The sequence below is a fragment of the Accipiter gentilis genome, chromosome 31 (genome assembly GCF_929443795.1).
Source record: "Accipiter gentilis chromosome 31, bAccGen1.1, whole genome shotgun sequence".
In the NCBI taxonomy this organism is placed as follows: Eukaryota; Metazoa; Chordata; class Aves; order Accipitriformes; family Accipitridae; genus Astur; species Astur gentilis.
In genome coordinates this window covers 6451896-6513896 of record NC_064910.1, presented here as the reverse complement: position 1 = coordinate 6513896, position 62001 = coordinate 6451896, and the positions used below count along the sequence as shown (strand labels likewise).

Here is a 62001-nt window from a genome sequence, read left to right as displayed (position 1 = left end):
GGCATCCTAAATCCCTAGACTAAGGATGTGATAATACGGGTGTCTACATGGCAGGAGAAGGCGAAGAGACTCTTGATAATATGTTGCCCAGAGTAGAGTGCTTTCTTTTTCTGGCAGATACTGACCAAGATAAAATGAGTGACTGATTATATTGAGTCACTGAATCACCCTGAGTCCACCTGCAGTGCAAATACACCTGAAAGGTCAGTTTAAGATTATCCTGTTTCAGGTGTCCCCCTCTTTTGGTAATTGCTGTCCGCTTCTACTGTGAATTTCTCTCTTCCTGTCAAGCACGCTTGCAACATGACACTTCTTAATTTCACACGCTACCGTACTTTTAAAGCACTATAAAAACGCAAAGTTTCTAGGATTCTCTAATAAAAGTGCTATAAGTTAGCAAAAAATTTGACAGTGGTTTATTTTTCCATGGCTAGCAAAAGACAACAGAAAATTATAGGTTGCTAACCAAAGTTATAACATTGATTACCTAAGCCTTTCACACCTCTTCCCCATTTGTGGTGACATTTTGAGCTTGAAGAGGGCGTTGTTAGCATAGCAGTAACTGAAGAGCAGTGAGATTATACATCACTGGCGTTACTAAATGCTTCGTGAATGGTCACTTGATGTGGTTTCGCTACACGTAGCCTGCCTGTCCCCAATTACAGACAAACGGGCAGCTGGGAAGTAAATGCTTCCACTGCTTGGCTTGTGCCAGCTCAGGCACTCCTCAGGTAGCTTCTGATGGCTTAACAGATTGAATGAGTCGCCGGAAAGGACCAGCGCTGCCACAGGAGAGGGCAAATACCGTTTGGTTGGGATCGAGGGAGAAGGAAGCGGGGAGGACGGAGAAGCAGATGAGACCTTCCCCTTTTGACAACAGTGGCCCGTGACATCAGCTCAAGGGACTGCCGCACTGAATCACGCACAAAGCCCTTGGGTCCTGCTTGCTACTGGCACCAGTATGCCTTTGCCACATGGGCTGTTGGGTGGCATAACTCAAAACACCATCCTTTGTTTCGTACAGTTTTAACAGAGGTGCAGCCCTAATGAGTGCCTTGAGAGAGGTCTTTACGACTGTCATAAAGCCAGAGTCAAGAGTCAGGATCCCTTGATGCTTTTGCAGTGGATAAGACAGTCATCTTAAAGTTTAGGAGGGCTTTTGCCCAGTGCTGGTAGGAAACTGTCTCTTTAGTCAGACATATGTATTGGCTTGGAGTTTCAGGATGATTTTAAAAGATGTATGGGGTGGTGACAGTTGGCAGCAGCCAGTCTGTAATAAAGCACCAGGATGGGTTAACACAAATGAGTTAACCTACTCCATGTGACCTCTGTAAAAATAGATCATTCCGTTCACTTGCAAGGAATAGAGACATGCTGAAGAGAATGGTGACTAAAGTGCTCCTCTCTACACAGAATAGCTGCCCAAAAAAGTGCAGAGTGGGAGTTCTCTTCACCTCTCTTGCTAGCTCAGTGTGCACTGGCTGCTCTCTTGCCTCCCGCCTGTATGCGTTGTGTCTGATTTGCATGAGATGCCAACAGACAAGGGCAGACTAGCCTTTGCCCGACCTTTTCTTTTTTCCCTTGGGCTGACTCAGTGCCTCTCTGGCAGCTGTGCAAATGCAGAGTCACTCTGTGGGCAAACGAGCAAAGAAAAAAGCTCCTTGAGGTCTCCGTTGCACAATGTGATCATCAGCAAAGCACACAGCCTTTACTCACTGAGATCCTGAATCGGGCACTCCAGACGTTTCACTCACAGGCGTTGGGTGTGTTCTCACTAAATAGCCTAATAAAGCCATGGCTGTTGAATAGGCATGCTTGAAGCCTGCCTTCCCTCTAGCCCGGTGGCTGAGAAGGCTGTGGGACACAGACCAAACCTCTTAGTAGCAGAGGCAAAACACTTCATACAGTAGGGTTTGGGGTTTCACCTTGGACAGGATGCTGAGCGCTTTGTGGACCTGTTCCCAAATCCCCCGGGTGTTCCCGGTCTCAGCTCACAGATGGCACACCACGGAGCTGGCGCCTTATGGTGGCGTGGATGTCACCCTGTTCAGCAGGTCTCTGCCAGGGTCATTCAAGCAGTGCAGCCCAGCACCGTGGTGCAGACGTGAGGCCTGGTGCTGCACACACAGGTAAGGCATGGAGGAGAGAAAGGGGGTTTTTAGGTTGCTCTGCTGACCCTAACATACATCTTGGGTTATGGCCATTTTAGCCGGTAATAAAGCCCAATGGGATCATGTCTCTTGGGTGAAAGAGTTAGAACCAAAGACCTGGTGCCTACACAGTACATGCTTTGAGGTCTTGACTTCTGTATAGTTCTACTCCAATCCCACAGACTCAACACCATTTGCAGCTGCAGCACGTCTTCAGAGTTGGTTTAATCCCAAAGGAATCCCGTTTACACACTCTGGGCCTGTTGGCCTTCAGGATGCAACAGAGCTCCATGGATTTTGGTGCCAGTTATGCCTTTCTCAGTCTGTTGCTGATAGTTGTCATTAGCTAAAGGCTGATTTTGTTATTTGGTATCTTATCTCTTATCTTAGAGGACAGGTTCCTGCTGCTGAAGGACCTGAGGACAGGTTCCCCTTCTAACAGCAACAGCTGCTGAAGGACCTGCATTTCCACTCCAGATGTGGAGTTCTGCATTGCTGTAGGTGTAACTTGGAAGTCTATCTGTAAGCAACTCTGCGCAAGATGTATTTAAAGAGATTGTTGTATATTCTTGAATATCATCTATCCTGCATTTGTGTTAAATAGCATGAGCAGGAAGAGTGCTGCAAACCCCATTTTTAAAAAGAACAGTATCTAGGAAATACTATCTGCTAAGTTTTATAGAGCTACATAATAAATACGCAATTACCTATCTATCTTATTGTAATATTATTTACAAAAAAAACCTGCTTTCCTCTTTTACAGAAAGCAAGATGATTCTTAAAGAAAATGTCTCAGAATATCAACCAAAATTGATAAAGAAAATCATGCTCACTTTGTGCTGGATCCTAGCATTGTGTGTCAGCGGGGCAGAAGTTAGAGAGATTTACTTGCCAGGTAAGAGTCTGCTTTGATGAGGTTTGGTGTTTGTGGTGCTTTCTGACAGCTGAGGAAAGTGGATCTGCATTTTTCCATGCCTTCATGAGTTTTTCCTGTACCTGTTCATGCTTGCGTCAGGCAAAGAGCTGTTTCTAGCCTTTCTGCAAGCTTTTTAAGTATTGGTAATACAGTTTACCCTAAATATGATTCAAAATTCAGTTTGCTAATGAGAAGAAAAGGGCAAATGTAAAGGAGAATTTCTGAGAACCGAATGGAGCAAATGAATTGCTTCTATGACTCCTTGAAGTCTCCAGCAGCTGGTCCGAGCCTGTCGCAGGGGAGAAGGAAGAGAAAGGCAGGGTGAGACCAATACATCAAAGTTTTCCACCCACACAATCTATCTGGAGGAGCTTGTCCAATTCTGTTTGCAGAGAGAAACTGAAACTGTGAAGAGTCTCACAGGTGGGCAGGCGAGGAACTGAAGATATCATGCCCTCCCATCTGCTGAAGTGAAATCCTGCCATACTTTCAAAGCTTGCCACATCCTGACTGGCAGGAGGGGTTACGCAGCAAGGTCGGTCAGCCTTTAGAGAATTCGAGGTTAGGATGGGTGACCACAGCTTTCAGAATCCAAAAATTTAATTTTAGTGACAGTAACCTGATACATAAGAGGGGAAAGATTTGAAAGCAGTGAGACAATAATGTTTGTCATTCTCACCCTAACTAGGGAGTGTGGTGAGCAAGCTCTGCTTCTTCAGGATTAGGTCAGTCCCTTCTCTGTTAATACGAGAAGAGCTAGAATTGCTGCATCTGCTTTTCTACAGAACTGAGGTTCAACAGGTTAGCACCCATGTGAAAATCTTCAGTTCACTAAAAATCTTAAGCTATTTTAACATTGGGCTTTTGAAAAAGGTCTAGTAAACTTTTGGAAACCTTTGAATAAACTTTTGACAACACTGGCAAATTCCATGTTTAAGGAAATCAATTCTCTGTTAGCCCAGCAGCCGGTCACATAAAAATTTATTTAACACAAAGAAAGGTAAAGTTGTATTTTTGTAGTATTCCTAATTATTTTTTTTAAACATGATGACTGTGTGTTCTTTCAGGTGGTACTGATATCTTATTGTCCTGCTTTTCAGGATGTTCCCATGTCGAACCTCAAATATGGTATCGTGCAATTAGTGATGAGGACTTTGTTTTACAATGTGCTTTACCAGATAGAGATGCTACCCACATTTATAACAACTCACTCCTAAAACAACATCAGGTGGAATGGTTCTGGCATCAGAAAGGTAAAGAGCCACTGAAGGCTATCAAAGGAAGTTCTAATCCTGCTCTTCAAGGTGATGCACTTTGGTTTAAACCAGTAAGGGACAATGCTTCCGGAGTGTACATCTGCATGATACGGTTTGTAATGGAGCAAAAGGCTTCTATTTCTATACAAGAATTAATTGTTTTGTTTTGTTTTGTGTATTAAATGTTTTAACTTTTTTTTCTGCACCACTCAGGGAAAAAATCCCATGTCTCAAAATTGTTTTGGAGGTTCAAACAAAGAAGGTGGCAAAATGTTCAGGTTATAACACAAATATGCTATATCTTCTTGCTGCCAATGGGAATTCAATAACCTGTCCTGGGACAAAATGCTACAGCCATGTAAAAAAGACAGATGTAAAATGGTACAAGGTAAGAGTCACAGTTCTGAGCATTCAAAAAAGCTCAGTGGAGGTACAGCTTTAGGTCTAGTTAATGCTCATGTGCCGTAGGTTCTTGAACTCTTCTTTGGCAGATAATGCAGCCTGAGAAATTCAACCCAAAAGCAGAATCTTGAATTGCTATATATCAAGTCTGTAAGTAAGAGTTTTGAAGAAATTTGCCACACCCAAAATATTATTCCATGAAATAGAAGCCTAGAAATGCTTTCTCTTCAGCTAAGAAATTGAAGTAATTTTAATATAACTGACAAATGTCCTCAGACTCCTAATAAATCTTTTTTTGGACTTCAGTGGAAAGAGTTTGGCTTAGACCTACTGCCATGGTAATCCTATCCAAACATCTTCAAATATAATTTAATAACAGCAACAATAACAAAAAGAGGACTTTTAATTCCTTGATACTCTTTTCTTTTCATTAGGATGGTCATCAGATAAAACACAGGAAAAGCAGACAAAGTCTAAAGCTTAAGCCTAATGAAATCTACTTGAATCCAACCTATGACAAAGATGCTGGAGTATATGTGTGTGATTACACTCTGTATGACAACACTACCAAGTGGACAATGAGAACAGCAGTAACAGTAGAAGTCATTAGTGAGTAATGTAATAACTCAGAATAAAATACCTGAAGTAAAGTATGTTTTCTCTATTCTTTCCTACCTTATTTATGTCTTTTGTTCAGGCTCTTGTTCTGAAAAACCCAAACTGAATCAGCTACTCGATCATTAAAATCCCCTTTCAAGTATTCTGAGGACATCTTGGGACATTGACTGGAACCTTCAGTGTTCAGTAATAACGTGTAGCATACAATGCCATCATTTTCAAGATCTAATTCTGCCTTGGATTTATTGTAGTTCCTAGCAGTGGGGATCAAATCTACAAAAGGATTTAGATCTCTTGATCTGGGAATAGAATTCATGAAACTCCAACTGGTGCCAATGTTCTCCATGTACTGCACGGGGAGTGTTAGGAAGATAGTCACATACTAGGAGGAAGGAGTGCCAATCCTGCATGGGAAATGTGTACAAACCCAATGTATCTCAATTCTGTCTCGGTCCCTGAAGTAGAGGTTTATATGAAAATAGGAGTTAGATAAAAAATGGTTCCTTGTAGCATGGATGAGACCTTCATTTTTTTCACTTGACAATGATGAAGAAGGTGGTATTGGTGGGATCACTGCCCATCTTCCATGTAACTTTTTAACAGCAGAGGAGACAGGAGACCTGTGAGAAATCTAACTAGCAAACAATCCGTTTGTTGTTGCATGTGCTGTTTTGGGGGAAGGCATCACTGCCTGGATGACCTGTTCTTTTAGGCTTTGCATGGATTGCTAAATAAAACTGGCCAGAACGCTATGGCACAATGATATGGCATGGACTTATATTCTCCTTCAAATCATGGTGACTTTTTCCATAATATTTACTGTCCTCTGCTGTCCTTGAGGCGAGCCCAGAACAGATATTGCCTGGCAGAATGTTCTTGGACAACGTCAACACTTTGCAAGGGAGCATGCTAGCAACTCAGGATCAGGAACAAGGGAGACTGTTTAGTTTGCTAAAAGAGAGATGTGGTTATGCTTTTCTCCAGATATCTGTGGTTGAGTGCTCTCATCAGACACTCCATTCACTCCAGTCAATCACAGGACCCAGAGGAAAGCATAGCTACCTGTATTCTATGTCCTGAGCTGGATGGACCCAGTACAGCTGTTTCTGTGTGACAGCAGCACAGGACCTATTCTCAGCATCCTGGTCGAAAGTGGGTGGAGGGAGAACAAGATTTAGTGAGCGAAAGCAAGGTGTCAGGTGAGGCAACCTGGTTCTATGGCCTAGTGAGGACAGCACTCCTCTGAAATAGCTGGTCCCTTTTTTGCAGATGTTTGATGCATTTGGTACTAAGGAGTCATAGGAAAAATATATACATTCCATCAGGACAGGGCCTAGAAACCACATCTCACCAACTTTTGAGACCTCTGTGTGCTGGGTTACAATGTCAGATACTCTTTCACTCCTCTCTGGCTACATTCCCACAATATTTTCCAAGCAGGCATGGACTAGCTCTGCTTTTATTCTGGTCTGGCTGCACCTGAGCTAACACATTGTGCTTCTCAGTTCTTTTTTTCTCACTTCACAGCACAGTCAGAAAAACACTTGAAAGGTGCCATATACATATACACTCCCCCTGAATCTTGCATACATTTCTCTGCTGTGGCTTCATTTAAAAAAAAAAAAAAAAAAAGTGTTGTGTGGCACCATTTCCTGCAGTATGGGACTTTCCTAGAATATCAGAGCTGTGGGTTTTAGCCCCTTCAGGCTGTTTTTCCAGAGCCTGGGTTTTCACTTAGTAGATTGTACAAACTGTGGGTGTCATTATCTGTGCCCTTTGGCAGCCTTTGCTTTGAAAAAATACATGGTTATTTTAATGCAAGTACCTGTGCTTGTGAATGAGGTGTGCGTGCTGTACATGTGCTTACTGGACATGGAACGGGGCTTGGTGGGGAACTGGTATGAGGATTGCATCCTTCAGGGGGTTTTGCAAGGGGGGGCCCTAATTTCTGAATCCCAAATAACCCTAAGTGTAGGGTAGACGCTGAGCTCCTCAACTCATGTAAAATGGAAATGCCTCAGAGCAGCTGAGATAGGAGGTTTCTATGTAGCTATGTAAGTTTTGTGGTCAAAACTCCCCTACCTATGCACTCTCAGACACCTCAACAACTGTAAATCATCCTCTTGGACTTAGGTGTCTAAATTCCACCTAACTTTTGAAAAAGAAAATACTGTAAGATATTTTCTCTGTCTTCTGCACTGATGGTAGCGTTAGAGTTATTAACACTATTCCTGTTAATTGCAGAAAAAAACACTATCCATCCACCAAACTTCTTGTATCCCAATGGTGTGGTGATCCTTGAAGCAGAGCTTGGTAAGTTTTGATTCCTCATCTGAAAGTAAAAGAAAATGTTTAAATGACGTGTTGATAGATGATGATAAGTCTTGATAAAGCAAAACAGCTTTGCTCTCTAGGAGTATAAGAATTTTGGATAAAAAGTAGTTTTTTTCTTGGTCTATATCTTTGTGGATATTAAAGAATGCATCATGCGTTATACAGATCCCAGGCTATTTAAGAGAAAAATATCCTGCATTGTTTTTCTGTGCTAATTTTTTCCAGGAAAGCCACTTGAATTGGAATGCCGTGTACAGTTCGGGTTTGAAAGGGTTTCTCTGATGAGGGTAACATGGAAAAGAAACAACAAAGAAAATATAAATGAGAAATTGAATCAGAAAACAAGGTAAGAAAAAAACCAGTAGACTGATTACTACTACAGTCAGCAACTCTAAAAATCCTTCTACAACAGCTTTACTGAATACATTTTACTGAAGGAAACTCAGAAGGGTCTGTTCTTCAACATATCAGTGTGTATATGTCCATGAGCATGTGACAGGCATGTGCGCTTCATGTACAGAAGCACACGTTGATGGCCATAAAGTCAAGAACTCAAACTTTCTGTGCGACCTTAACTAAAGCTTTAGCTCATGGACAGCTTCAACATGAATGGTGCTTGGCTGCCTGTGCCTGCATCCGCTGTTTTTAAGTGTTCCCTCTGTTGTGCCTTGCTAGCAACTCACACAATCTGTCTTGGGAAACTGTCTCCGAGTGGGGAAAAAACACAGATCAGTAAAACAGTACCGTGGACATTGAAAGCAGTTTGGTGCCTCAGACATTTTTGTGTGTGTTTATTCAGTCAGTCTGAGGACTTGCAGCACCAAATTTCAGGAGTCTTCCCTGGCAAGAATTAACCAGACCCTGTAGAGAAGCAATGTGTGGGGGAATGGTTTCCTGTGACCTGGGGACAACCCAAATAGTCACTGTGCTTCCCTTTCCTTCCTGTACTTCCCTGTCTCGTTCACTTATGCAGTGTCCAGCCCGGGCAAGAAACATAGTGGAGGCGACAGAAGCAAGAGTGTCTTTCACTACGCAGCCCTGAGTCATCTTTATAGGAAAACTTTTTTGTACATTGGGGGAAGCAAAAGCCCTCCGGTCCCTGCTAAATCAAGTTCTTAACAGGAGTCATATGGGAAAAAAATAACAAATGATGATATCTCGCACACACACACACGCACATACACACATGCTCACTTATGAGGTAGATTGGAAATTGGATTTTCCTAACTTTTCAATGTTTAGCTTTTAATGTTCTTACAAAGTTTTTAGCTTTTTGCATGTATACAATTTCTGTTTATTTTTTAAAACCCCAAATGAATAAATCATTCCCAACAGACTTTCAGTACAGGTTGAATCCTTGCCCATGCTCATGCCTGTGTATCTTGAGTCAGCAGAGGTAGGGCCACGCAGACTCTGATTTTGCAGTGGCATGATGTGAGGTGCCTTCAGGACCACCCAGAGACACCTGTACTTGTGACTTTCAAAAAGAAATGCTGAGACTCAGAAACCCTGGGTTTTCTCGAGTGGTTGCAGACACAGATCTGTTCCCTACAACCCTCGCTCAGCCCCAAAGGGATTCCTCTTCATTTCCTATACTTGTGTCCTTTCTGTCTGTCTTCCTCTGTTTGCCTATCCTGTCCTTGGGCTTTTTACCCCTGTGCAAGAGGCTGTGCTGCTCAGTCGTTTTGGCCAGCCAGTCCTCAATTAGGGCTCCTTTTTGAAGTTTCATTTCCCTGCATTTCCCCCAGGGGAATTTCTTACATCTTAGAAAAACACAAATAATCTTATAGAAGTCAAAGGGGGCTATATATTTAAAACTGGGCAAGTGCTTAAGTATTTTGCTGAGTTGATGAATTAAGAATAAACCTTTCAGTCTGCAGACCTTTGATGTTAGTATTTTCTTACAATGTAAAAACCAAACGGAAGTTCCAAACCAGAATATTGCATCACTGTTAACCGTTCAAGCTGAATGTTATGAAGTTACAAGCTCCTCTTTCTTTGCATTTAAGACATTTGGGGATCCTGTGAATGAACAGCAAAGGTACCATGCAAATACAGGGCTTTTTTTTCTCTTTAGCATTTATTCAAAAGGTTTGAAGGGGCACACACTTCTTCATGTTGCGAAACTGAAAGAGGTTACCGAAAGGGACCTCAGAAGCAACTTCACGTGTTTTGCTGAGAATTCGGTGGGGAACGCCACTGCTGTGATCCAGCTGAAAAGAAAGCAGAGAGGTAAAACTATTGATGGATGATTATTTGCCCTTGAAGGCACATTTTGATTTACTTATTGCTACAAATTCATTCCCCATTGACATGGGCTTTTTAGCCAGCTGCAGAAGTTTCTTGAAGCTGGATGGGAAAGGTTTGATTTGTCAGATGTCTAGAAAGGCACATTATTCTGAGGACTACTGAGAAGGACAGGGGTATCTGGGGACTTACTGCAGGCAGGTGGGCCAAGTGGAAGCTCGAGAGTAACTGGGAGGAAGAAGGGGACAGTAGCACCTCTGAACATTAATAAGCAATCTACTAAATTGAAGCAGAGCTGCTGCTGAAAGCAATAGCGTTCCTTGATTTTCATAGGACATTTCTGTTTGTTTCCCCAGTCCTTAACATGCATGTTTCTGAGAAGTTACCATAACTTGGCATAATGTGGCAGCCTTTCAAGCAAAGGCCAAAACCAGAATCAGTGTGGAAATTAAAGTGTTGAACCATAGCTCGCAGTGGAGATTCATCACCGCAGTGGCACAGGAAATCTCCCGCAGGGCACTGTGTGCAGCTCTCTGTTCTGATGTGACTTTTCCATCTCAAGCGATGACTACTTTCAGCCCTGCTGAGGGTACTGCAGGCCGTTTTCTCTGTGCCTTCCATCACAGATTGGTTTTTCATACCATAAAGGAGATGATACCATTCAAAAAAGGTCCCTGATGGTAGACTGAAACTCTGTGTTAAGGTTTGCAGCTAAATGAATTCCTGACTTCCCTAAAGTTTGCCAGCAGGGCAAGAATGAGGATTGTGAGATGGTTTGCCCCCATTTCTGGACTGAGTTTTTCATCTAAGTGTCAACATTATTTTGGAAAGCCTGAGTTATGATAGACCCTTTTCTTTCTACAGTGTTTCTTTTATATGTACTGTGCAGTGCCATTTCTACTCTATTTGCATTCCTTTTGTGCACTGCCTTCATTTACCAGCGCTGGATTGAAATAGTGCTGATGTACCGAAGTTATTTGGTCCACAACGAAACTACAGGAGGTAAGAAACATTGTATAATTTTGATTTTCTCCATTTTTTCTACTGCCTTTTGTCATGTGGGTTAATCCAGTATGAATTAACCATTTAATTAAATTCTCTGAATGACCCTGTTCTCTTTGAGCTGATACAAAGGCTGTTAAAGCTAGCAAGATGCTCAGTGGATTCAGATGGAGAAAAAGCCAGGCAGTGTGGAGGAAATATCTAACACCAACTGAAATGTCACAGTTAGCCTTTTACAAGACCCCTAATTTACTCTTGGAAGATTAGAGTAGGAAGTTGAATTTTGGCAGTCCCTTTGCAGGGAGTAATAGAGCATCTCCAACATTTTAACCTCATTGTCCCAAAGTGTTCAACAGAACCTGTTGACAAGAATCAAATGTCCTTGCAGAACTAAGTGAAGGACTCCATAGTCTATTATATTTTTCACTTGAAGCCAAATAATTTCTCAGAAGAATAAACAAAGGAGAGAAATAAGATGATATACAGCACCAACTGAGAAGTGTAGGTTTTGGAAACACTCATATTTCCTTTCTAAAATTATGTTGACCATCCTGACATGTAGACCAGAGTGATCAGCTTCTGATATTTCAAATCTCCATAGTAGCATTGCCCCATCATCTCAGCTAAAATGGGCCTCCAACACAGTAGGCAGTGTAAAAATTTATCAGAAATGACTGTGCCTACTTCAATGAAGTTAACATATAATTTTCTCACATGGGTTGAAAGAAATCTGATAGTATGTGCCCAAGGAAATGTTTCTAAAAATTCTTGAATATTGATGCAGCTTGCGATATAGGTGTCTGAGTCTGCTTTTGTGTTTGCATGTGTATATATAGATTATATGTGAGTGTGAAATAACTGTGTCTAGATATCTATAAATAAATAGCAATGAGACAATTAACTGCCCTTTTGGAAAGTATTTTTGTGAGCCCTAAGGCAGCTGGCAAAAGTAATTTGGGAAATCACTCAAAATTTCCCCTCTGTTTGGTACCAAATTGATTTGAGAACATTTGGAAAGTCCCCTTAGAGCTTGCTCCATATGTCAGTAGGACAGAGACAGACCTGCCAAGATTCGTGTGTTGAAGACTTCAATGAAGTTGAAGAGTTCCAGGCTCTGTCCCACTCCCTGACTCTCATGTACCTCACAAAGCAGCATTTGCAGCGTCGGGGCATGGTGTATGCAGACCAACTGTCCCTCCCCAGAGAGTTTTCTGCCTAAGGTGATTGGCCCTAACATGTGTTCTCACCTGCAGGATTATGTCCTTCTCACTTAATGTGGATGCATATCAAGTCACCTGAGGTCTGAAAGGGCTTGCTCACAGAGCAGCAAAGCAGCAGTTGTGACTTAATTTTGCCTTTTATTCCTTTCCATCATTTCTCCTCTCCCATTCCCCTTAGCACAGAATCAGAGAATTGCAGAATCCCACAAGGTTGGAAGGGATCCCTGGGAGTCATCTGATCCCATACCCTACTCAAAGCAGAGCCAACTTAGGTCAGGATAGAGAATCCACAACCTCTCTGGACAACATGCTCCAATTTTTGACCGCTGTCACAGTGCAGACTTTTTCACTAACATGTAATGAGAATTTTCCTTATTGTGTCTTGCGTCTGTCGCTGCTTCTCCTATCCCTGTGCACCTCAGATGAGAATCTGTCTTCATCATCTCTGTACCCTCCCATTTGGTAGTTGAAGACAGCAGTAAGGTCACCTTTTTTCTCATGCCTCTCTAACCCTCCTTAGCCAATGCAGATACCCCTCTTAAAAATCTTGCCTTCTTCCACAAGGGGAAAGAAACAATGCAGAAACTGGGATACTAACATTTATAGATCATGTATACAGTCACTTTGTTTAACCATGTGGATTCTTCACACTTTGGGCATCTTAAATGTTTGTGCCAAAAGCTCCTCAGGTTCTAATGGTCCTTCTGTACAATTCTGGGGGGAAAAAAATCCTAGTGGTGCTTACTGCGTATGTGTTTTTAACTTGCTATTGTAATAGTAATACTAGAAAGGAAAACGGTGATATATTTATTAATGGTCGTTGTCTGATAGGATTGCAGTGACCTCTGTGGGTGAAATGAGGAATATCTGGCTTGTAGTGCAATTTACTGTCATTTAAAAACTGTGTTCAAAGGAGCTGCAATTCTGGGTGTAGCTGAATTGAAGTTCAGCTAAACCAGCGTAGTGACCTGCTGCCCCACCTTCAATTCCCACACTAGTCCTGCGTGCCTGCCGGTGATGATTCGCTCTTGTGGGCCTAAATTGGCTCAACAGGGCAGAAAAATAACTCAGTAAAAGACAGTGAGTAGCTAGCAAAGTGAATTAGCTTCCTCTGTTACCCCAAGAGCTTCAGCACCCGTGGAAGGAAGCGGTGGAAGCGTGCGGCCGGGAGCAGCGGGGAGGAGCGGCAACGTAGCACGTGTTGTCTGATCACATCCTTGGCCGCTAAACCTGACCTGCACACCTATATTTGGGTTTGTTGACATACTTGCTGCTACACACTGGTTCTGAATCTAGCTGTTCAACCCCGGTTCATGCATGTCATTAGTTTTCCATGTGCGTTTCCTTTGCTCCTTGGAAGGGCTCTTCTAGAACCTGATGGCTCTCGCTCAGGTTTGCGATCCTCATCTTACCTCTAGGGACAGAAATCAGGAGGTTAACACTGAGGCATGGGGTGATGCTCAACACCATTACTTAGGTGTCTGTGCTGGAGGTAGGTGTCTCAGTTCCCACGCGGTGAAGATGTAGCCAACACGGTGAAATCCGGAGAGCTGCTTAGCTCGCCCCGCAGCAGCACCCTGCAGTAGGACCCTGTGCTAAACAGCGGAATTTCTTTGTGGTTTCTATTAACTGTATTGACATGTGATACAACTCAGCTGATTGAACATAGGTGTCTGATGTCATCTGAGCTACTTGAGGGTGTCCTGCGATTCCAAAAGATTTGAGTATCCAATAGTTCCTGCATCAAATTTGGCAGTCCCGTCAACCTTAGGACCCTTAAATGGCAACTACATATGGGGAACTGGCCCGAGTCCACTGCACCTTTTGCTTTCACCAGTAATTCCTTTTGTTTTCCTTCCTTTTCCCTCAACTATAGTTAAAATTTCATTTAGAAAATAGATGAGATTTGCTTTTGCCTTGTAGTTAAGAATGGGCCTAACTCAGGTCATTGGTACCAGACTGTTTCAAAGCTGAGAAAAGTTCTTTACATATTTTTCATCTGCACCTCACAAACATACTCTTTTAATGAGATTGAAACAAAGTCCAGAAATTGGTCAGTACTCAGTGTCTGAGCTGATATTTGGATCAGACTTAGGCTTTGCTACTTGCACCAGTCTCTCTGAATACAAATGTAACAGTGTACGAAAATAGGGCATCTTTTGCAAGCAGCTAATATTTAAGAATATTGTTCCTTTAAAATTCATTATATTTTCAAAGTAGGTTGTGCATTGATTAATATTTTTGGAATGAGCATTTGGGCAAATGAGAGAAAAGATTGGGAATCATTCCCCACAATATGGATTTTGCCTGGAAGTGACCAGATCTTCCACCGGTGAAAACTCTCACATGTCTGTGGAAATGCAAAAAAAATGCTTGATGTTTATGTCTACAAAATTTACAAGACAGTAAGGAGTAAGGGTTGGCTTTGGGTAACTGGATGGCTGTACTTCATGAACAGGTGGTAATTTTAGGTTTGTGTAGTGACTGCTTAAATAGATATAAATGGAAACTGAACATTAAGGAAGAAGCTGAATGCTTCAGACAGACTCATTAATGTATACAGTGTTATTTATTTATTTATTTATTTTAGATGGCAAAGAGTTTGATGCATTTGTGTCCTATGCAAAACTAGAATCTTCTGAAGGTGACTCTGCTTTAATTAGTGAGGAAAAATTTGCCCTGGAGCTTCTTCCAGACATCCTGGAAAATAAATATGGATACAAGTTATGCATTCTTGAAAGAGATATTCTTCCAGGAGGAGGTAAGGTCCCTGTGGATGGTAGAAAATCTTCAGTTCTTTATGAAATTGTTTTTCATTTTCCAAAAAACCTTATGCACCAGATCAGCAAATGGTGTATTTTGGTACTGGAGTGTCTGCTCAAATCTCATTGTGTTTTGATCTTTGTATCTGGCCCCTGCACCTGAGGCATACATATGTTTGAGTGTGGTCACTGGGAGCTGCTAGGCTGAGACAAAGCTTCTTGTCCAAGAATTTCTTTGCAAGCAGACTCCATTCCCTGAAAAGAAGATGCCAAATATTTCAGTAGTTACTTTCTGAGCAACTTTAGTGAGTGCTGCCTGCAGTAATTAGAAAGCCCTCAGCATCTGTCCCTGAGAGAGACAAAGACAAGTCCAAATGTCTCTTAGACCCTGTCTGAGTATCAACAAAGTGTGTTGAGGTCTCACCAGTGCCCTCCACCTCCTGACCAGCAAGCTGTGGTCTCCAGGCTGCATAAGAACAGCAGCAGTACCCTCTGATAGCAAGCACATTTCTAGGGGTTATGTGACTGCTCAGCATCCCTATTTTTGGCTTTCCTCATTTCTGGGTTTTACCTGTTCATAAAGCAACTGATAAAATAAAAAGTCCATTATAGAATGCAGTAACAATCGCCATTTCTTCTCCAGCATATACAGATGAAGTTGTTACAGCTATTAAACAAAGCAGACGAGCAATAATTATTTTGAGCCCAGCCTACGTCAGTGGACCAAGCATCTTCGAACTGCAGGCAGCAGTGAACTGTGCATTGGAAGACAAAAGTATCAAGCTGGTATTAATAAAGTTCCAGGCTTTCCAAGAGCCAGAGACTTTGCCTCCAGTAGTGAAGAAGGCTCTTCGGATTTTACCAGTCATTACCTGGAAGACTTCCATTTCTGCTGCTCCAAACAAGAAGTTCTGGAAATATATGCATTACCACATGCCAGTGAAAACTACTAAGATGTTGGGAAATTGTAGCCTAAAGGGCTTTTTCCAAAGGTTATTCAGCCTGGTATATCGATAGTAGAAATTTCGTAGAGGGATGACAACAGGGTCAGGAATGGTGACGTGATTGTAAAAGACCTTTTCTACATCAGCTGACTGCTGTGGACTGTCACTCCAGCAGTAGTTCACTCCAAACCAGCGAGGACTGCAGTGTGACACTGCTGCAGCCCCACAGTGAAACTAAGTGGCACGGCGCACAACTGTAAATGTGAGCTATCTTTCATAACTTATTATTTTATTATTTTTTTATTATATTTATTATATTATTTTGCTGTGATGTTGAGACATACATGTGAATGTTTTGTTCTTTGCATTGTATTTCTCCTGGAATATTTTTATACTTTTTTTGTAGAAAAAGATTAAAAAAGGGAACTCCAGAGGAAGCTTGCAGTTTAATTTTCCTGTGCAGTCTAATGGGACAAATCCAAACTCTTTAAATGAGTTATCTCCTCCTGCGGGAGCACCAAGGAAGCCCCTTGGGAGACTGCTATAACTGGGTATGCCAAAGGGTTTGAGAAAAGAAGGAGCACTGTGTCAGGGCTGATCCCAGGCGTCTCCATCCTTCCTGCAATGGGAGAAAGCTGTGAAATACCAGCTGTGAAACATTTCACACTCGGAGACGTCTGCACATTGCTGATCCTGTCTGGTGCTGGTCAGTTGTGTTCCACTGAACCTGTTGGTTATTATGGGTGTGTTGCAGTTGGAAATCAAAGTCCTGGTTGTCACAGCTAGTAGACTTCCAGGGACTCTGAAGTCTTTCCCTTGCAGCCCTCTGGCTGCTAACTCTCCAGGGTTCGTATCTCTTACTCGCAAGGCATCTTGCAGTCTGTGTGTGTGTGGTTGTAAGTAAAATGCAATGGTTAGTGTTAAGAAAATTTGAGTAGGACACCCACTGATCTGGTGTTCTGCTGACTTCATTTGGCCTTCAAGTTAACAAATCCTTGTGTTATAATGCTAATCAAATAGCTCATCTGCCAGATTCCTTGTTGGAAAGGGACTTAAAGAAATACTGCTGTAATGGGACAATTATACTGAAAAAAAGAAAAACTCTTGCAAGCAGGTTGAGCATTATCTACATAATTTTTGGGGGGGTTCAAAGCCTTCAGTGGGAGGACTGGTGGTGGTGCTGTGGGGCAGAAGCAGAAGATGATGCCTCATGTAGAAACAGAACATCAAACGGCATCACTGGCTGTACCACAGAAAATTTTGATGCTGGAGTTGCATCTGCATTGGGGGTTTAGTTCAGATCATGATAAGCTTTTGAAGCGAATTTCCCAGTTGTCACCACTTACTGCCTTTTGCATTGCACTACAGAGCATCACAGGTGCACGCACCGGATCCCTTTCCACAGAAAGTCAAGTGGAAGATATTCTCCACCCATGAAGGGACACTCAGTCTGTGGGACCAGCTGGCCTGAAAGAATCCCCTCCCAAGCACATGCAGTATGGCCGGGGGGTCCTCAGCACTAGTTGTTTGGGGGTACATCTCTGTTCTCACTAGTCTGCATTGTTTGCCAACACAACCAAATCAGTGGGCAATTTGAATAATTTGTCAGTAAATTAAATTTACTCACTTCTACTGTGTGTAATACAGGCTTTAACAGCTTCTAATCAACACTACTATGTTTGCACACTTTGTTATCCTAACACTAAACATGGTGTTTTTGTGGAGGAGAGAAGAGGCTGACCATTTAAAAAAACATTCCACGAGGGTGAATGCTGTGCTGGAGGAAAATAATGCAGTTGTCCAGTAAATGCCCTCCTGGCATGAGTAAAACAAATGTCCAATACAAGACAACTCAAGATCCAGTTTTAGGTACGTGATGTGACTCAGCCCTTCCTCTTTCTGTTAATGTGCTAAGTTACATTCCTGCATTTAAGAGGGAGAACAGGTCTCTAAACGAGAACGTAATTAGCCTGCTCCTCCGCCAGATGTCCCTACTGGAAGCCCTGCGAAGCCCATTTATTTGCACACCGAGTAGTTTGGTTACCAGGTGAGACAGGACCAGTGAGCAGTGCCAAGTGTGGTACCTCAGGTGCCAGTTTGCACTGGGGAAGCAGACGGGGAGTGAGGGCAGGAGAGGAAGGCATGGAGCAGGCTCTCCTGCCTGCCCAGGGTGCCACCGGCTCTCCCACCTGATGCTACTTACTCGTCTCTGGATGGTGTGCATTGCAGCTTTTTTTTTTTTTTTTTTGCCTTTTTTTTTTTTTTTTTTTTTGACAGTGAGAAAAAAAATCAGAGTGGCTGCATAAAGAATGTAGTTGGAAAGGGCTTTTTATTCCCTAACAGGGTGATGCTGTGGCCAAGGTTTATCTGGGTCGGAGGAACCTGCAGAACTGGTATCTTCATACAAACTCCAGGTCTGTCTGTAACACAAGGAACAGGACAGGCACATTAGGGCTTGCAGAATGACCTCTAATAGGCATATGAAGCAGCCCTGAGGAAGAAGCGGCCGTGGCTACAAGCAGCACAAATCAACAGGAGCGAGTGTTGCATACCTTCATGCACCCGCTATACGCTACATCTGTAAAAAAATAGTCGCAGCCCCAGACATGGGCTCTGCCGCGCTCGCACATGCAAAGCTTTTGAACTGGTTGCTGTTGCTGTCGAGTCTGGTATGCTGTTCTGCTGCTGGTTATGTGGATGACCCCAACCTGAGCAAGAGTTTCTTGCCTCACCATGAACCTGATCACGGGGATGCTGTTGGCTCTTCGCAAGATACGAGGCTACATGTTTTCACAGTGGACTATGACTATGTGCAAATTCCCTATGAAGTTACTCTTTGGATCCTCCTTGCCTCTCTTGCAAAAATAGGTAAGTAGAAAATGGGATCTTGGGTCCTCCTACCTCAGCAAGAAGTTAAAAACGTACCATGTAACCAAGTGTCTTCCATGCATTTTTGTAGCAGGGATCGTTTTTACAGCTTCTGTCCTCAAAAAAACAGGTGTGTTCATTATCATGACAATGACAAAATGCCATCTCTGAATGCTTCCAGCTTGCTTAAATAAATATAGGAGCTCTAACGCTCAGATCTCTTGGGTTGTCTATGCTAGTGAGTAGCAACTGCAATCCCCTACAACAGTGCTGTCCATCCCTTTTGTCTAGTCTTTAAACATCACAAGATATCAGAATTTACAACCTGCTACAGCTGTACAAATCAGTAACACCAGACTGAGACTTCAAACATATTGAATTTTGGGGAGAAAAGTGGGAAGAGTTCTTCCTTTGTGCAAATAATGGGAAACATTTCCCTAAGAGTCTTTGTTTTACATGTCTGCTGTTTGAAGTTGCTCAGAAAGTAATACCAGGGGAGAGAGACCCAGAGTCTAAGAGGGTGTAGGTCATCAGAGATGTAGGGTAAGTGCCTTTGGAATACATACCAATACATCTAGCTTCTATTAGAGCTCCATGTAGGTATCTGAATGAAGAAAGGCAGCTCATGGAGAAGTAGGGACTGCAATTAACATAGCAAAAATGGCTCACCGTGTGCCTTACACTTTTGAATGGCTGGGCTCAGATTATTTTGACCATTCAGAATAATGCGGCAATATCAAATAAATGAAGAAGATGGTAATAATGTGAAGAGCTGCACACATGTGATCTCCCTGACCTTTTGATCTTTCCATAGGATTTTCAAACATTACTATAGAACAGGCTGGTAGGTGGGACTGATGATTTTCTGGAGGTGGCCCGAAGATAAACATTTTTCATGTCATAGTCATGCAATTGACAAAAATCTTTACCACTGACCATGATTTGCCAGTTTCATAATAGCTGATGATCTCAATCCAATTCCTATAAACAAATGTCTTTACTGCTAGAATAATAATAGAAATTTTCACAAATCAAATTTGTTGTTAGGGCATCAGCAGAGTGTATTAGCAGTGAGCATATTGATCAATTCCTTTATTCATCATGCATAAAAGCACACAACTTGCCATATGGCTCATCTACTCAATATTCTTGTTTTGAAATATATATACTTTAGAAGAACTGTGTAATGCCTCCCAAGCAGACCTGTTCCTTAGCTGGGAGTTTTCAAATAATATTATTTTTGATGAAAAGTGTGGAGCTGCTGACTTCCAATCTACTTGGAAGAGTTAGTCTGAATAATCTGGTTACCTAGGGAAGAAGTTTTCCAAACTGTTAAAATTCTCAGTGTCTTATTCAGGTATTATCTTCTTTCTGGGTTTCAAGATTTCAGGGTGGGAAACATTTCTGAGGTCTTGAAAGACAAAACAATCCCCCTATTCTGTAAAAGTGACAGAAGACTTGAACATTTATTTTTTTTTTTTCCACGAAAAAAGGAGATGACTAGAATTATGATCTTAACATACTCTTTGGTAAAAACAGTCTCCTAAATAAATTATTTAAAAATTCATAAAAATATTTTTATTTTCCTTTACTTTTGAACACTGATAATCTGAGGGTCACAGAAATGCAGTCATGACATTAGCTTCTAGAGTTATGGGATGAAGGTTGACCTAGCTTCGGGCATGGAGACACAGCCAATGGATTTATAGGTTTCTTAGTCTGCCACATTCTCATTCTTGTAAATCCTGAAAAATTCCTTACATTTTTTAGTAGAGGCACCTCTCATTCACAATATGATCACACAGTTCCTGGTATAGCGACTAAACGAGCTAGGCATTATCTCAGTATTGGTATCACTGTTCGTGTTTGTTAAATGGGAAGAAGTATATAACATTTATACGGTAAGCGTAGCTCTGCCACTGTAAAAGAGCTTGGCTACGTCTATGTTTGTAAACTAATGAGCCCCCGGTGAGGAAGCTGCGTGTGACTGTCCGTACCACCCCGGTGTTGGTGGGCTCCTTCTCAGCTCTGGCCGACGTCGACAAAACTTCGCCCAGGCAGTGCCCGGGCAGGCTGGGGGCCAGGATCGGTTCCCACAGGCAGTTTGGATGCGACCGCTTCTTGCTGGGGTAGGGAAAAGAATTTGGCTGTATGGATGCAAGTTGAACCTTTCTGCTTGGAAAAGTCTTTGGCCTGCATAATTTGCTAGTCTAGACTCAACCTTTATTCCAGTGTGGAAAAAAAAAATCCCTTAGGATGCATTATTTTCTCAGATATTTGATCAGCTCTGCTGAAATCACTGGTTTTGTTTCAGTAAACCAACTCGTAAGGTTCTTTACAAAATACTGTTTGCCTTATGTCGGAACAGCAGTTTTCCCAGAAAAGCAAGGTTAATCGGCTTGTACAAAGCCTTACTGTGGCTTGATTCCTGCTGCTTTGGGTATTTTGTTGTTCATGAGTACTCACTCCCACTGTCTGTGGATCACCTGGAGTCCATGCAGTGCTTCACGGGAATGCTGGAAGTGGAGGGAGCTGAGCAGACCGTGGCATCTGAGCTGCTCCCTGCTCCCTTGGGCTTCTCCGGGTTCCCGGTCAGCCCAAATCCAGCGGGAGCTCTGCAGCCAGGGACCCTCCTCAGCAGCTGCCTTCCAACCTGCAGCCAGGGATTTTGCTCACTTTGAGATGGAAGGACAAGACTGTGCGTCAGAGGTTTGGCAGTAGCGGTTGGGCAGCGAGGATTCTTGAAGAGTGTTTTCTTTCCAAACTGCAGAGTACCTTTTCAAAGCGGTTTCTGCATTCCTAGAAGTGGAGCTTAGACTCAGGCACACTTGCTTAGAAATCAAGAGCTGGGGAGCGGGAAGAGAAGAGATTCATGGCCAAACTCTTCCCCTGCTTTAGTGACACAAGTCTGGGAATGTTTAATTTTGAAGGGAACAGTACTGCCTGTTTTTACATTCATAATCCTAAGAACAAAACCTGGCTCTCTGAAGACAAAGTATTCAAAGGCAGGCAAAACATCTGTCTGATATCAGGTTAATTTAAACTTGAATAATACCCTTAATGTTTTATTCAAGGTTTCCATCTCTATCACCGATTACCAAGACTCATGCCCGAAAGCTGCATCCTGATTGCCATTGGAGCACTAGTAGGAACAATCATCTTTGCTTCTGATCACAAATCTCCACCAGTGATGAACACAAGTATTTACTTCTTGTATCTCCTTCCACCCATCGTCCTGGAGGAGGGCTATTTCATGCCAACTCGCCCATTTTTTGAAAACTTTGGGTCCATCCTGTGGTGGTCTGTGCTGGGAGCTCTGGTAAACTCATTTGGGATTGGGCTCTCCCTCTACGGAGTCTGCCAGATCGAAGCCTTCGGTCTGACCGACCTGGACCTGCTGCAGAACCTGCTCTTTGGCAGCATGATTTCAGCTGTGGATCCTGTGGCAGCCCTGGTAGTTTTTGAAGAAGCCTCCGTTAATGAGCAGCTTTACATGATGATCTTTGGAGAATCATTGCTAAACGATGGCATAACTGTGGTGAGTTTCTTTCCGCTCCTTGTCTTCCCCTCTTTAGTCTCTTGTGGCTTGTAGGGTTATTGGGCAAAGGACAAGGAGATCCTAGGTACATTATTTTATGAATACTCCACTCCATTACACACAAGTAATTTAATGTATCTAAAGATTACATCTTATATTAACTCTTTCATAAACGTGTTTTTTTATTGCTGCTGGAACAGGGAAGCATACACATACACAATAGACATCACATCTTGCTCTTGCATTCACTGAAGTGAATGGACAAGCTACAGCTGATTCTGCTGGTAGGATCAGTGTAATTCCTAGGAACGTTCTTGACATCATGCAAGCAAATAAATAGAAAATTGTACTGCTTAAAGATTGAAGGCTTCTACGAAGTTTCCCAGAGACCTTAGACAGGAATTCCAAAAGCCACTAATAAGTTTGGATAACTTGTTTATATCAGTAAAAAAATTGACATCTGACAAATGTTCACCTTTCTTGGCTGTCTTATCTCAAGCATCTAGAGGCAATGCTTCTGCAATAAAAGAGATTTCATTTCTTTTTTTTTTGTGGTTTTGTTTTGTTTTGTTTTGTTTAAATAGGAAAAGCATGTTTTTACAGAGCTCCTTTTGCTAATACTTTTCCCCCTTTCTCATTAGTTTTACTAAAAATTGGAGCAACCTGAAATTCTAGCTGTAAACCACAATTGAGAAAAACACTTGGAACATGCATGTTTTTCAAGGAAGAAATTTCAAGCAGGAAATTCTTTGCTCAGAAACCAACAGGAGTGCTCGTGCTGCAAGTTAACTACAAGTTAAGGAGTTTTGCTAGATAAGATCTTTACAGAATTTAAATCACAGGAATCTAAAACACATAAAAACTATTCAGATACTGTTATATATGAGGTACAGCACAACCTGGACTTGTAAAATCTGTACAGAGTTCATTGCTGAAGGGCTTCATGGGAGAAATGCAGTTTATGAGTAATGTGAAAAGGAAAAGGAATGAAGTAATTTCTTGCAGCCGCAGCCTATTGATCACAAATCCTTCTTGGTGAATCAGAGATGTAGGGCTGATGTAGAACTAAGTGACAAATGTTACTTAACTTTACATGTAAACTGCTTATGTGTTATAGTTGTAACAAAAGAATCCCCAATGCGTCTATCACTTCCACTTGTCTTTTTTGGTTCCTTCTAGTGTAGACCTCAAAAAGTAATACCTCTTCCTCACTCTAGAAGAGCTTGTTTCATCCTTTTTTTTTTGGCTGGCTCTCTACCTTGCCTTCCCTTTGTTCCCAGCTGCTATTTATGATGTGGGTCCAACTCATGACAGTATGTACATGAGCTTTCAGTCAGGATCCTGTTACAGCATAAATGTGGGGTGAGAGAAAGCCTTCAAAAAACTGGTATTTAGGCACTCCTCAGCAGCACTAGGTGTGTTAGCAAAAGAGAAGACAGGGCTGTACATGGGGAACATTGGCTACATGGCTGTGATCTCCCTTTGCCCCAGGCACCCTCATCTTTGCAATCAGTTTGTTGGCTCCTGCTGATGCATTTCTGCATCACCCACCTCTCATCCACTGTCTGGGCATTCAAATTTTCAAAATCTCTACCTGGCTTCATGTTTGAGAAGACTGAAGTATTTGTCACCTGGATGGAGCCCAATGGGTGGCTTTCTCCTCTGCGATACCCCACTTGCTTTTTTAAGGGCTTTAAAAGTGTTTATCTCAGGTGTCTTATCTTACCATTTCCTCCCCATTTCCCTCTTAACAGTTTCCTTTGAGTTAACTCTCTGTGTTTAAAAAGATAATATCACCAAGATATATTAAGCATACATATTTTTTGATTGTTTAAATACAAATATCCTGGTTCTCTCCAGTCTGCTTAACAGCTTGAACATTTTTTTCCCCGGCAGGAAAAACTGGTATGAATTTTGCTGAACTTGTGTATTACATTTGAGGCAACAATAGCTCCCTCTCCTATATTTAGTTCAATATCCTGGTATAAAAAAATTGCAAAATAATAGACTGTGGAATTAAAATGATGATTTAGGAGTTTTGCCTTTGACTTAAGGGACTGGGTCAAAAGTGGATAATTTACCCTTTTTACCCATTTGTACCTTTTCCCATTCTCCTCAGCAGGGCCATGTCCATGGATGGAACAAGAAGGCTCCAGGTCCTGTTAATTGCTCCTTTTCCCAATTGCTTCTGAGTAGACTGTTAGTATTTGAATAGCGCAGACAGCAACAGGACTGGTCCTAACATGTATCATACATTAGGGGAGTTTCAAAGCCCTGTTCAAAACAGTGATGTTGGTAAACTCAGTGCAGATTTCATTCAGACTTCATCACAGGTGGAGGATCCTGATTTTGCTGCAAAGTATTTCAGGCATCTGAAGCTCTGCTCCTGCATATACACAGACCATTTTTGCCTCAACAGGAGCTGAGCACCTGTGTACATCAGGAAACAGAATATTTCCCCGGACTCCTTCAACTCTGAGGCTTGAGTTTAGAAACACTGAGAACACCTATACATCACGCTGTACTCAGAATGGAATGGCAGTGACTACTTTCTCTAATGGTGTCCTCTCTTTTTGTATGCTGTAGCAGAGCAGTTAAAAGAAATCTACTGCATGATGGAGGCCCAAGTAAAATTGATTTCTTCATTTGTGGGGATTTGAATTTACCTCTCTGGGATGTACAGGTGCTAGGAAGGAGGATGGAGATATTCTCTGCTCCTGCTGTTGAAGTGGACCCACTCTGTTTAGAGTAAAATTAAATGCATGTGGTCAGAAAGAGTTACCAGGGTGGAAAGAGTGAGTTATCATCAGGGCTGCCTGAGTTGGTGGTTAACGCAGTCACTTGAAAATCTTTTTTTTCCAGCGCTTCTGATGTGGATGTTATGTGCAATGTTTGTACCATCTAGACAGCCGGAGCAGGGACCCGTCCCCGGGTAGGTGCCCTGTGGTGAGCAGTGTCACGCTCGCTCTTCCTCTCCCTGGCTCTAACAGCCAGCCAGTGGTACACCACCCCACGGTAATGCCCCCCCCCCAAAAAAACCCCAAAGCACAACTTTCTCAGAGTTGTTAAATGAGGCCAACTATCAATCCATCCCTTCTTTTTGAGTGAACAAGGGCATCCTAAGCTGATTCAGGTTTTATACCATACAAAGAATTAAAGTATTTCATTTACTGGCATAAACACTGCAACGTTACATGGAACCTTACTTGTATGACGCGGTGCAGGATGTTGTACAGAACAGTTTACTCCCACAAAGCACGTTGCAAAGAAATGGAAATTATGTCATATTTCCATAATTTCCATCGTAATGCCAATTCAGTTATATCATATAGACAGTTTAGGAACTAGAAAAAGAGAGAAAAACTTACTTACCAAGTCATTTGCTGAGAATAACTTGCTTTACTGATAAGTCAGCATAGATTCATGCCTTGGTATCACTTCTAAAGAATCACAAGTCTTAGGAAGAGGTTGAAGTCTGCAAGAAGGGGGGAACAGAGACAAAACAGGCTTTGTAATGAAAAGCTATATGGTGAGTACAGTAAGGTTTCTTTACTGTGGAGACATGAACCCTCTTTTCCTTATCTGCCACTGAAGAGCCTAATTTCATATATAGTCATTAGGAAAAGGCACCTCTGGGTATTTTCTCACATGAAACATTTTGTTGTGTTTTGCCTGTCCCACAGAAATATTCGCAATGAGCCTCCTGGAGAACAGGCTGTGTGACAGCTCAAGGTCATATGTTCCCAGCAGCAATTTAAGATTAGATAGTAGCTGGGGAATAATTATTATCCTAATGAGCTTGACTCTTCTACCTGCAAATATCTACTTTAATCTTCTTAATAGCCTTCTGGAATTAACTATATGAAGAAGAAAGACCAAATAAAACTTGATAAGGTGAATGATTTTGGTCCATTTTGCATTTTTGAACTAATGCTTTGGTGCAACAGCTTTGGAGAGCTGGTGGCTTTAGATGTTCCCCAAATTCTGTTGAAAACTTAAAGGTGACTTTCATGTGTTACACACTGCCTGTAAACAGATCTGACAGGACTTAATGTTAACCGACTGTCAGCAACCTCTAAGACCTTTTTATTACTACACCACTCATTACTGTGAAAACTTTCTATTAGTTTCTAAAAGATGAATGAAAGTGGAATATACTGAAGATTTTTCATCATGAATTTCTGCAGAAAATAAATTATTGATAATAGAAGTATGGTAAACTTATCTGCTCTGAACTAAATGAAACTACCTTTACAGACCAAATTATATAATGTAGCAAATTCAATCTTTCTTCTAATCTGACACTGTTTTCTTTTTCTTTTTGTCATTTCAAGCTTTCTAGTCAAAATATATGTGTGAAGGATCTTTAGGCCATTTAGAATGCTACAACTTTTGTTTCCCACTTTGAGATTGACACAGAGCTCCTGGGAAGCAGGTTAAGTGGCATCAAACCCAAAACATGTAAGGATAGAGAGGCTGTATTTATCTGTCTAGAGACAATATGAAACCGAGGCAACCATTTTCCTTTCCCTTCCCTTCCCTTCCCTTCCCTTCCCTTCCCTTCCCTTCCCTTCCCTTCCCTTCCCTTCCCTTCCCTTCCCTTCCCTTCCCTTCCCTTCCCTTCCCTTCCCTTCTTCCTTTCCCATTCCCAGTGACGTTTCATGATGTTTATGTGTCAAGTGCTATTAAAAAACATTGAACATTCCAGACTCCATCTAATGAAGTGTGTCCAGCCTAATGATCATGCACACAACCTAAATGGGTTTTAAATCAAAAGTGTGATTCTTCATCGCTGCCCTGCCCCATCCTGACTCAGAAAGAGAACATGGAAAGGAGAGCCTGGGGTTGGTGAGGTACTCAGCTGGGCTTTCAACATCTGCTACAAAGATCAATAATTAAGTTTACCTTCAGAAATCAAAAAAGCATGGGTGTTTTTCAGTTACTTCAATTGCATCTGATGCCCCAGGGTTTTACTGTTATTACACAACCTTTTACCCCCCCCTTTTTTTTTTTTGGCTATTTTTCAGGACATTTAACAGAACCTTAATTCTGCGACTTGTTAAGAACCAGCTGAGATTTCAACTGTTATTTTGCTGTGCTGTCTAAAGGAATTTTAGGCATATATATATATATATATATACAGCCCCCCCCCCCCCCCCCAATGAAATGAGTAAGCCTGCCAGGTTGAGAAAGGTGCCTGACTGCTGTCTCCCTATTTTCACACATAGGTTTTATATAACATCTTCATCGCCTTCACCCAGATGCACCGGTACGAAGAAATTGAATCCATCGATGTCTTTGCTGGCTTCGCTCGCTTCTTCGTGGTGGGGCTGGGTGGCGTGTTGTTTGGCATCGTCTTTGGATTCGTTTCGGCACTCATGACTCGATTCACCCACAACGTTTCTGCTATCGAACCCCTGCTGGTCTTCATGTTCAGCTACCTGTCTTACTTGTCCGCTGAAACCCTTTACATCTCAGGCATTTTGGCGTGAGTATCCCTTACGGCTTTTTGGATGCCCTCTCGAGGGAAGCGGCATTGTTTTGAGGAGGTGGTTTGTTCGAGGTTGGTACAATACATGCATTTTCAGTTTCTGGCCTAGAGATCTGCAGTGGATGGCTTTTAAGGGATCTGTAAAATGCAGTGGTAATTCGGAAAAGCAAACCCATAGTCATCATAGGCATAGATGTACTACTGAGGAGTGCGTATCTGCTCTGAAATTTTTTTAGATTTTTGCTGGTTGGAAAAGATACTGCAAGCTGTGGGTAAGATGACTAGTGCTGCCACCATCTGGCTGCTACCTCTGATAAGATCAGCAGAATGAGAGAATGATTTGATAATAGAGCAGTGTAACTGTCTTTACTTCTAAGCATCATCACCACCCAATTACAAGAGAGATTAAGTAATGAGTATGGAAAACAGAATAAAGGACATCTGAGTTCTTGCTTTTGTATACAGCTGTGAACACCAGCTCTAACATAATTTACTGGAATTACATTACATTTGAACAGCATCACTGGAACTGAAACTGGGCAAAACCAGGCAACCGAGAACATCAAGCACATGTGCATACGTATACTCACGTATGTGGATACTGACATTCGTATTTTGATGTGGCCAGGATAGCTTGATACTGCTGTAATGCTGGGGACTGCTTCCTTAAAGTGCTGTGATGGCATGGGTGCCACTGCAGGTCTATTGACCGCAGTAAATGCGGAGAGGGTGAGTATTGTGGCAAGGAAAGAGGACAGGAGCAGGAAAGGGGTCAGAAGAGAAAGGAAGGAATAGGGGTGAGAGCGAGAGACTTTACGAGAAAACTGCTGATAGGTGAATTTCGAAGAAATCACACCAAACAGCCCCTCAGCAGGGTAAAGTGGAAAAAAAATGGGAACCTGATTGTGGTAAATGCTCCAGCTAGGTCTGCTGGCTGCTGCAGGCTCAGTGCCCAGCTGGTGGGAGGCAGCAGCCTTGCATGGCCTCTGTTGGGGCTGAGCTTGCGTGCTGGGTCTTGCAGGCTCTGGTGCTGCAGAAGGGAGTTCCCTTTATTGAGGACAAACCAGTTTAAACCTAACAAACACAAGTGTGTAGCTGTTGATGTCCAGACAGGTGCATTTACTCACCTCCGCTTGTCAAACCCTGATTTCATAGAATCATAGGTTCGTAGAATGGTTTGGGCTGGAAGGGACCTTCAAAGGTCATCTAGTCCAACCCCCCTGCCATGAGCAGGGACATCTTCAACTCCATCAGGTTGCTCAAAGCCCCGTCCAGCCTGACCTTGAGTGTTTCCAGGGATGGGGCATCTGCCACCTCTCTGGGCAACCTGGGCCAGTGCCTCACCATCCTCATTGTAAAAAATCTCTTCCTTATATCTAGTCTAAATCGATCCTCTTTTAGTTTACAACCATTACCACCTGTCCTATTGCAAGAGGCACTACTAAAAAGTTTATCTCCAGCTTTCTTATAAATACCCTTTATGTATTGAAAGGCTGCAATAAGTTCTCCCTGACCTTCTCTTCTCCAGGCTGAACAACCCCAATTTGTTCAGCTTCAGAGTAGAGCTGGGTTTGTAAAAAAAAATCTTTGCAGGATGGCCCTGGGAAGCAATATCTGAATATTTAACCATATTAAATAAGGAGGTGTGTTTTTCCGAACAATTAGACAAAGCAGACGAGTCTTGTACAATGTTTTGCACATCCAACACATTTGTTCTGATTGAGGTGACTGGTGACTTTAGTTGAGCAGGGTTAGACCTACTATGTAGTGAGCACTAATACAGTATGGACCCTTTCTTACCTGCGCTGCCCAAAATGCTGCTTCCCTGCCTATTCATTACACTGTGCTACATAGCTCTTTGTTTCTTTTGCTTCTTATTTTCATTAGAGTGCTGAAATTATTAGTAATGGAAGAATGTTAATATAATTGGGATTTATTATTCTTACTGCTTCATTAAGGAAATTATTGCTTGGTTTAGGGATGGGAACTTATTGTCACCTTTCTGAATTATTGAGGAATTCATTCATTTTTCACTTGGATCATGAAAGTCAATTATGCATGTGTCTCTGAAAAATCAACAGTATTAAACATTAATGCCTAATGGTCTTGTCTTAGAGTGTCCTTGGACCTGCTAAATGTCTCAGCTCCACGAGAATACCCTTGAGATTTCTTCAGTGGAAATTAAATGAGCAGAAACTAGATGAAGGGTTATTTAATGAACAGTCAGCATTCTCTGAATTCACAAGTTTGGAAAAATATCGTCACAAGAAGCCCCCAAGGACTAACAGAATATCAGTAGAAACTAGACAGATGATGGAATATGTTACTAGCATAGCACTCTGTCTACCTATTACCTATGGCCATGGAAAATGAGGCAGGGAAGAGGAAATCCCCTTCTGTAGGGCTGCTCAGAGACTACTGCTCCTTGTGGTTGTTACCAGCATCTCTGTAACAGATGTTACCCAACATCTCTGGGTGGCTGCTGATGCCTCTGAAGCAGGCTCTAGTCTTCGTTAACAGCAAAGAGATGGAAACCATCCCTTGGCTTCGTTAGGCACGTTCCCCACCCCCTGGGTAACTAAAAGGGGGGAAGGAGACCTCTGTAGGATAACTGAAGTTCTCTCTGCTGACGGTGGAGAGTCACTGAAGCTTACCCTGGCCCTGGCAGCGAGCCGTCAGGAGCTTTGGCCTTGACCACCATGTTCTCCCACCACCACCTCCTCAAAGAAGAAGATCACTAAGAGGCAGGTTGCGCCCCTCTAACCGATCCGTCCGTAGGCTGGTACAAAACCGACCTGCCCTTTGTTTGAGACTCAAATATTTGGTGCTTGGTGGCTGTGGGTTAGGCATTCAGGATAAAATGGACTTTGAACTGGAATGTGATATCCTCACTTCCTCGTCGGGAAGGCTGACTGCTTTGCTTCCTTTTTCCTGTATGCAAAATGGATTTGTAAAGCCGAATGCACATGCTCTTCTATCTAATGAAATAGCTAATGTTACTGAAGAAATAAAATGCTTCTTGATATTAGGAAGGTCAGAGGCTGGTGATGGAGAGTGCAGGTAATGAAGGCTGAGGTTGTTCTTAAATGAAAAGAAAAACCGGTTGTGGCTGATCTCTGATGTTTTGCCTGGTACAGGATGACAGCATGTGCAGTGACAATGAAAAAATACGTGGAGGAGAATGTTTCCCAGAATTCCTATACCACAATAAAATATTTCATGAAGATGCTAAGCAGCGTCAGCGAGACCCTGATTTTCGTGTTCATGGGAGTGTCTACGGTGGGGAAAAACCACGAGTGGAACTGGGCCTTCATTTGCTTCACTCTGCTCTTCTGCCTCGTTTGGCGGACACTGAGTAAGTCGGCTTTTTCAGGCAACCTTCTCTGCACTTCTGAGAGAAACCCTTTGGTACAAAGGTATGTTAGAAAAGTCTGTGCAGACTGGCATAACCAGTTTAATAATGAATTTACTAGGCTTATGTTACTGACAAGTTAATTTCACAAATCTACACATGGACAAAAAGAGGGGAAAAGCCCCAAACAAATCTGAATTCCAGTCTCCAAGCACAGACTTTATGATTAGGTGAGAATGGAAAATTTTAAGCAAAATTAAAATATTACCATGATTCTGTCTATACAGATGCTTATAACTTAGTTAACTATATGCCCTTGGGTAAGTGGGCTTCATAATGATTTCATTGCACACTGTAATTAACTTACTAATTAGATAATGTACATCACCACGCTTCTGGTGCCATAACACTACAGGTCCTGGGCCAGGAGTGCCAGAGGCATTGAAAAAGAGGCAAGGTGAAAATTAGCACTGCTACATAACAGAACAGGGACTCTATTTCCTTCCTTATACCACATCTAAGCCAACCATGCTATACTACTGCTCCTCACAAGTCAGCTCTGAAGTTTTAAACTGCTAGAAAAGAGTGCCTGTTTGAAATCACTCCATTTCTACACACAGTGTCTCCCCATTCCTGCAAAGGTCTCCTACTTCCTAATCTGCGAGACTGGGATCCCTCCAGCTTGGGCAGGGCAGTTTCCAGAAGATGTCACACAAGCTGTGGGACACAATTTCTCATCCAATTCTAATGCTCAGGATAGGTTGACAGTAACACTGAAAAAGGAGAAGCAATGAGAAAGCGGGTTGTGTTCTGTGGGTAGTAGCAGTCCCGGCAGAGTTCTTGTATGAGCTGCTCTTGTGCCTGTTAGCGAATTTACTGCAACTGTGGAAGCAGAGAGGCAACACGTTGCCATCTTCTCCCTCAATTACTAGCCGAACATTCTAGCTGACATAAAAAAGGGAATGACCTACTGGGTCAGATCAACCCCCTGGCAGTGTCTTCAACAGAGCCTGTGGGAGATGCTAATTAGGAAAGGCTTGCAAGCCTCACCGCTTTCTGAGCTCTCTTCCCCTCCTACATCCTCAGCATCTACAGTCACTGTGTTAGGGATGTGAGAGGGTACACTCCTTGCCCACACTATATAGGGGTCTGGTTTGGACCTGTTGCCCATGAATTATACCATCCTTTTTTTGAACGTGAATATTCTGTATCAGGTTAAGTTACAACTGCTGCAACAGAAGGCAAATGCATTTACTCTGGAGAGGTGATGAATTATGGAACACATCCTGCTCCGCCACTGTTATGTGTCACTTAAATTTAGTTAGAAATATGAGTGAATGATACTTTTGTAATGAAAGATGTTTTGAAAGTAGTACACAAGAAAAGGCCAAAAATACAACTATGCAGGCAGTCTTATTTCTGACATTTTTAAACTTCTGAGTGCCTGAATTGGCCATCTTAATAACATTCTTCTGGAATTTCAGTAAGATTTTTCAGAGTAGTTTATATTTTTAAAGAAAATGAGAAATCCAAATATTCTATCAAATGGCCTTGGAGGAGATAATCTGAGCACAGAAAACTAGGCACGTACCTTGGCTAACTAAGTTAGTAGGTCAGTTCCCCCATGCTTCATTTATAATTAAAGGAGGCCCCTCTGGAGCATCCTGTGGGACAGAAACCTACGTTGGGCACCTGCCACCACGTCCTCCAGCCTTCAGCCCTTGTCTATATTCCCTTTACATACAGAGGCCAGGCTTGAGCTTGGACATTGGCCCAGCATCACCTGCTATGGTATTGAGGAGGAACAAGACCTGTCAGGTGATTCATCAGGGCCAGCTCTGCCCTCAAGGGGAAGGCAAAAAGGGGTTGAGAGGAAAAGGCAAGCGATAGTTGCTGGAGACTGCTTGATGAACCAGCTGGAGAATAGGTTTTGTCTTCTCTACCACTCACAAAGAAGGAAGAAATGGAAGAAGATGTGAAGATTCAGGGAAGCCTTAATTGCAGTGACCATAAGACCATGGATGCTAAGATCCTGAGAGGAGTGAGCAAGCCGACAAGCAGCAGAATTACAACCCTGGGCTTCAAAGAGCAGACTTTGGCCAGTTGAAGTGGTTGTTAATGTGGGAAGGTAATTGGCTGGACCGCTGGGCTCAAAATAATCATCTAGCTTGTGGCTAATGGCATCCCTCAGGGCTCAGTACAGAGACCAATATTGTTTTAATGTCTTCATCAGTGACCTGGAGGACGGAATGGAGTGCACACTGACGAAGTTTGTGGCTGACACCAAACTGCAGGGAGCAGTCAATATTCTGGATGGCTTTCATTCAAAGGGACCTGGACAGGCTGGAGAAATGGGCTGAGAGAAAGCTCATGAAGTTCAGGAAGACCCCAGGCAAGGACTTACATGTGGGTTGGAATACCTCCATGCGTAGGCTTGGGGTCTAGTAAGCACCTCTGCAGAAAAGGACCTGGCCTGGTAGACAACAGGTTGAACACAAGCCAGAATTATGTCCTTGTGACAAAGAAGGCCAACCGTGTCCTGGGCTACATTAGCAAGTGTGTAGCCAGCAAGTCCAGCAAAGTGTTTCTTTCCCTCTCGTCAGCACTGGTGGAAGTGTGTGCTGACTCCAGAGTGCTCTCTCCAGTTCTGGGGTCCCCAGTATAGGAAGGACATAGAGGTTCTGGATCAAGTGCAATAGAGGCCACCAACCTGGTCAAAGGCTGGAACACTGGACGTACAAGGAGAGTCTGAGAGTTCTGGTCTATGCAGTCTGGGGAAGAAATGGCACAGGAGAGACCTTCTTACTTTCTACAAGTACCCGATCAGAAGAGAGAGAGGAGATGGAGCCAGATAATTCTCAGACATGCACAGCAATAGGACAAGAGGCAGCAGACACAAGCTGGAACATGGGAGATTCTGGTTAGAGAGTAGGAACCCATTTCTTAACATGAGGGTGATCCAATATTTTAACAGTGGCCCAGCTCTCCATTCTTAAAGGCATTCAAGACTTGACTGGAGCTTTGACCAACCTGATCTGATTAGCTCTGATTTGAGTAGGGACTTGGATGACCTCCAAAGGTCTTTCCAGCCTACAGTACTCTGAGTCTAATGTTTGGGACCAGCTAAGTGTTGGCATCAAACATCTGAGATTAAGGTGCTATTTCTTAAATCTCTCAGGTGGCTTATCCCTCAGTCAAAAAAAAACAAACCAGAGGAGGAAGCTGTTGGCTTGACCCTCAAAGCCCATACACATTTCAAGACCTTTGACTTTTAAGCCTGGGAGCCCTAGAGGAAGGCATTTAATGAGTGGAAAAAGAGGAAAGGGGAAACCTGTGAAGGTTCAAGTATGTGCATCTGAACAGCTCTATTATATAGGGATGACACAAGTTCTGAGCAGTAGAGGTGTTATGACTCTTGTCGGTTTACAGCAAAAAGAAAGTAATTAAATGTTTTCTTGCTAATCCTGGACCAAGCATGGCCTCTAAGTTTTTAAAGCCTTACTTTCAGAGCTTTACTTTTGGATTCTGTATTGGAATATCCTTCCAATCAAGACAGAAGAAGTGCTCTCCTGATACAGAAGCTGTTTTGCTGCCACATGTCCATCCTTCTCTCAAACACCAAGGGGAGTGCTAGAGCTTTCTTGAGGAAGGCTGAAATATTTTCCGCTAAATTTGTTTGATAAAATGATTACAACATTTTCTCTGAAGCTTGAATAAAATAAAGAGAATTGGCCTGAGGGTGATACCTCACATACATAGTTTCAGTCTGAGTAGCTGATGTCTAGCATAGTTATAAGTAGCCAAAAAAGGTTTTAAGCAGTATCCAGCAACCTATACAACATGATACTGCTACTGGCCTTACCTACAATAATTCACTGAGTTTATCAGTGACAGCTGTGTAAAATAACACCAGTAATTATCAGCATTTCACAGCTTTTACTTCAGTAATTTAACAGTTTCAACACAAAACATAGTATACATGTTTTTTATAGAAGATGAAGAAGATTAAAAGTAAATCAAGCAAATTGCTAAATGTACTCTATAAAGAAAAGCTGCAGCCCTTACACAGCCACAGGCTGTCTGATTAATTTTAACTTTTATTAAGAGCAAAATGAAATTTGAGAAATAAACACAGAATTAGAGACACAATAAGCCAGAGGATTAAAAATTAAAACGCTATTACTCTTTGCCTGTCAGTGAACCTGTCCACAGGACTTGTTGGTAAAGCACTGTTCAAACACTTTGGGCAGATACTGTGCAGAAAGCAGGAAACATTGTAAGGGAAGGCACAGGAAAAACTCTCATCCAGTGGTTTGTCTTGTCTCCAGAACACTTTGGAGAAGAACTGTGCAACATAAATATAGAAAGTAAAACTTTCCCCCTAATCTCACTTCTGAACTGCATAAGTGAATTTAAATCCTGAAGCAGTTAGGAACCATGGTCTTTTCTAGCAGATTATTTGACACAAAACAGATCCAGCAGTTGGTCAAAGAGAAGCTACAAGAACCCAAAATTGAAAAGAAAGGTCTGACAACAGCTGCCTGAGCCAAGATGTTGTTTTGCTTTAAATATTTTCCTTTTCTTCTTGATTAATAATACTTGTGCTTTTTTCCCTTCCTAGGTGTATTTGCTCTCTTCTACATCAGTAACAAGTTCCGAACCTATCCCTTCACCTTCAAAGACCAACTAATTATTTCCTACAGCGGCCTTCGAGGAGCCAGCAGCTTCTCTCTTGCGTTCTTGCTTCCATTGAATCTTTTCCCAAGGAAAAACCTGTTCATTACAGCTACTCTTGTAGTTATATATTTCACCGTGTTTATCCAAGTAAGTGTATTTCTTAATGGATTGCTTTTGTAGAATCATAGAATGCTTTGGGTTGGAAGGGACCTTAAAGATCATCTAGTTCCATCTGCCATGGGCAGATGTGGTGTTGCCTAATCCTACTCGGCAACTAAGCGCCATGTAGCTGCTTGCTCACTCCTTCCCCCTGCCTGCCGGTGGGATGGGGAGGAGAATCGGAAAAAAAGTAAAACTCGTGTGTTGAGATAAGAACAGTTTAATAATGGAAATAAAATAAAACATAATGATAACAATAATAATAGTAATGAAAAGGGAGATAACAAAAAGATAGAGAAATAAACCCCAAGAAAGACAAGTGGTGCACAAAGCAATTGCTCACCACCTGCCGACCGATGCCCAGCCAGTCCCCGAGCAGCGATCAGCCCCTCCTGGCCAACTCCCCCCACTTTATACACTGAGCATGATGTCCCATGGTATGGAATATGCCTTTGGCTAGTTCGGGTCAGCTGTCCTGGCCAGGCTCCCTCCCAGCTTCTTGTGCACCTCCTCGCTGGCAGAGCATGGGAAACTGGAAAATCCTTGAGTTGGGATAAGAGCTACTGAGCAACAACTAAAACATCAGTGTGTTATCAACATTATTCTCTTACTAAATCCAAAACACAGCACTGTATCAGCTACTAGGAAGAAAATTAACTCTATCCCAACTGGAACCAGGACAGCAGGGACACCTTCCACCAGACCAGGTTGCTCCAAGCCCCATCCAACCTGGCCTTGAACACTGCCAGGGATGGGGCAGCCACAGCTTCTCTGGGCGAACTGTTCCAGTGTCTCACCACCCTCACAGTGAAGAATTTCTTCCTAATATCTAATCTAAATCTACCCTCTTTCAGTTTAAAGCCATTACCCCTTGTCCTATCACTACATGCCCTTGTAAAAAGTCCCTCTCCGGCTTTCTTGTAGCCCCGCTTTAGGTACAGGAAGGCTGCTATAAGGTCTCCCAGGAGACCTTATATTTCATGTAATAGAGGTGACTGAAAGCTTCATGGTGAAGATTGCATTGAATTTACTCTTAAACTAGGAAAAGCTATTGTATTTTATGGCCAGATTTAGCACTGCACTGTGTAATTACCCTTTCAGGGCTTTCTAGGTGTTATTAAATAACTTTTTCAGAAAGTATATATTGAAAACCTGTGTCTTCTGAAATATTCAGGGAAAAGGGCTCTTTGTTTCCAAAATCTCTTATGTTCACTCCACATTCTTCCTAATGCTTCCAAATTAAGAAGCATTTGAACTTTACACTTCAGCACAGAATCATTCTCAAACTGAACAGAAAACAGGATGTCTGTCCTATGAAGGATTTTGAGTTTTTTACTCTTATCTTCATTCATCTTGGAGACCAAATGAGAGCATTCTGAAATCCTTTGTAAAAGAATATTAGAGAAAAATAAAGCAAATAACTCAGGTTTGTAAGAATAGGTGTCTACTTCAGATGTTTGTGTTGTTCCACTTGGCTTACACTGCTGTACCTGGAAGAACTGGATCTTCTGGAGGTCTTGCATCCCATGTTCTGTATTTTCCCATACCAACGCCCCAGATATTCCAGGGTGCCAATGGAGCACCATGCACTTGTGATTAGGGACTTAGATTCCACCAGAATTTTTCAGAAAAAACATATTGTTTCTATTTCCCCTTTCTAAATGCTATTCTGTAGCAGTGCAATAAAGAATTGGGAACAGCTGAAAATGGTTTCTAAGTGAAAAAAATGCAAAATACTTAATTCTAAAAATGTTGAAGAGGTTTCAAGATTGTAAGAACCTCACAAAGTTAATGTTTTCTTTCAAGTGAGTGCTGCTTTGAAGAAGGTTAGTCAGCTATTTTACTAGGTTAAAATATGTCGATAAATACAATGTCTCTTAAAAAAAACCCTGGTGTGTATTTTTTTTTAAAGTCTTTGAGTTTTAATCCTCTTCTGTATCTTTCCCTTCAAGTAATAGATCATTCTTGTGCCTAAGACACTGTTTTCCTAATTGATTAAAATTAAATCCTTTTGCTTTCTTTCTGTTTTTTTCTAAAAGATAATTAACATTTCAACTCGTTGTTCCAAATGCAGGGAATCACAATTGGACCATTGGTCAGATACCTAGATGTTAAAAAGACCAACAAAAAGGAGTCTATCAATGAAGAAATTCATGTGCGAGTAAGTTTTTTGTATCAGTAGCTGGCATCCTAAAAATAAGAAGAGAAAGGGTATTTCAAAAGAGCTGGACAGAGGGAGGCATTTGGTAGCAGTGGCATTCAGTGGATCTGGACACTGAATGCTTTTAACAACATTTAGAAGAAACCTTAGGCATAATTTTTAAAAATATGATATCTCATTTATACTCATAGTGACTATCATAATATGGTACTACAAGTGTCATGGTGTAGCAGGGCCCTTACTTCTTGATGCTGGTGACCATGGGAGGACAGAAACAAAGGTAGTGTTTACAAATGCACGCGTCATCCTTCCCTGCTAGATTTGTTGGATACCTTTGTTGCCATCTTTTGACTGGTTCTAGACACAAAATAATGGCATATTTGTGGTGACATTATTTTCTTATAATGACCACTTAAAATTTTTCCATGTTTGTTTCTTTAGTTGATGGATCACTTGAAGGCTGGTATTGAAGACATATGTGGACATTGGAGTCATTATCAGCTGAGAGATAAGTAAGAATCTCTTATTGCACCCTACTATAATAAAATATCCTATCTATCATGTAAAATACAATAGGTAAATAGAATAGGAAATCAATCTTGTGCCCCATAAAGCTAAAGTAGCATGAAAATATTTGGGATGTGTGCAATATCTCTTTTTAAAAAGTGAACTCCTGAGTAACCATTATCTCTTGGGAGCACAGTGCTCATATATTGCCTGTTGAATTGCTTCTGCACAAACAAGCAGAAAATAAGCCTTCTGAAAGAAAAACATAGCACATGAACTCACGCTGCAGGCATCAGCCTGTGCACATAGCTTTGGCATAAATCTTAGATCCATGGCAGTGATCCTTTAGGTCTGGATTTAGAACAGAAGCTATGTAAGCTGTCAGTGCTTCACTGAGTTTTGCTGTAGGTCTCCACAGCAAATATGATCCCTTGTTGGTGAGTATAAATTCAATACTAACTTGTCTTTACAGGACTTTGTATTCAGTAATATTTAAAATAAGAGTACTAAAGGTAATGGTTGAATTTAAATATCCAGTAGCATAAACAGATACTTTCAAGCTGGTCTTCACTTAGAAATGCAGGACCTGTGTTGCGCCTTCTATAAGCAGGATGGGGTGGTTTTGTGAAGCTTTGCGGCTCTTCCAGGCACTGTCCAGAAGAGACAGACCTGCCATTCTGAACCGCTGTTCCCTTTACCTTTTCCCTAAGGAAGACTTTTGATCAAGTTGGCCATCGCAGCATGTGAAGGGGGGTGTGGGGAGAGACTAATCTTCCTTTTCCACAAACACCGTATGATGATGCCATGGGCTAAAAGTTATCTGTTAGGCTATGCCTAGACTTCTGTGCTGGATTCCTTTGTCTTACCTCTCAGCATCGCAACCCAGTAATCCAGCTGGGAGTCTGCTGGGACACGTGGCATCACCTTTCATGACCAGGTTTCTCCCTATGGAAATCAGGAATTAAGAGTTGGAAGAAGACAGCCAGTTTGCACCCGCTTCTTGTCCCAACAGGGAGTAACGATGTGTCTAGGGCACATACCTGGACCAAGAAGCTAAAATGTCCTCTTCGCTCTCACAGTACAGAGCTAGCCTTAGGACATCCACGGGGACCACACCACTGCCTGGGCAGTCAATAAGCTAAACAAATCCCTCCTGGAGCAGTAATTCCATTGAAATAGCTGCATTTCCACATATCAGTGAGAAAATGTTATTTCCCCTTATCTGACATCTACCCAACAGGTATGAAAAAAGAATTTTGTCCAAACTAGTATAAATGTAGCATTTCAGTTCACGGGCAGATCCAAACAACACACTGTATGTGAAAACGTTTAATGTAAGAAGATTGTATTAAAAGGTATTCCCTAGACTTATCTTTGCGATTTTAAAGACGTTTAGCATATGTATATCAGAATTAATTACCTGAGAGATGACACTCCAGGAGGCTTTCTGTTACACAGAAAAACATAAAGAGCTCTAATCCCAGTGGAAGCATCTGTGTACCTATCTGTGCTATTAATATATATAAAAACTAGCCTTTGATAAGAAAAAATGTACAAACTCTGCAGTGCTTTTCCTAGCATTGTGAAGCACTTTACCTTGCTGTGGTAAACTGTTCCTTTGAAAGAATCACATAAGAAGATCTGCTGTTGTTCTGCTAAACGTCTGCCTGAAAGCACATACCTGTTCCAAAATGCACACACCCATTCACATTCAAATTATGCCACACATTAGCGATATTTTACAATCTGCAGCATGCGAGCGCATAGTATTTTCTGGTCCATTCAATTTCACTGTTATTCAGAATACAAAGAAATGTATTTTCTCTGCTCTAATTGTCAGGATTCAGAATTATCAGCAGCATAATGGGCCCAAACTACTGTAACTGCTGGGCCATTTAGAGCCCCATTGGAGGCTGGCTGAATAGGCCAGGATTACTGTAAGAGCAGCTGCTGCTGTTATGCCCTACTAGAATACAACTTTCGTACAAAAGCGTGGAGACTGGCCATATTCTTTTCTGACAAATGTGGCGGTGTTATATGCAAACACGCGCCCAGCCCTCTTTTTTGCTCTGATTGCAGCTTGTTTCTTTCTTTTGTCTGGTGGGCTTTGCAATCTCTGCGGACCAGTAGACCATGCCAAGTGTCCCCCTAAAGGTCTCCTCTCACTAGGCCTTCAGGAGTCCACAGGTGCCTCCAATTTGGATTCAGTTTCCACCACTGAATTATATATGTGTGTATTTGAATGAAGATCAGCTTGTACCACAGAGATAAAAACACATTTGGGTTTTTTTACACTTTGATTTTAATATCTCTTTTGCAGATTTAAGAAGTTTGACAATAAGTATTTGAAGAAAATCTTAATTCGGGGACACCAACCCAAATCCAGCATTGTATCATTGTACAAAAAGATGGAGATAAAACTGGCCATCGAGATGGCTGAGAGTGCCATGAAAATTTCAAATTCATCCACAGCTTCTTTACAGTGAGTACTGATCTCCTGACCTTTTGCAGAGTAGGGACAGGAAGGACAGGGACAAAAGTGAGGAAATACCCAATGGATTTTAGGACTTCAGTAGAAATGTAATTAAAAACCAAACAGTTATGAAAACAGAAGTTGCTGGTTTGTGCTGGCAATTTGGTGCTCATCATATTTGCACTTTGGGTCTTTCTTCAGAGAGTGAAAATTAAAAACAAGGGCATTTTCTCTGTCCCTTTTCAATGAAGGGCAGTTCTGAAGAGGAATCATGAGTCCGGTGCAGAAGCCACTCTGGCTGCTTTAAAACACAGCAGTGGTTCAAGGTGGCTGTACTCATCACTTAGCTGGCCAGTGGGTTTTGCTCACCTTTGCTAGGTGCCGAGAGACCTGCAGGAGAGTTTAGAGCACAGATCCTGACTCCATTATCCAAATCATAAATTTTTGCTGAGACCAGATTTCCTTGCAGCATTTGCAATTTTTGCTATTTCAGTTTGCAATCCCTCAAACTGTCTTGCTACATTTTGGCACTTTGTGCCAAATTTGTCCAATTAACATTGAGAGCAGCCCTGTGGAGAACAACTTGGGGGTACTGGTGAATGAAAAGCTGGACATGAGCCGGCAATGTGCACTTGCAGCCCTGAAAGCCAACCGTATCCTGGGCTGCATCAAAGGAATTGTGGCCAGCAGGTCGAGGGAGGGGATTCTGCCCCTCTGCTCCGATCGGGTGAGACCCCACCTGCAGTACTGCATCTGGATCTGGGGTCCTCAGCACAGGACAGACATGGAGCTGTTGGAGCAGGTCCAGAGGAAAGCCACAAAAATGATCAGAAGGATAGAACACCTACCCTGCGAGGAAAGGCTGAAAGTTGGGGTTGTTCAGCCTGGAGAAGGCTCTGGGGAGAACTTATAGCAGCCTTTCAGTACTTAAAGGGGGCTAATAGTAAGGATGGGGACAGACTTTTTAATAGGCTCTGTTGCTATAGGACAAAGGCAAATGGTTTTAAAAGAAAAGAGGGTAGATTCAGAGTAGATATAAGGAAGAAATGTTTTACAGTAATGGTACTGAAACCCTGGCCCAGGTTGCCCAGAGAGGTGGCAGATGCCCCAGCCCTGGAAACATTCAAGGTCGGGTTGGACGGGGCTCTGAGCAACCTGATGGAGTTGAAGATGTCCCTGCTCGTTGCAGGGGCGTTGGACTAGATCACCCTTAAAGGTCCCTTCCAACCCAGACCATTCTGTGATTCTATATTTCTATGAAACAGTAACGCAACTTGGCATCAGACAGACCGGGGGAGAAAACAAGTGGGATCTCCAGAGCCATCACTGAGGGAACTACCCTCTAGGAGAGAAGTCGGTAGAAATCTTTACTTCTGCATACTTTAGCTCCTGTGCATGTATTTATTCTCACCTTGCAACCCACTGTCCAGAGTGTGGGTATTGCTAATGGCACTTGTCCCCACAAACTCTTTCCTGGGCTCCCGCTGGCCACTGCTGCTGCTACTGCCTGCTCTCTGCTGCTGCATCCCTCAACCCCTCTCCATTTTGCAGGAGACTCTGGCAGGGCACAGCATATTTTCATTTTTGAATGATCATCTCAACCCATACCAGAAATTCCAAATACCAGCAGGACATTAAATTAAAATCTTTCTTGAAACTTTGGCTTAATCACCTCAAGATTCATCTGCTTTCTTGAAACTGATGTCAGCATGCAGCGTAAGAACCTAACCCTTTTCTTTTTAAATCATTCTTTGCTGAGCGGATGATATTAAAAAAGATTCCATGTCTGTTAGGCTCCTTTCTGTCTGCTGTATTCCCTTAACTGTTCTGAGCCAAGACAAAATGGGCAAGGTTGGTAGACAGTCTATGGCAATCAAACCACATTCCTCTTCTTTTCTAGAAGGAAAGGGAATATAAGACAAATTGCTTCAGCGTAGTTCAGAAATTCTCTGCTGAGCTGAGAATTTAGATTGAAAAATGTTCTATAATAAACAGCTGATATGATGGACTAATTTTTGCCAGCTCTACTCCGGCTGTAATTGAATTTTACTGTGCATCAACCTCTGATGCACAGGTTCTCATACTGAGACAGCCTTTTTAGAAATGAAGTGTCAACTTCAAAAACAGAGTGCAGCCTGTGGCTCAGAAACATTGTGATTCTTGGAGGCTGTGAGAGTATTCTAGGAATACATGTTTTCCCAGCTCTGTTCATTGATAGGTGTCTGCTGTAAAGCACTGGAGGAGACTGGATGGACTGTTGGATCTTTGGTTTGAGCCAACGCAGCAGTTCTTATATCTGCATTCTCCTCAGCAATTAAGTGAACCTGCTTAAGACTAAAAGGTTTCTAAATGTATTTGTAAATTGTTTGATTGTTATCATTGAGATAGCTTGTACCTAAAGCCCCTGTCTTCAGTGAGGATACAAAAATCTGGCCATGAGCAAACAGAGATTTGAAACTGAATTCCAATGTGTAGCATGTAAAGTAATATTTGCAGTGGCAGGGTAGTGAGAAAACTCTCACTAGCATTTCTGATCAGTTCTGCAGCCTTTAGGCACACGCGGGGAAATGCTCTGTAACAATCAAAGCAGATCTCCATTGCCGTTAATTAGCATCATTCTCAGAAATTACATTCATGCTGGTGTGATTCTTGCAGGTGGAGTGGGTGTCCAGTATGCAGTAAGTATTTCCAGTGTAGACTGGAGAAATTTGCCCATGGACTGTGCCACAAAGAATCCACATTTGAATGAAAATAGAGCATTTTGTTAGGATGTTTTGGAGAATATAAGCCTTAGAAATAAGGATAGAAATGGCAAAAGCAGAACCAAGCAGATATTATGAAAACTGTTTTAGTATGGCTATTTTTGGAGGAAATATGCCCATTAGAGAGAGACGGTTTGATGCGGAGCTTACTTAATGTTGGCTTCATATTACTGCAATACTGACTTTGGTATCAATACAGTACAGATCAGAATCAAGTGCTGTGTTGTCACTTGTGGTGGTGCAGTTGTGCAAGAGCTCTGCCTGATGAATGTTACTTCCTTCACAGGACTAGTGAAGATTGGTGGAGAGTTCACAAAGTTCAGAATTTTAGATATAATATAAAAAAAATCATCTTACAAGGTTTGTGGAAGGCATTTTATTTCCTCCATGTATCAACTATCTCCATGTCTAAAGAAGAAAGAGATACTGTCATGGTACTCATTACAGAGAGACAGTTTTCATGACTTATTAACATTTCAGCATTTTTTTCACAAATGTATCTCCTGTGCTGTGCTTTGTTGTAACATGCTGGAAGATTCAGTAAGAACAAATCAGTAAGGATTGCTTTATGGGTTTGGTAACACACCAAACTTGTCCAGGTTTTTCTGAAAGTTCTTTTTTAATGTATTGTATATTGCAAAGTGTAAAAGCAATCTGTTCCTTATTACCATACCTGTGCATTGTTATCGGTTGGGTAGGTTAATACCTAATCCCACAAAAAGAATAAACATTTTTTATTTGTGCTCCTGAACAATACAGACTTCATGCTGTTTGTTCTCTTGCTATCCCAGCTCAGCTAAAACTCAGGGAATTTTATTTATTCTATTTAAGTCACTTTAAGAGCAAAACGATAAGCCTTTAAATGACTTAAGACAGGCCACTTCTGTGCTGGCATGTGAAGGGGGCCAGGTATGCAACTGGAAAAGTAAAGAGATGACCTGATGTCTTCCCAGTGGAGTTTTGCTTTCCTCTGTTTAGCTGCTTTCCCCTGTTTATTCCCAACTGTAAGGTATAAAGACCCTGTGGAGACAGTAAAGTGAGGACCCGTGAGACAGTTATTCCCTATGATGTCAAAGCCGCTTGCATCAACTATGTCAGTTCAATTTTGCATTATACAAATGAACCAAACCTGCATTTTAAAGACCACTACTGACTGACAGGCTAGATTGCCATTAGTCCCCAGGGGCTGTGCTCGTGTTTGCTTTCCCAGGTGTACCTAGGGTCTCTCTGGCGTCCAAAGGGACAGCAGCTAGGGGCTGCTGCCGCCGGCAAAGAGTTGAGTTTCTTTGCCATGGAAAGTAGCATACATGGGCCGTCCCACAACATTCAACATGCCAGACCCAGTATGGAACAAAGGTGCATTACATCTAAGCCTGGAAACTTGGTGGCATCCCTGGATTCTCTCAGTGTTATCCCTGAGAGCTGAAAGCAAGTGAAAACCCACCCAACCCACCCAGCTGGCCTGGAATTGGGTGGTGGTGATGGTCTTTTTTCCCTGCTGGTAAATACCTAGCTTTGTTGTCGTTGCTGTTTTTGAGAATTGATAAATGTCAATTAAACATTTGTTGGGAAGGATTTTTCAGGGCCAGGATAAGAATTCTGGTCAAATCCAGAAAGGGATTCCTTTTCTGTCACTCTGGCTTGCCATTAGCTGAGTGGTAGACTCATGGGTCTTTCTTTCATGCCTCAGTAAGATCCTTAACCTATTGGTTACCCCAGCCCTACCTCTAACAATACACCTTAACCTATTGTCAAATTCTCTCTTTATTTTCGCTTCATGAAAAAATTGGCAGATCTTAGTTTTGGTCTGATGCAGAATGAAAACACATTCCAAAACCTTGAAATATATCAGGAATAAATTCTTATGTTCCAGGGACTTTGTACAGGGCCAGGCTACGAGTGCTTACTGTCTACTTGATGGTAAGAGGCAGTAAAATGGAGAATCCAGACAGCTCATGATGGTCTTACAAGTTTCAAGATGATCACGTTAGATTATAGCACATAACAGTGGTAATCTTGTTAAAGGAGCTGTAATAGCAAATTCCAACCTTTTTCCTATGTTTACACCATAATCTCAGTTTAGCTTGAATCCACCTTCCTTTGCCATTAAAAAAAATTTTGATTTATTTTAGAGGGAGTACAAAATAAATGTACACAAAGCTTTGGCAATACTGTACATTGATCGTAATCCATTCTTTAACTGCACAATTTACAGATAACATTTCAAGGGCATCTCCTAGCTGAGAACAAAGATTTGCAATTCCTTTTTTTTAAAAAAAAGAGGCAAGAAAGCAAAATGGAGAAAGGAAAAAACCAGAAACAACAAGATGAACTCAGACTGATTCATCCTGCATGATCACTATCTATTTCCCTTTCTTTTCTTGGGAATTCAGCCGAACGCTAACTCTCACACAGATTGACCGATTTAGCAAAAGCAGGTAGCATTTCACAGCAGCCCTCCTCCATTGTTTTGCTGGTGAAAAAGCCAGGCAGCTACCGGTGACTGTCGGCTTCTTGTCACAGCTTGTTAAAAATACAAAGATGACTATCTTTTAGGTAGTTCTTTCATTTTAAATGGAGAAACAGCCTCAGTAGCAAGGAAACTCTATATGTTCTCCTCACCACGGGGCAGGTCTCTTGGACCCCTTGACCAGCACGTGCTTTAGTTCTTAAGGCTTTACTGCCCCATCTTGAAGGAGTTAAAACCAGTAGGACCTCAAGGCCCAGAGTGGTAGACCACGCTGAAGAATGTCTTCAGACAGAGGGGGAAACTTGCAGTGCCTTCCTGAACGTACAGCTGGTTGTTGCCCAATCTAATCCTTAAACACGAACTTTCTTTGGAAGCTTTGAGAAAGGAAAGGAGAGTTTCTGCTGCCAGCTGTATGGTGTCACTGGTCACCGCGAGGCTCTCCTGTTCTAGCACTAAGAATAGACCATGCGTCGTTTCATGGGAATGGTATTTAATCAACTCATTAATATCCTATTTAAACTTCTCTTTTATTTACAGGAGTGGTAGAAATCGGCGTGCGCACAGGCTCTCCCCTGCAGAGGTGGAGTCCATGAGAGACGTCCTGGCACATAATCTATACCAAGTGCGACAAAGGGTGCGTGAGCGACCTGCTACGGCGCAGGGTTTGCAGACTGAAAGCTCTCGTTTAGCGTAGCCACGGCGGGTGGTAGCGCCGGGACGGTCAACGCTGGTGGGAGATGTGGGCCTGGAGCTCCCACCCGGGACCTGCATGGGGAGGGGAAGGAGCCCGGCCTCCGGGCTCGTTCCTGGGTGGAAAAAGAGGAAAGCGTGTTTATTTCTGTCAGCTTTTCACCCAGGAGAACCTGGGACCGAGCTGTAGAGGTCAGGCTTCCCTCTCCACACACCCACGGGCGACTCAGCCACCCGCTTGCCCAGGCTGACAAACATCCCCCTGAGGGCCCAGGTCCTCTCCCTGGGGCCAGGCACGACCTCTGCCGTGGAGGGAGGCTGGCCAGCTGGGTGGCCTACGTTGGGCCAGCAGGAGGGGAAGATGGCTACCAGGGGTGTAAGGCTTCGGGGGAGGTGGTGGGCCACCGGCAGCAGGGCAACTCCGCTGGGGGGGTGGGCGGACCAGCGGCCATGAACGTTGCGTAGCCCAAAGCCAGCTGAGAGTCAGGCCGGAGGATCCGCGGTCCGTGTGGGAGCAGCAGTTTACCCTCACCACAGGAGGAGAAAGGAAAAAAAGATAAAAATTCTACCTCCTCTGGAGCTTCACTTCACACACTTGGGAATTTTTTCCCCCATAAAATGGGAGTGATAATACCTCAGCGGGGATTTAGTTTTCAGAAATTTGCCCTGATTCTGATGCAGCCCAGTGTATAATAACTACTTAATTCAATCTTGGGCCCAGAATACACAACTGAGTGCTCTCCTGCAGCAATGCGTAGTAGAGGATATATGACAGTAACCTTGAAATCACACAGATGAACGGGGCTAACTCGTGTAACACACTTTTACTAGAAAATGCTAGGCTCTGCTCATTTAAATGTGTCATTATTAATATGATATTCATTCCTAATATTGTTTGATTTGCCATGGCCAATTATCCTTATGATATTAATTTCTTATCTTACCAGGAACAATTTGCATATATGGCTGTCTCTCAGATAACTGAAATGAACCCTCTCTCTTCAAAATCAATTACAGTAATGACTATTTGTACCAGCCACTTCCTATGTGGTGAGAACTGTGTGCTTTTGGAAATGAAAGATCGGAAGTAAAATAATGCCACTTCTAATACTTCACTTTCAATTCTGAAAGCCTGATAATGCTCTGGCTCACCAGACCAACTTTACCAGGACCCTTGCAAAGCAAGACTGAGATCAGATTCTGCTTTTTCAGAGGGCTTATAAACTTAAGAGAATTTTTTTCTTTAAGGCAGATAATTATTTCCCTCATTTGACTAGATGTATGCGATGATAAATTTAAAAGCTTGTCCTAAAAGATGCTCAGTTTTAAGGTAATATTTAGGTGTAGTTTGTCCACGTATGGAAAGGAAACTCAGCTCTGCATCTCATTCTGGAGCTGTACTCTTCTTAACATAGTCTTTTGCTCCTGAGCACATCTGCAACTTGCTCCTGGCTCAGTAATACTAGTATTAAGGCTCAGAGGGGGGTTAACCAGCTATCTCTCTCTTGAGACCTGCCTCAGATTAGTATCTCCCAATTGTGTGATGAGAAGAGGGATGACAAAGGGAGGACAAGCCCAGAGATGTTAACAGCCTCGTGTAGGTAGGTATATTTTTATGGTGCATTTTGAGCAGGCAAGAATCTATCAAAAACGGCATCAAAAGGCAGCCCTTGAGGTCCAAGACTTACAGCTGTGTTCGTGCTTCCTTCCATCTTGCTCTGCAGCAGCAAGGTTGGTGCGAGGCTGCATTTTTCGACGTGATACCAAAGGGATCTGTGATGAGTCGGTGGCCGAGCCGGGGCAGGTGTCCCCTTAGCTCCCTGATTGACCAGACTGCGCAAGGTTATTAATATTGCAAGGGCAAAGGAAATCAGCGGGGTGCATTTTCTGTTTCAGGCACCAACATACAACAGACACAACCTGCCTACCAACACAAATGAGAAACAAGCCCAAGAAATCCTCATCCGTCGGCAGCACAGCCTGAGGCAGAGTTGCAGGAAGGGAAACAGCTTACCTTGGGGTAGACCGGTACCTATTATGTAAACTATTATTCATGTAAAAAATGCCTCTGTTTCTCTGTAAATAAGGAAAGAGACACCCACTTTTATATGCTTTTTTGCAATAATTAAAATGGATACTTTCCCCAGTGCCCTCATGCAGCACCTAAGAAGAAAGTGCTTCACTTAGCATGTGGACAGCAACGTTTTTATGTCCTACCTCTATATGTTGGTCAGAAATCAGCTACTATGGCTGTAAGTAGCAAAATAATGTAACCTGAATTGTTTTGGCCCGTGCAAAACATAGTATAATCACAAAAGGCATGATGCAAAGCCCTTGACACCTGGCACTGACAGTTTGGGCTCTTGATAAGTAAGAGTAAGGTTTGTCTGATCAAATGTAGGCATTGGATAGCATAGACATTTACAGCAGAGATAATCACAGTTAAGGAAGAGAAATAAGTTCTTGCTGTGTATATTAGTTTTTTTAAAGTTGTCACCTGAAACAGGAAAGGTGAATCTTAGAAGAATATATTTCTCTCTGCTGACTATAAAAAAACCCCCTAGGGCTACTATATCAGACATAGACATTTTCACTGGAGCTGACGTTGAGTTCAGCCATCCAAGCCAAGCATTGATCTTATTCACAGCTCTAATTTGGCTGCAGAGGTGCAGAGGCACAACAGAAAAAGCCTATAACCATCCCATTTTACCATCCCACCAAATAAGTGCAAATTGTGGAGGCAGTCACAGGCACTGAACACATTTCTGTCTCATACACAGGCTAGGACCACGGAAGTACGCTACCTCTCTTTGCCTCAGGGCCCCAGCCAACCCACTAGACGAAAAACCAGGCGTGTAACTTTTACAGGTAATGGAAGTGCTTTACTCTATATCCTACTCCAGCAGTGAAAGAAACTTGGCCAGTTGCTCAGTGTATTTAACAGTACTAAATGAATACTCCCATGGAAGTCCCTGACCTCTTTAAATGAGCTACACCCTGCTCTCCTATCTTTTTTATCCATGTTGTTTGTATGGTCATTACTGCAGTAGTTTCTGTCTTGTTCCAGCACCGCCTAGTTTTCTCTTTTTCCCTCTTGCACAAATATTCCTGTGATCCCTGCAGTCTGGCTTGGCCGTGAGGGCATCCATGTAAACCCCTGAAAGCAAATAATCTGTTCCCTGCAGCCCCACAGACACAATTGCATGCAAACTTCACAGGAGTTGCTGGACCCATAACCCAGTCGAGGCGAGGCTGCCGCAGCTCCGTGCCCCCAGGTCCCGCCAGTAGCAAGGTATTCCCAACGGACATTCCCCCACACCATAATTCAATGTACACGTACACACCACCGGAGAGCAGCGCAGACAGGGCACAGCACTCATGCAAGTGCGAACAGCACCAATGGCCTCATCCTGGCCTCCTCTCTGGCTGATCAGGACGATAGCCTGTTAGTGGAAAATTATATATACATATATGCTATCTGAATCCCCCAGTAGCTGGCCTTAGATACATATTGTGCCTAGTAGCCGGCCCTGGACCTTCCATCTGCCCATTTGGTGGCACTTGGGCATGAAGCCCCATGGCAGCTGCTGGTACTCAGACCTGCACACACACGTACACACACATACAGAGATGCCCTTCCTCCCCACCCCATGCACTGTAGATCCCTCCAGGAGCTGGCCTTGGACAGCCAGGCTTCCTTGTAGTAGGGTCCTGGATGCCCTGGTCTCCCGTTGCTTCACACACATGCAAACACGTCTCTTTTGTACCGGGTCCAGATGATGGCCTCACCAGTAGCCACAGACCCCACGGGCTCTTCAGTCACTGGTCTGGACCTCCTGCCCCCTCCAGTAGTGACTCGCAGACCTTCTGCTCTCCCCAGTCTCTGTCCCAGACTCACGGTTGCTCCAACAGTTGGTTCCCAAGCCTCTTATCCTACTTGATGGCTACTCTGGCTTGGTAATTGCTAGGGATTTTGCACTGACATGTGCACCCACACAATATGCGTGCCTCCCTCCAGCTGCTGGCACTCAGGCCACGCAGAATGGGGAGCTGCTGACCAAGGAACACAGAAGTGGAGTTAAATGAGAAAACAGGACAGACTGTGCTGATCAGGTGCAGGGCATTACCAGACACATGTACTGGCTGGCCCTTTTTATCCCCTTTTTCCTCTATTTTCCTGCACTTGTTGCTCTCCAAACTACCCTGATCCCTTCTTTTCCCTGTCTTTGGTTCCTGCCCTAAACGTCACATTGTAAAACCTGTATAGGTCCCCAAATACCCTCCCCTGGCATCCCAGTAGTGAGCCCCATACCCCTCCACACCTCACTCTGTGAGGTGCTCTGGGGAGAGCCTCTTGGCTGGCGCATCGTGCTGGGTCCCACCCTGCCCGTGGGGATGATCAACCCCGTGATGGATCAGGGCAGAGGCTCAGGCTTTTTCCCCTGGCTGGGGTACCAGGAGCTCCTCCACTTGCCCTTGTGCCTCAGTGCTCCTCTGTGTTCCTGGAGATGAGCCTTTAATCACATAACCTAATAAAAAGTCCTGGCAGAGCCTCTCCCCAAGCAGCTGGTCTCTTCTCCCCTATTCCCAGCTTGCTCTCTATGAACTGGTATTACTGGATAAAGTTATATGTGGATAACCAGTCTCAGGTTCTCTATGTACACCATAAAATGCAGACCCATCCTCACTTACACTCTAAGTAAGGAGACAGAGGTTAGGGATGGGGCAACACTGAATTGCCTAAGGACATGTAGCAGAACAGTGTCACAGAAAACATGGAATTTAGGACACTTGAGCGTTCATCGTTGTCTCCATCTGTAGTCTCCGTGACGCCTTTCTGAGTTTGTTTATGTGAACCTGCAAGACAGGTGTCTTTCACACAGATTTGTGTTCCTTAGAAAAAATCCTTCTTATTTCTGGCAAAATTAGCTATAGCGACTGAAACCATATTTTTAATTTTTGTCTTTGGTATCAAAAGCTTGGACAACAATGTTTGTTTCCTGCAGGTGCAAAATTATTTTTTGTCTTCCCTTTCTGTTTTACTGTGAAAGAGATGAAAGCAAAAGAGATCTGTGTAGGCAAACTGTCCGCTTGGGGCTGGGCATTCACACCTCATGGCAGCAGAACAGAAACCCATAGGGTCTATTCAGAGGGGAAAATAAAAGTTACTCAAAGGGATATTTTTTTTTTCATACAGCTGATTCTTTTCTGTTCTGTTTGTCAGGACATTGTGGTGGGGGATATGTGTCTTTCTAAAAGATTCAAATTGTTCTACACAGCAGCCTCAGACCTAAAAGCATTTCAGACACTTTCAAGGGACCAAGTCCTGCTATAGCAGACAGGCATATTATTTCAGTGGGGAGAGAGGTAAATCCTGAAGCAGTGAATGCAAGTACATTTTACTAATAGCCAGGCCTGAATTTGAGCCCTGCCTTGTGATCTATCCAAAGAATTAGACTTCTCGGTCCACCTTCTGGCCCCATCTTAGGTGCATTGCATAGCATTCACACCACTTTAAATGTCTGCAGCAGGAGGAAGCCACCTTAACCTCCTTTCATAAACTCTGTTAGGATGAGTTGAATTGCACTTGGGAACTGAGAAGAGAAATACTCAGATTGTAGGAAATTAGAATGACAACCTCATATGTGCCCATATGCATTTACAGAGATAAATGCTACCTCTTCTGTCTATGCCTGGAAGCCCTTCTGGAACAAGCATCCTCCAGCAAGCTTGATTTAGCTGTTATATATAGAACGTGCAGAAAGTTTAGTAACTAAGAGGTCAGAAATGACCACAAATAAATCCTTAAACCACCTATCAGCTCTTCCTGCCACTCATACAAATGAATTATTTCTTTGACAGTATATATCTGATGTGCGGAAAACTTTCAACAATGTAAGCACTAAACATCATCTTTCACCCTCCTTTATTATGTCTACTGAGATTCTTTTGACTCCCCTTGTCTCATATCATTCACACTTTGTAGCAGTGATGCTCCCAAAGGGCTAAGTAGAAGCCCTTTGAGTCTGAGAAAACCTATCCTATTTTATTGCTTATGGTGTGGTGTGCCCACATGGCTGACGAGAAGCAGGTTCTGCTGTTAAAGAAACCTGTGCCCCTGTTTGGTAGAGGTAAGTGCTGGTGCACGCATTCTTAGTTCATGCCAACTGTGAAGTAAACATTAGCTTAAAATAATTTAATAGCTATTAAGCGGCAATAACTTGATAAATTTTGACTGTGACTATACCCAATACATGTGTGCTTTAACTGCAGCAGGATGTAGTCTAATTTTATTCTTCATAGACCTTCATGTTTCTCTCCCCAAACCTCCTAGCTTGTTATGAGCTGTTTCTTAAATTAATTAATTTGCTAGTGCATAGTCAGGCTAGAAGTGGCTTTAAGAAAAGTGAAAAAGTATATTCTATAAACCCAACAGAATGAGAAAGCCAGTTATTGGCTTATTGCAGGCAAATTTTTATTGTGTACTTGTGGCAAAGAAAGCTGGTAGGAGCAGGTCTGGCACACCCAATGTAATCAAAGCGCCCTAGAGTCAAACTCCTGGTTTCAGGTGAAACTGTTTTCTTCCCAGTTATTAATCAAGATCAATAAAATCTTTTAAATATCAGCTTTGGAATGAAAAGAAAAATTTAGGGTTATTTTTAGTTCTTGACTGCCCTTTTAGTCTATAGTAACTTAAAATGCTTCACTTCCAGGGTTTAAAACCATAATGCTGCATTGTATTGAATACTCTTTAACTGTCCTTGCTGATTCCATGGTGTTCCTCTTTTCTTTTTTCAAAATATGAATTATTTGACTGTTTTCCTTCAGATCACCACAGAGGTGGCTCTGATGCTCCGTTCCCGGTAATGTTCAGACCCCAGCCCCGACTACGGCCACCTGAAGCAAAGCACCGCCAGGAAGAGCTGATTCCGATGGCACATTTGGATAGACGAGCGGGCCCATCCAATGTGTCAGGTCGAAGAGGAAATTCAATCGGCCAGCGTCGTTTCACCAGAGCAGACAATCTAGCTCTAATGCCAAAGCCTCGATTCACTGTGGGAGAAGTAGAGGGGTATGAGTCAGAAGAAGAGACAGAAACAATGGCACCAGCCAGGCCATTAGACATATGAGGAGCAGCGAAGAGCAGTGTTTGCGTCTCTAGGGCCCTTTGGGCACTGCTCCAGAGAAAATAACAAAGCTCCTACATGTACCAAACCACTATTTTCCTTTTGGGACCAGTGCACTTGTTCTCATATCACTTTCAAGTGCTGTATCAAGGTACTTAGTGGCTCGGAGAAGACTCAAATTCTTACATGTTTATATCAAGACTTCTTTCCCACAAACCACTGCAGGAAACAGAGGAACATGATCTTCGTAGAGGTTTGGACATGGGTTTAAATGACAGTAGGTGGGCACACGCAGTGGTATGGGTGGAAGCTGATATTGCCTTCCTCTGTTCTGTACTATGGCCTGCATCCAGAAGAAAGAAACACCGAAGAATGTGCTTGGCACATGAGCACCCACATTGGTAACTTCAACTTGCTGAGAGCTTTTGACCTCAGAATAGCTGAGATATTCCAAGAAAGAGTTAAAAAACAGGCATTATTAGGGCACCTAAATGTCACTGAAGATGCCTAAACAAGTACTTAAGTCAAAAGGATTTTTAGTGGACATTTTCAGCACTTGGGAATCTCTTGGCATCTCAGGTTTTGGCTCTGCAAAAGTGCCTAAAGTCAGTTGCTGTGATGGTCGTAACTCCTGCTACTTCAAAAAGTTTCAACATGTAGGCACCTATCACCCACCCACAGCTGTTTGGGATGAAAAAAGGAGGCATCCTGGTACGTACAAATCCAGAGGACTCTTCAGGCAGGGGTGCTGTCAGGATGCCTTTTATTTGCAAATGTGGGATGGCAAGAATGTACACAATACTCCTGTGGTTCAGCAAGTGGGAGGCTTCACTGTGGAGCATCTAACCTCCATTCCCCACTCCCACCTTGTCAGAGGGTGCCCAAATAGGTGGACCACTCTTCACACTGAAGCTGGACCAGCACTGCAGATAGGAAGCAAGAAACTGGGATAAAAGGTAAAGGGAGCCTAACTTCATAGCCTGCTGGCTAGCAGGAAAGAGAAACTCTGTGGTTTGCTCCCAGTTTTTTGTAGGGTGTCTGCCTATATGTTGTACAGAGAAGCAGTTGCAAAAAAACCCAGAAATAACCAGGGGGACATGCACTGGAGCCCATGACCTCCCAACCTTCCTACTGAGGTAAGAGAAGCAAGAAGCAACGGTCTTGAGTCATTTTGGATAAGTCTAAAATCCCAGCCACCTAATTCCTCTGGCGGAGCTCTCTCCTGCAAAATGGAAGCAGCATTGCCACTGTCCTCTGTGTCTTGAAACTGTGGGTGAGCTGATTTTATCCAAAGGGGTGATTTGAGTCCAAAATTCCATAAAGCCACCCTCACAGCTGCAATGAAATCTACAGCAGAGAAATGCACAAGTTCAGTCATGTTTTCTTCAATTTCCCTCTCTATCCTCCACTCAGAGCTTGCTCAGCTGCCCAACTCAAGGTCTGTAAATGCTACCGTAAGAGTCAGAGAACTAAAAATTAGAGGTAGCAGTGCCACCTTTATGTCTCTCTTTTTTATTGGTATGAAGCGCTTGCACGTCCTGGTCCAGAAAAATCTTTTATGTGTAAGTTATGGCTTCACATTTCTTGAAATGGATTTCCATTTCAGGACAGGTAGCATCTAAACTTACAAATTTGAAAAGTGGCACCAGAGGGAAAAAATAAAATCCCTTTCCCCCCTTTTCTCATGTTTGCAGCTTTTCTGTTTAGCAGGTCATAATGAATCATCTGTACTGAAATTGTACAAAGTTTTATGAAACTTACATTCTGTTTGCATTTCCTCGTTGTGCCAGAGAAAATATACAACTTCCTTTTATGAAAGTAGGGACACATTATTAAAAGAGGGTAGTATTTGCCTTTTGTACTGACACCAAATAAGCAATGAAATACAGTTCTGACACCGAATAAGCAATGAAATACAGTTCTGTACCTGAAAATCAACAAATAAACCCAGCTCCACAAAAGATGAAGTGCTCCATGTAGTTTTTAAACAAAAGCCTTGTGCCAGATCTCAATCCTGTAACAAGTTATATTGACATATCATAAATCTCAATGCAAACAGTATTTCAAGAAAAATACAAACTCAGCTCTTAAATTACACTGTGAGCTACCAAGTTGCCATATGAAATTTAATTGAGGGCAAAATCAGCGCCCATGTGAGGTGGTCTTAGACCACCGAGCTGATGTAGGTGCATGGAGTGGGGTGACGGAGGTGTGGGACCTGCTGCTGTGTCCCAGAGTCGGGAGGGGGTGGGATCTCCAAAACTGCCTGGTAGGTGATGTGAACTGGAGGCAATCCTTGGGGACAGTGATGGAGAGAAAGTGGAAATCTGAGAGGAGGGTGAGGAAGGGATAGCGTCTCATCTTCAAAGGGAGGCACAGGAGAGAGATTAAACAGAGGAATTACTGTGAGCTGCAAATTCAGCATTTCCTCTTTAAGAAGATTTAGTCAATGGGTTGTCTGGGAGAACTGGACAGATACAAACTGTGTGAGATGAGGAAGGTTAATAGGATGTCTGGAGTGGCGTGGAAAGGGACTAGACATACATCATCAGAGGAGTCCATGCAATTTGGTCAGGGTATGTTTGATAGGTATGTTTCATACTGACTCCCAAATTCTTTACTAAATATTATAAAAGTTGTGGAGCATTTCTATAATGACCCATTGTAAGTAGGGAGCAAAGCATTCAATTTCTAATGACTGTTTATATTAGGACTAGAGAAAAATAATCAAGTCTTTCTAAAATATAAATAAAACTAGTGCATAGCTGGAGTCAAACCTCCCTCTCTTGGTTCATTCCTAATCTTTCCTCTGACGAAATCAGTGAACCAGATCTTCAGAGGGTGTAAAGCCATATTGCATCTAGAAGTTAATAGAGCTCTCCCAGCTTTTGCAGTCTGGCCCCCAAACTTGTAAAGTCTATTTTTAGTTTTCTTTCCTAGCAATTAGAAAATTGGACTGGAAGAAAATTTCCTTCTGTGCCATTAGTTGCTGTTAATGGTTTTGCTGGCCATGAGCCAAGAAGCAATGCTGCAGATGCCTGTATAAAATATGTTCTAATATATAAAGTTGCACTGTTTATTGGTTTTCATGAGTATTTCATATTTGTAGACAAATAAGTTCTCCTTAAAGAAACACTTTGCTTATGTTTTAAGTAGCAGTAACTACAGCAATGTTTCCCTACAAGTAACTTACTCAGTCTATAGGCTTCCAGGCCTGGTCCATAAAGAAAACTAAAGTGGTTTAGGACATGAATTTAAATCCACTGCTGGTGGATTTAAGTCCTCATGTGTGTGGGCATTCTTAAACTCCTTAACCTGGGCCACATCCAGGAAACTTGTGCTAATAATTTGCAAAGGTAAGTTAATTCAAGATCTCCTTTTTTTTTCGACTGGTACGGTGCTATTTACTGGGGAATTTAAATTATACTCTAATATAAGGTGAATTGGCACAGAAAACTCATGCCCAGAAGGTGAAGAATTATTATTCAAAATCCAGAAAGGAAATAGGAACTTAGGGTATTAAGACTATTTCCTTGGGGCAGGAGGATAGTGCGGGACAGGTGAGTTTCAGGAAGGAATAATAATGAATAGCTTGTACCTTCACCAGCAGAGAAAACAGGAGATATCCTTGAAGACAACTTCCTAACCAATAAGAAAAATAAGACAATAATAAGAACAGTCATAATGAGAAAATATTATAATAGTAAAAGCAACAAAGGTCAAACAGAATATTGCAGAAAAAGCGGGGGAGTTATCAAGGTCAATAGTACATTGTGAGCAACCGGCAATACTTTCATATTTATTGCATGGTGTGATTAACTGTTAGATCCTGTTGTTCTTGCTGCAGCTGTTACTTTTCAACTAATATCCCAGGCAAGTAGGAACGTGTAGTAAAAGGAGAATGTCTTCCTCAGAGAGCTTACGGTCAAGGATGCAGCAGCGAGGGGAGCGCCGGCAATCAGGACGCGACAGCAGCTAGCTCAGGGAGTGCCCACGCTGTGACCTCCAGAAATACCAGTTCACCCGACAGAAGGCATTGCCGTGGTGCCTCTTCCAGGGGGAACGGTGCCCACCAGGAATGTCCGCAATGGCGTCGTCAGGGCTGCCACCGCCGTCTGTACGGCAGCCAGGGAAACAACGCGCTGCTACGGGATAACGCCGGCCAGCAGGTCAGGGAAGGGTGCTATGAAGGACCTAAAAGCAGTTCGTGTGTCACACGAGGGGAGGGCATCGGCGAAGCAGTGCAGAAGCAGGGGCGATAATTCATCTCATAGCGTGGCTCAAAACTCGAGTGAGTGGAGCAGGCGTGTGTCTGTCAAAGCCAGAGAGGAGAAGGTGGGACAGATGGAAAAGAGCAAACGCCCCGGTGGGAGGTCTAGATGGACTGATTTACTGCTCTGCGTGTGGGCCAAGAAAGTAGGCCAACTTAAAAGACAAAAGTTAGTTCAGATGTGTGTAGGGCAATTAAGGAAAGTTATATGAGAGTCAGAAAAGTAGGTCAGGGTTTCGGGCTGGACAGGCTGAGAGGGAAGAAGTAACCGTGACAATCTTCAGCACAAGAGGGATGGCTTAATCCATTTCTACCAACAAGGTAGAGAAAGAGGGCCAGTGATATCTGCAGGGGAAACCATCAAATTGCTATGGATGAAAAACTTGACTTTTACATAACAGCAGATGAAAATAATTGTGAAATTATTCTTATTTTCTTGCTGGTATATTTGTTTTGAGGACTGACACTTCCAAGGCTTTTCCTGCAGCCATTAGACCCTGAAAACTCATGTTTTATTGTCATGTATGAATGGAAACTAGTATTTAAAAGCCTGTGGGAGACTCTGGACAATACAACAAATATTTCCAAGCTTGCTTTCTTCGTAGGTACTTTTTCTAATTTTCTATCTGCGTATATGGATACAACACAAACATTAAGAGTGGAAAAACAGATTACCTTATCTTTATATTTTGTTTGCTTTTTAGGTAGGACAATTACGTTTATTGTTTTGCCAACTCACTGTACTTAAGAACTTTAAAATTAGAGGTGTAAGGTAACATGAGTAATATTCTGAACCAGTTAAGAGTACTGGAAATCTATTGAGCTAAATTGCCTAATGTATTTCCTTTTGAGAATCTGACTCAATGCTAATCACAAGTGAAACTCCTTTTTCTTTCCTGCTTTGGTTTCACAGGTGTGAAATTTAAAAAGTTAATATCGGTTCTTGTTTATTTCTGGTCCACCCTTCCTCCTGGAAAAGTTTGAGTTTCTACTACCTTTCAATCATAAGAAATGAGACACCAACTGAAGAAAACAATGCCAAGCTCTGATTTTCAGAGTTTTCTTTCTTTGGCAAGGTAGATTGCAGGCACACCAAGACACTCTTGGTGTGCCTGCAGTAGACACCCAAACTGAACATCATCACTGACTTTTTTTTCTACTGTCCTTGCAGAAGCAAGCTAGGGAAAAAAAAGTATTTGTCAAGAATAGCCACAGTGAACTGGGGGCACAAGTATTAGTCATCTGCAAAATCTCTTTTACACATGCAAACACAGCTCAGATCATTAGACATCTGCTCAGCGCTTTCCCATCAGTAACTTATTCTGCTAAATACAAAATTATCATAAAAGAAGCTTGAAGTTAAACTGATTTTCTTGCTGGTATTTATTTCAGGTACTAATTCAGACTCATTAGTTGGTACTGGGCCTAACACCATTTGCTCCTTGCTCTGCTGTATTATCAGCAGTGGTAAAGGATGAAAATAGTGAGTTATGCACAAATATCAAAATAAAAGGGCTTTTATTTTTTTAAGATATCTTGGAATAAAACCTATAGCCCCATACCTGGCTTTATTCATGCCTTTATTTAAGGGTAAAGTTTCCATCACAGAAGCATGCACTGGGCGAGAAAACAATATATAAATGAAAGCCAGCTGCCCAAATATATTTGTCTTCAATATGACATGATTATGAATATTGATCATACTTGCAGTGGTGCACCGTGTCTTCCAGGTGTTGTGTGAACACAAGGCACGGACAGTTCAGAGGCAGGGCATCCTGGGAATTATGCCAGAGTTAAAACCCCACGTGAAGGGTGGAGAAACCTGCACAAAGCAAATGAGCCGTGCGTACACGTAACACAGGAACGGTGCCAGGAACCGAACATGAGACCCTGGTCCCTTGACCCCAAGTCAACCCTTACTTCCCTTAGGCTTTCAGGTGACTGAAACCTACAGAAAGGAACAAAAGAACAGGCTGAAACTGTTCATCCAGCTCTCACCACAAAAAGGAACAATCAGCACAGAAATTACACTGTGCACTGCTTCCAGCCAGGCATCAGGACCTGCTGTTTACAAACACTCAGTGTCCTGAAAGACATCATAAATTTTTTCCATATTTAAGATATAGGTATAGAATACATGTAATGTAAAAAAGATGTAATTCTTCACTTATTTTTTCCTAGTAGATTCCCTGTTGTTCCTTTTAAAAACCTACATATGTTCTGCATGTTTTGCATAGTTACAAAAACTTGGTTAACATTGAAGGGGCTTGTAAGAAGTGACTATATTGTGGCAAATACACTTTTTCCTTGGAACCTGGAACAGAAACTCTTGGAATTTGCTTCTCCTTCTCCATGTTGGTCCGATGAGGAAGGGAGGCTGTAGATGTTTAGCACAGGTGTCACAGCTAGGACAAATCGCTTAGGGCTAAGTCATACATAGGTGCCTCAAGCCATCCAAGATGCCAGATTTGGCCCAGGAGCCCCTTGCTCCTTGGGTCAGCATCCAGAGGCCAGGGATGCCCCTTGGGGCACCTTCCCAGCAGCTGGACTGCAGCCCTGGGGCTGGAGGCGGTGGGGAGCTGTACAAGGCACCCAGCGTCACTTACTTAGGGCATAAATCAGTCGAACGGACGTGGATGGGTACCTTGCAGTGATCTGATGAGCAGTTCAGCCTCCACTGACTCCAGTGGGAGCTCAGACACCTACCCCACAAGTAGACACCTTCATGGTGAACATCTAAAGGCAGCTTACTGAGTCTGGAGTGGAATTCCACTGCCCTGATCCTTCAAGCGATTGTGGCACCTGTGAATGAAAAGCATCTTTTCAAAGCTAGGGCATTATGAGTGCTTTAGCTTTGAGATGAATCTTCTCCTCCTCAACAAACTAAACTATTTCTGGATGTACACATAAAAAGGTAACATGCATTTTTTTAAGTGTCTCACTGTGTACAACTCCTATATTCTGTTTCTTTCTAAAGGACTCTCTGTCTGCAAGCGCATTTGGCTCAATCTGCTGTAATGGGTTTAGCAACAGAAAATTGCAAGGCTCACATTACTGCTGGCTCAAATGGAGTCTTTGGCTTGAATTCCTCTTAATGATAAATATCCAAAAATCTTTTCCCATCATTTTCATAAGTATGCAAACATGGATTCAAATGAAAGTGACAACTGCTGAAAAATTTGTTAATCAAGTCCTAGCAATTTGAAGAAGCTCTTTCAGGAGCTTTTTTCTTATTTTTCCCTAATGCAGAAATGCCTGATGCCGATTTACCAAGCACTGCAGAGTAGATATAACAGCTGGTGCCAAGACCAGATTTACAGGTCTTGTTCCTAGGTAATGAAAAGAAAGATAGATGTAGTGACAAAGCTCAAAACACCACTATAAACAAGTTTGCGTGAATTAGGTTAAGTTACAAAGCTCAAAAGAGCTCTCTCATTCTTATTCTTATTCTTATTCTTATTCTTATTCTTATTCATTGTTATTGTTATTGTTTTTATTAAAATTTTCCTGTGCTAGTCTCTAATGGATAAAGAAACTCTTCTAGATGGGAGCATTAATTCTGCTTTGTCTGCTGGAAAAGGCATGCTATCACCAAAGAGGAAAAG

At 42.5% G+C, this 62001-nt stretch overlaps 2 protein-coding genes across 3 annotated transcripts; both read left to right on the top strand.

Annotated features, from left to right (window-relative positions):
- Nucleotides 1–2880: 2880 nt before the first annotated feature.
- Nucleotides 2881–18284, top strand: IL18RAP (interleukin 18 receptor accessory protein). 2 transcript variants are annotated; one of them, XR_007510200.1, is made up of 11 exons: nt 2881–3045; nt 4167–4434; nt 4536–4710; nt 5159–5333; nt 7587–7655; nt 7902–8022; nt 9754–9908; nt 10788–10925; nt 14736–14906; nt 15551–16113; nt 18195–18284. XR_007510200.1 is itself a non-coding variant. In XM_049834375.1 (10 exons), the coding sequence occupies exons 1-10, from the start codon at nt 2922–2924 to the stop codon at nt 15922–15924; spliced, it is 1770 nt and encodes a 589-aa protein (XP_049690332.1). In that variant the 5' UTR covers nt 2881–2921; the 3' UTR covers nt 15925–16223. The 2 variants fall into 2 exon arrangements, 1 of the variants encoding a protein (XP_049690332.1); XM_049834375.1 differs by lacking the exon at nt 18195–18284 and having other exon boundaries at nt 15551–16223.
- Nucleotides 18285–18408: 124 nt separating this feature from the next.
- SLC9A4 (solute carrier family 9 member A4) lies at nt 18409–55299 on the top strand. The gene is made up of 12 exons (XM_049834374.1): nt 18409–18719; nt 21794–22257; nt 27486–27745; nt 30886–31103; nt 35722–35924; nt 38011–38097; nt 38539–38609; nt 40925–41086; nt 46847–46943; nt 48896–49027; nt 49780–49867; nt 53828–55299. Exons 1-12 carry the CDS (start codon nt 18458–18460, stop codon nt 54127–54129), a joined length of 2346 nt encoding a protein of 781 aa, XP_049690331.1. The 5' UTR covers nt 18409–18457; the 3' UTR covers nt 54130–55299.
- The last annotated feature ends 6702 nt before the right edge of the window (nt 55300–62001 follow it).

Excerpts from the sequence above, each read along its gene's own strand:
- SLC9A4 (XM_049834374.1), top strand. The coding sequence starts at position 18,458 with ATGGGCTCTGCCGCGCTCGCACATGCAAAGCTTTTGAACTGGTTGCTG. Across the intron at positions 18,720-21,793 it reads TGCCTCTCTTGCAAAAATAG|GTTTCCATCTCTATCACCGA; the intron begins GTAAGTAGAAAA and ends GTTTTATTCAAG. Across the intron at positions 49,868-53,827 it reads CAGGCGTGTAACTTTTACAG|ATCACCACAGAGGTGGCTCT; the intron begins GTAATGGAAGTG and ends GTTTTCCTTCAG.
- IL18RAP (XM_049834375.1), top strand. The coding sequence starts at position 2,922 with ATGATTCTTAAAGAAAATGTCTCAGAATATCAACCAAAATTGATAAAG. Across the intron at positions 8,023-9,753 it reads AAATTGAATCAGAAAACAAG|CATTTATTCAAAAGGTTTGA; the intron begins GTAAGAAAAAAA and ends TTTTCTCTTTAG. Across the intron at positions 9,909-10,787 it reads GCTGAAAAGAAAGCAGAGAG|TGTTTCTTTTATATGTACTG; the intron begins GTAAAACTATTG and ends TTCTTTCTACAG.